Genomic DNA, 60,948 nt, shown 5'->3' on the forward strand with positions numbered 1-60,948 from the left:
ATGTTTTTAGAAATACCTCATTTACATAAGTATTCAGACCCTTTGCTATGAGACTCAAAATTGAGCTCAGGTGCATCTTGTATCCATTGATCATCCTTGAGATGTTTCTACAACTTGATTGGAGTCCACCTGTGGTAAATTCAATTGATTGGACATTATATGGAAAGGCACACACCTGTCTCTATAAGATCCCACAGTTGACAGTGCATGTCAGAGCGAAAAACAAGCCATGAGGTGGAAGGAATTGTCCGAAGAGCTCAGAGACCGGATTGTGTTGAGGCACAGACCTGGGGAAGGATACCAAAACATGTTTGTAGCATTGAAGGTCCCTAAGAACACAGTGGCCTCGATCATTCTTAGATGGCAGAAGTTTGGAACTTAGCCACCGTGCTTCTACATCTGCATATAATATAAGCACTTTGCGACTCTGCTGACGTAATAAGGGCTTTAAAAATACATGTATTGATGGAAATGCGTGTAATTGTGTAATTATTTTTGCGAGTTTGATTTTGAAATTGTTTCTAGTATGTAAATATCTCAGGAATAGTTTGGCGAGTTTTATATATTTTTAAAACATTTAATAAGAGCTTGTTTATATATCTCCTCTGCCAAAACCATTGTTTCAGCCAAACTATTTTCCATTATTTGGCTGTCCCAAAAGGAGAACCCTTTTTGGTTCCAGACCTAGACCGTGATGTTCCAGGAACAAACCTGTGAACCTGTGTGTATTGGACATGTTGAAAATTCAAAATGGCCACCAAAAGAAGAAAACAAAAGTATGTTATTCAGTTACTTTTCTACTTTTCAGATAGATAAAAGATTAACACCAGGGTTAAGATTAGGGCGATTAGATGTATGTGGATGCCCCAACCTTCCATTATATCAGACAGATATTCTATCAGTAACATTGGATTGGTGCCACAGTACTAGCTATAAGGGATTGTTAATGTTTGGGTATCATAGGTGGAGATCTCCTTTTGCCCCATTGGAGTTCAACAAAAGGGCTTACCAAGATAGACTTCCAAAAGGACAAATTCGAGGCAGAAAGGAGTTGAGCACTCAACCATGGAAGTTCATTCACATGCACTCTGGAGGATTATTGTCAGGTGTGATTGTGAGCCACTTCACATGTAGCTTTGGAAATTACAACATGCAGTCTGGAGGATTATTGTCAGGTGTGATTGTGAGCCACTTCACATGTAGCTTTGGAAATTACAACATGCAGTCTGGAGGATTATTGTCAGGTGTGATTGTGAGCCACTTCACATGTAGCTTTGGAAATTACAACATGCAGTCTGGAGGATTATTGTCAGGTGTGATTGTGAGCCACTTCACATGTAGCTTTGGAAATTACAACATGCAGTCTGGAGGATTATTGTCAGGTGTGATTGTGAGCCACTTCACATGTAGCTTTGGAAATACAACATGTAAAGTGTGCCATTGTGTGTAAATACTATTGCTATTTCAAACAATTCATGTGTGTAAACACCAGTGGTGGAAAAAGTACTAAATTGTCATACTTGAGTAAAAGTAAAGATACCTTAATAGAAAATAACTCAAGTGAGTCACCCTATAAAATACTACTTGAGTAAAAGTCTAAAAGTATTTGGTTTTAAATATACTTAATTATCAAGACTAAATGGACTTGTGTAACAAGTGCTGAGAGTCAGGAAGCAAGTACAGGGAGTGAGTGTTTTATTAAATAAAGGCATAAACACGAAACAAACAACGCACCGACATGAAACAGAGTCAATAACACCTGAGGAAAGAACCAAGGGGAGTGACAGATATAGGGAAGACAATCAAGGAGGTCATGGTGAGTCCAGGTGAGTGTCATGAGGCGCTAGTGTGCTTGGCGATGGTGACAGGTGTACGGGATAATCAGCAGCCTGATGACCTAGAAGCCAGAGAGGGAGTATAGGTGACAAATTGCTAAAATGTATTAAAGTATAAAAAGTATAAAAAGTGAAAGTATAAATAATTTTAAATTCCTTATTTTAAGCAAACCAGACGGCACTAATCTAAAAATATACACTGCTCAAAAAAATAAAGGGAACACTTAAACAACACAGTGTAACTCCAAGTCAATCACACTTCTGTGAAATCAAACTGTCCACTTAGGAAGCAACACTGATTGACAATAAATTTCACATGCTGTTGTGCAAATGGAATAGACAACAGGTGGAAATTATAGGCAATTAGCAAGACACCCCCAATAAAGGAGTGGTTCTCTAACCACAGACCACTTCTCAGCTCCTTGAATGCTGGCGGTGCTTTCACTCTAGTGGTAGCATGAGACGGAGTCTACAACCCACACAAGTGGCTCAGGTATTGCAGCTCATCCAGGATGGGACATCAATGTGAGCTGTGGCAAGAAGGTTTGCTGTGTCTGTCAGCGTAGTGTCCAGAGAATGGAGGCGCTACCAGGAGACAGGCCAGTACATCAGGAGACGTGGAGGAGGCCGCAGGAGGGCAACAACCCAACAATCCTCCTTTGTGAAAGGAGGAGCAGGAGGAGCACTGCCAGAGCCCTGCAAAATGACCTCCAGCAGGCCACAAATGTGCATGTGTCTCCTCAAGCGGTCAGAAACAGACTCCATGAGGGTGGTATGAGGGCCCGACGTCCACAGGTGGGGGTTGTGCTTACAGCCTAACACCGTGCAGGACGTTTGGCATTTGCCAGCAAGCACCAAGATTGGCAAATTCGCCACAGGCGCCCTGTGCTCTTCACAGATGAAAGCAGGTTCACACTGAGCACGTGACAGACGTGACAGAGTCTGGAGACGCCGTGGAGAATGTTCTGCTGCATGCAACATCCTCCAGCATGACCGGTTTGGCGGTGGGTCAGTCATGGTGTGGGGTGGCATTTCTTTGAGGGAGCCGCACGTGCTCGCCAGAGGTAGCCTGACTGCCATTAGGTACCGAGATGAGATCCTCAGGCCCCTTGTGAAACCATATGCTGGTGTGGTAGGCCCTGGGTTCCTCCTAATGTAAGACAATGCTAGACCTCATGTGGCTGGAGTGTGTCAGCAGTTCCTGCAAGAGGAAGGCATTGATGCTATGGACTGGCCCGCCCGTTCCCCAGACCTGAATCCAATTGAGCACATCTGGGACATCATGTCTCGCTCCATCCACCAATGCCACGTTGCACCACAGGCTGTCCAGGAGTTGGCGGATGCTTTAGTCCAGGTCTGGGAGGAGATCCCTCAGGAGACCATCCGCCACCTCATCAGGAGCATGCCCAGGCGTTGTAGGGAGGTCCTACAGGCACGTGGAGGCCACACACACTACTGAGCCTCATTTTGACTTGTTTTAAGGACATTACATCAAAGTTGGATCAGCCTGTAGTGTGGTTTTCCACTTAAATTTTGAGTGTCACTCCAAATCCAGACCTCCATGGGTTGAAAAATTTGATTTCCATTGATAATTTTTGTGATTTTGTTGTCAGCACATTCAACTATGTAAAGAAAAAAGTATTTAATAAGAATATTTAATTCATTCAAATCTAGGATGTGTTATTTTAGTGTCCCCTTTATTTTTTTGAACAGTGTATATTAATTTGTTTTTTTATTGACCGATAGCCAGGGTCACACTCCAACACTCAGACATCATTTACAGACGAAGCATTTGTGTTTAGTGAGTCCGCCAGATCAGATGCAGTAGGGATGACCAGGGATCAAATAAAATAAAATAAAATTGTATTTGTCACATACACATGGTTAGCAGATGTTAATGCGAGTGTAGCGAAATGCTTGTGCTTCTAGTTCCGACAATACACACACAAGTGTAAGGGGATAAAGAATATGTACATAAAGATATATGAATGAGTGATGGTAGAGATTCAGTAGATGGATTCAGGTCTGGACTTTGACTTTGACTTGGCCATTCTAACACCTGGATATGTTTATTTTTGAACCATTCCATTGTAGATTTTGCTTTATGTTCTGGATCATTGTCTTGTTGGAAGACAAATCTCCGTCCCAGTCTCAGGTCTTTTGCAGACTCCATCAGGTTTTCTTCCAGAATGGTCCTGTATTTGGCTCCATCCATCTTCCCATCAATTTGAACCATCTTCCCTGTCCCTGCTGAAGAAAAGCAGGCCCAAACCATGATGCTGCCACCACCATGTTTGACAGTGGGGATGGTGTGTTCAGGGTGATGAGCTGTGTTGCTTTTACGTCAAACATAACGTTTTGCATTGTTGCCAAAAAGTTCAATTTTGGTTTCATCTGACCAGAGCACCTTCTTCCACATGTTTGGTGTGTCTCCCAGGTGGCTTGTGGCAAACTTTAAACAACACCTTTTATGGATATCTTTAAGAAATGGCTTTCTTCTTGCCACTCTTCCATAAAGGCCAGATTTGTGCAATATACGACTGATTGTTGTCCTATGGACAGAGTCTCCCACCTCAGCTGTAGATCTCTGCAGTTCATCCAGAGTGATCATGGGCCTCTTGGCTGCATCTCTGATCAGTCTTCTCCTTGTATGAGCTGAAAGTTTAGAGGGACGGCCAGATCTTGGTAGATTTGCAGTGGTCTGATACTCCTTCCATTTCAATATTATCGCTTGCACAGTGCTCCTTGGGATGTTTAAAGCTTGGGAAATCTTTTTGTATCCAAATCCGGCTTTAAACTTCTTCACAACAGTATCTCGGACCTGCCTGGTGTGTTCCTTGTTCTTCATGATGCTCTCTGCGCTTTTAACGGACCTCTGAGACTATCACAGTGCAGGTGCATTTATATGGAGACTTGATTACACACAGGGGGATTGTATGTATCATCATTAGTCATTTAGGTCAACATTGGATCATTCAGAGATCCTCACTGAACTTCTGGAGAGAGTTTGCTGCACTGAAAGTAAAGGGGCTGAATAATTTTGCACGCCCAATTTTTCAGTTTTTGAATTGTTAAAAAAGTTAGAAATATCCAATAAATGTCGTTCCACTTCATGATTGTGTCACACTTGTTGTTGATTCTTCACAAAAAAATACAGTTTTATATATTTATGTTTGAAACCTGAAATGTGGCAAAAGGTCGCAAAGTTCAAGGGGGCCGAATACTTTCGCAAGGCACTGTACATATGAGATGAGTATGTAAACAAAGTGGCATAGTTAAAGTGGCTAGTGATACATGTATTACATAAAGATGCAGTAGATGATATAAAGTACAGTATATATGTATACATATGAGATGAATAATGTAGGGTATGTAAACATTATATTAGGTAGCATTGTTTAAAGTGGCTAGTGATATATTTTACATCATTTCCCATCAATTCCCATTATTAAAGTGGCTGGAGTTGAGTCAGTGTGTTGGCAGCAGCCACTCAATGTTAGTGGTGGCTGTTTAACAGTCTGATGGCCTTGAGATAGAAGCTGTTTTTCAGTCTCTCGGTCCCAGCTTTGATGCACCTGTACTGACCTCGCCTTCTCGATGATAGCGGGGTGAACAGGCAGTGGCTCGGGTGGTTGTTGTCCTTGATGATCTTTATGGCCTTCCTGTAACATCGGGTGGTGTAGGTGTCCTGGAGGGCAGGTAGTTTGCCCCTGGTGATGCGTTGTGCAGACCTCACTACCCTCTGGAGAGCCTTACGGTTGTGGGTGGAGCAGTTGCCGTACCAGGCAGTGATACAGCCCGCCAGGATGCTCTCGATTGTGCATCTGTAGAAGTTTGTGAGTGCTTTTGGTGACAAGCCGAATTTCTTCAGCCTCTTGAGGTTGAAGAGGCGCTGCTGCGCCTTCTTCACGATGCTGTCTTTGTGAGTGGACCAATTCAGTTTGTCTGTGATGTGTATGCCGAGGAACTTAAAACGTGCTACCCTCTCCACTACTGTTCCATCTATGTGGATAGGGGGGTGTTCCCTCTGCTGTTTCCTGAAGTCCACAATCATCTCCTTAGTTTTGTTGACGTTGAGTGTGAGGTTATTTTCCTGACACCACACTCCGAGGGCCCTCACCTCCTCCCTGTAGGCCGTCTCGTCGTTGTTGGTAATCAAGCCTACCACTGTTGTGTCGTCCGCAAACTTGATGATTGAGTTGGAGGCGTGCGTGGCCACGCAGTCGTGGGTGAACAGGGAGTACAGGAGAGGGCTCAGAACGCACCCTTGTGGGGCCCCAGTGTTGAGGATCAGCGGGGTGGAGATGTTGTTGCCTACCCTCACCACCTGGGGGCGGCCCTTCAGGAAGTCCAGTACCCAGTTGCACAGGGCGGGGTCGAGACCCAGGGTCTCGAGCTTGATGACGAGCTTGGAGGGTACTATGGTGTTAAATGCCGAGCTGTAGTCGATGAACAGCATTCTCACATAGGTATTCCTCTTGTCCAGATGGGTTAGGGCAGTGTGCAGTGTGGTTGAGATTGCATCGTCTGTGGACCTATTTGGGCGGTAAGCAAATTGGAGTGGGTCTAGGGTGTCAGGTAGGGTGGAGGTGATATGGTCCTTGACTAGTCTCTCAAAGCACTTCATGATGACGGAAGTGAGTGCTACGGGGCAGTAGTCGTTTAGCTCAGTTACCTTAGCTTTCTTGGGAACAGGAACAATGGTGGCCCTCTTGAAGCATGTGGGAACAGCAGACTGAGATAGGGATTGATTGAATATGTCCGTAAACACACCAGCCAGCTGGTCTGCGCATTTTTTATTTTTATTTTATTTCACCTTTATTTAACCAGGTAGGCTAGTTGAGAACAAGTTCTCATTTGCAACTGCGACCTGGCCAAGATAAAGCATAGCAGTGTGAGCATACAACAAAGAGTTACACATGGAGTAAACAATTAACAAGTCAATAACACAGTAGAAAACGAAGGGGGGGTCTATATACAATGTGTGCAAAAGGCATGAGGAGGTAGGCAAATAATTACAATTTTGCAGATTAACACTGGAGTGATAAAAGATCAGATGGTCATGTACAGGTAGAGATATTGGTGTGCAGAAGAGCAGAAAAGTAAATAAATAGAAACAGTACGGGGATGAGGTAGGTGAAAAGGGTGGGCTATTTACCAATAGACTATGTACAGCTGCAGCGATCGGTTAGCTGCTCAGATAGCTGATGTTTGAAGTTGGTGAGGGAGATAAAAGTCTCCAACTTCAGCGATTTTTGCAATTCGTTCCAGTCACAGGCAGCAGAGTACTGGAACGAAAGGCGGCCAAATGAGGTGTTGGCTTTAGGGATGATCAGTGAGATACACCTGCTGGAGCGCGTGCTACGGATGGGTGTTGCCATCGTGACCAGTGAGCTGAGATAAGGCGGAGCTTTACCTAGCATAGACTTGTAGATGACCTGGAGCCAGTGGGTCTGGCGACGAATATGTAGCGAGGGCCAGCCGACTAGAGCATACAAGTCGCAGTGGTGGGTAGTATAAGGTGCTTTAGTGACAAAACGGATGGCACTGTGATAGACTGCATCCAGTTTGCTGAGTAGAGTGTTGGAAGCCATTTTGTAGATGACATCGCCGAAGTCGAGGATCGGTAGGATAGTCAGTTTTACTAGGGTAAGCTTGGCGGCTTGAGTGAAGGAGGCTTTGTTGCGGAATAGAAAGCCGACTCTTGATTTGATTTTCGATTGGAGATGTTTGATATGAGTCTGGAAGGAGAGTTTGCGGTCTAGCCAGACACCTAGGTACTTATAGACGTCCACATATTCTAGGTCGGAACCATCCAGGGTGGTGATGCTAGTCGGGCATGCAGGTGCAGGCAGCGACCGGTTGAAAAGCATGCATTTGGTCTTACTAGCGTTTAAGAGCAGTTGGAGGCCACGGAAGGAGTGTTGTATGGCATTGAAGCTTGTTTGGAGGTTAGATAGCACAGTGTCCAGAGACGGGCCGAAAGTATATAGAATGGTGTCGTCTGCGTAGAGGTGGATCAGGGAATCGCCCGCAGCAAGAGCAACATCATTGATATACACAGAGAAAAGAGTCGGCCCGAGAATTGAACCCTGTGGCACCCCCATAGAGACTGCCAGAGGACCGGACAGCATGCCCTCCGATTTGACACACTGAACTCTGTCTGCAAAGTAATTGGTGAACCAGGCAAGGCAGTCATCCGAAAAACCGAGGCTACTGAGTCTGCCGATAAGAATATGGTGATTGACAGAGTCGAAAGCCTTGGCGAGGTCGATGAAGACGGCTGCACAGTACTGTCTTTTATCGATGGCGGTTATGATGTCGTTTAGTACCTTGAGTGTGGCTGAGGTGCACCCATGACCGGCTCGGAAACCAGATTGCACAGCGGAGAAGGTACGGTGGGATTCGAGATGGTCAGTGACCTGTTTGTTGACTTGGCTTTCGAAGACCTTAGATAGGCAGGGCAGGATGGATATAGGTCTGTAACAGTTTGGGTCCAGGGTGTCTCCCCCTTTGAAGAGGGGGATGACTGCGGCAGCTTTCCAATCCTTGGGGATCTCAGACGAGATGAAAGAGAGGTTGAACAGGCTGGTAATAGGGGTTGCGACAATGGTGGCAGATAGTTTCAGAAATAGAGGGTCCAGATTGTCAAGCCCAGCTGATTTGTACGGGTCCAGGTTTTGCAGCTCTTTCAGAACATCTGCTATCTGGATTTGGGTAAAGGAGAACCTGGAGAGGCTTGGGCGAGGAGCTGCGGGGGGGGCGGAGCTGTTGGCCGAGGTTGAAGTAGCCAGGCGGAAGGCATGGCCAGCCGTTGAGAAATGCTTATTGAAGTTTTCGATAATCATGGATTTATCAGTGGTGACCGTGTTACCTAGCCTCAGTGCAGTGGGCAGCTGGGAGGAGGTGCTCTTGTTCTCCATGGACTTCACAGTGTCCCAGAACTTTTTGGAGTTGGAGCTACAGGATGCAAACTTCTGCCTGAAGAAGCTGGCCTTAGCTTTCCTGACTGACTGCGTGTATTGGTTCCGGACTTCCCTGAACAGTTGCATATCACGGGGACTATTCGATGCTATTGCAGTCCGCCACAGGATGTTTTTGTGCTGGTCGAGGGCAGTCAGGTCTGGGGTGAACCAAGGGCTGTATCTGTTCTTAGTTCTGCATTTTTTGAACGGAGCATGCTTATCTAAAATGGTGAGGAAGTTACTTTTAAAGAATGACCAGGCATCCTCAACTGACGGGATGAGGTCAATGTCCTTCCAGGATACCCGGGCCAGGTCGATTAGAAAGGCCTGCTCACAGAAGTGTTTTAGGGAGCGCTTGACAGTGATGAGGGGTGGTCGTTTGACTGCGGCTCCGTAGCGGATACAGGCAATGAGGCAGTGATCGCTGAGATCCTGGTTGAAGACAGCGGAGGTGTATTTGGAGGGCCAGTTGGTCAGGATGACGTCTATGAGGGTGCCCTTGTTTACAGAGTTAGGGTTGTACCTGGTGGGTTCCTTGATGATTTGTGTGAGATTGAGGGCATCTAGCTTAGATTGTAGGACTGGCGGGGTGTTAAGCATATCCCAGTTTAGGTCACCTAACAGAACAAACTCTGAAGCTAGATGGGGGGCGATCAATTCACAAATGGTGTCCAGGGCACAGCTGGGAGCTGAGGGGGGTCGGTAGCAGGCGGCAACCGTGAGAGACTTATTTCTGGAGAGAGTAATTTTCAAAATTAGTAGTTCGAACTGTTTGGGTATGGACCTGGAAAGTATGACATTACTTTGCAGGCCATCTCTGCAGTAAACTGCAACTCCTCCCCCTTTGGCAGTTCTATCTTGACGGAAGATGTTATAGTTGGGTATGGAAATCTCTGAATTTTTGGTGGCCTTCCTGAGCCAGGATTCAGACACAGCAAGGACATCAGGGTTAGCAGAGTGTGCTAAAGCAGTGAGTAAGACAAACTTAGGGAGGAGGCTTCTGATGTTGACATGCATGAAACCAAGGCTTTTTCGAACACAGAAGTCAACAAATGAGGGTGCCTGGGGACATGCAGGGCCTGGGTTTACCTCCACATCACCCGCGGAACAGAGAAGGAGTAGTATGAGGGTGCGGCTAAAGGCTATCAAAACTGGTCGCCTAGAGCGTTGGGGACAGAGAATAAGAGGAGCAGGTTTCTGGGCATGGTAGAATATATTCAGGGCATAATGCGCAGACAGGGGTATGGTGGGGTGCGGGTACAGCGGAGGTAAGCCCAGGCACTGGGTGATGATGAGAGAGGTTGTATCTCTGGACATGCTGGTAGTAATGGGTGAGGTCACCGCATGTGTGGGAGGTGGGACAAAGGAGTTATCAGGGGTATGAAGAGTGGAACTAGGGGCTCCATTGTGGACTAAAACAATGATAACTAACCTGAACAACAGTATACAAGGCATATTGACATTTGAGAGAGACATACAGCGAGGCATACAGTAATCACAGGTGTTGAATTGGGAAAGCTAGCTAAAACAGTAGGTGAGACAACAGCTAATCAGCTAGCACAACAACAGCAGGTAAAATGGCGTAGACTAGGCAACGGGGCCAACAGATAAAACAAACAAGCAGAATGGAGTACCGTGATTTATGGACAGTCCAGCGTGCATCACGCTGCATCAGCTATGTAGCCAAGAGATCAGTGTCCAGGGGGCAGCGGTGGATGGGGAAGGGAAGCTGGACTGGCGAGTGTTATCCAGGTTAAAAAAACGAACAATGACTAAATAGCTTGTAGCTAGTTAGCTGGTTAGCTTCTGGAGGTTCTTGAGTGTGTTCTAAAAATAAATAAAAAATAATAGCGATTCCGTATCACATTGGGTGAGGCAGGTTTCCGGAAGGTATAAACAAATTAAAAGTCAAAAGAGATAGAAAGTAAATATGGGCCCGGAGGGCGTTTGAGACGCAGGGATTCAGGCGGTTAGCAGGCCTGTGCTAACAAGCTAACAGTTTGTAGGCCCGGGCTAGACAAGATAGCAGTTAGCGGACCGGAGCTGGACAAGCTAGCAGTTAGCAGGCCGAATTAGCAAGCAGGGAGATAGCGAGGGCTAGAGAGTTAGCCTTTGGGGGACGTCGCGATGGGGTGAGTCTGTTTATTCCTCTTCATGCGGTGACATCGATAGACCGGTCGTGGGCCCGGGTATTGTAGCTCAGGAGTATGCTACGGTGGTAGCGCAGGCCGGGCTAGCTTCAAGCTAAGTGGGTGGAAACGCTAGCCAGGGGTAATCGTCCAGGGTTGCGGTTTAGCTGGATAGCTAGTTGTGAAGATCCAGCGTATTTGGAAGCTTAGGTTTAGCAAAATGTTTTTAAAGGGATAGCTATGTAAAAAACTAAAAATATGTAAAAAAACGAAAAATAAACAAAATATAAACAAAATATACAGGGACACGACACGACAGGACGACTTACTGCTACGCCATCTTGGATTCGAAAAGCTCTGAGGGCGCGGCTGGGGATGCCGTCTGGGCCTGCAGCCTTGCGAGGGTTAACACGTTTAAATGTTTTACTCACCTCGGCTGCAGTCAAGGAGAGGCCGCATGTTTTGGTTGCAGGCTGTGTCAGTGGCACTGTATTGTCCTCAAAGCGGGCAAAAAAGTTATTTAGTCTGCCTGGGAGCAAGACATCCTGGTCCGTGACGGGGCTGGTTTTCTTTTTGTAATCCGTGATTGACTGTAGACCCTGCCACATACCTCTTGTGTCTGAGCCGTTGAATTGAGATTCTACTTTGTCTCTATACTGACGCTTAGCTTGTTTGATTGCCTTGCGGAGGGAATAGCTACACTGTTTGTATTCGGTCATGTTTCCGGTCACCTTGCCCTGATTAAAATCAGTGGTTCGAGCTTTCAGTTTCATGCGAATGCTGCCATCAATCCACAGCAATCGATATGCTGATACAATTTAGGGAGTCTTGTTTTCAGATTAGCCTTGTTAAAATCCCCAGCTACAATGAATGCAGCCTCAGGATGTATGGATTCCAGTTTGCAAAGAGTCAAATAAAGTTTGTTCAGAGCCATCGATGTGTCTGCTTGGGGGGGAATATATACGGCTGTGATTATAATCGAAGAGAATTCCCTTGGTAGATAATGCGGTCGACATTTGATTGTGAGGAATTTTAAATCAGGTGAACAGAAGGACTTGAGTTCCTGTATGCTTTTGTGACCACACCACGTCTCGTTAGCCATAAGGCATACGCCCCCGCCCCTCTTCTTACCAGAAAGATGTTTGTTTCTGTCGGTGCGATACGTGGAGAAACCAGCTGGCTGCACCGATTCCGATAGCGTCTCTCCAGTGAGCCATGTTTCCGTGAAGCAAAGAACGTTACAGTCTCTGATGTCCCTCTGGAATGCTACCCTTGCTCGGATTTCATCAACCTTGTTGTCAAGAGACTGGACATTGGCGAGAAGTATACTGGGGAGTGGTGCACGATGTGCCCGTCTCCGGAGTCTGACCAGAAGACCGCTACGTTTCCCTCTTTTATGAAGTCGTTTTTTTGGGTCGCCGGCTGGGATTCATTCCGTTGTCCTGGGTGAAAGGCAGAACACAGGATCCGCTTCGCGAAAGTCATATTCTTGGTCGTACTGATGGTGAGTTGACGCTGCTCTTATATTCAGTAGTTCTTCTCGACTGTATGTAATGAAACCTAAGATGACCTGGGGTACTAATGTAAGAAATAACACGTAAAAAAACCAAAAACTGCATAGTTTCCTAGGAACGCGAAGTGAGGCGGCCATCTCTGTCGGCGCCGGAAGTCACCAGGGATGACCAGGCATGTTCTCTTGATAAGTGTGTGAATTGGACCATTTTCTGTCAAAATGTAACAAGTACTTTTGGGTGTCACGGAAAATGTATGGAGTAAAAAGTACATTATTTTATTTCTGAATGTAGTGAAGTAAAAGTTAGCAAAAATATAAATAGTAAAGTACAGATACTTTAAAGTACTACTTAAGTACTTTAAACCAATGGTAAGTGCTATTGCTATTCCAATACAAAGCACTGGCCAGTGGCAGGCAACTGAAAATTGTGAGAATATGTCCTTAAATTTGTGTGCGTAGGGATCAGGTTTGACACTGTGGGGGTACATCACTTAGACTTCCATTTGAACTAGGTCCCTCTCTTTTATGTGAATGTCTTGGACCATAGTTTCCCCCAGAATAGAAACACACATCACGCAGGGAGGGAGCAGTTAACATAATGGTGTCCTTTCTCTTTTTTTCGAATTTTACCCCCTTTTTCTCCCCAATTTCGTGGTATCCAATTGTTAGTAGCTACTATCTTGTCTCATTGCTACAACTCCCGTACGGGCTCGGGAGAGATGAAGGTTGAAAGTCATGCGTCCTCCGATACACAACCCAACCAAGCCGCACTGCTTCTTAACACAGCGCGCATCCAACCCGGAAGCCAGCCGCACCAATGTGTCGGAGGAAACAGACACCTCAAGACCACAGGGCAGTATCATACCTCTGTGAGGACACATGGACAGTATCAGTGTGATAGCTGATGGAACCAAGGAGGTAACTGACACCTCAAGACCACAGGGCAGTTTCATACCTCTGTAAGGACACATGGACAGTATCAGTGTGATAGCTGATGGAACCAAGGAGGAAACAGACACCTCAAGACCATAGGGCAGTATCATACCTCTGTGAGGACACATGGACAGTATCAGTGTGATAGCTGATGGAACCAAGGAGGTAACAGACACCTCAAGACCACAGGGCAGTATCATACCTCTGTGAGGACACATGGACAGTATCAGTGTGATAGCTGATGGAACCAAGGAGGTAACAGACACCTCAAGACCACAGGGCAGTATCATACCTCTGTGAGGACACATGGACAGTATCAGTGTGATAGCTGATGGAACCAAGGAGGTAACAGACACCTCAAGACCACAGGGCAGTATCATACCTCTATGAGGACACATGGACAGTATCAGTGTGATAGCTGATGGAACCAAGGAGGTAACAGACACCTCAAGACCACAGGGCAGTATCATACCTCTGTGAGGACACACGGACAGTATCAGTGTGATAGCTGATGGAACCAAGGAGGTAACAGACACCTCAAGACCACAGGGCAGTATCATACCTCTGTGAGGACACATGGACAGTATCAGTGTGATAGCTGATGGAACCAAGGAGGTAACAGACACCTCAAGACCACAGGGCAGTATCATACCTCTGTGAGGACACATGGACAGTATCAGTGTGATAGCTGATGGAACCAAGGAGGTAACAGACACCTCAAGACCACAGGGCAGTATCATACCTCTGTGAGGACACATGGACAGTATCAGTGTGATAGCTGATGGAACCAAGGAGGTAACAGACACCTCAAGACCACAGGGCAGTATCATACCTCTGTGAGGACACATGGACAGTATCAGTGTGATAGCTGATGGAACCAAGGAGGTAACAGACACCTCAAGACCACAGGGCAGTATCATACCTCTGTGAGGACACATGGACAGTATCAGTGTGATAGCTGTAAAGGTTGTGTTTTATGAATAGGGGATGAGCTGGATCAGACTTTGGTTCAAATACTTTGAGCGTTTGCTTGAGTCTGCAAGCAAACGCTTGCAGACTCAAATATCGATACCCATTCTCATAAAGAAGTGAAGGTGATTTTTCTGTAATGTAATATTCAAAATCTGGCAGATTTTTTAATCAAAGTAATCTTGGTATGTGTGTTGGGGTATGGTGGACGGACAGTTGGGTAGGTAGGAACAGGATAATTTGATAGTGATGTCCTGCGGCCTAAGAGATCATACGTTGAAGTGGCTGAATGATACTGGTAGTAATGGTAGTAGTACTGAGGCAGCTGGTGTTACCAAGGCAAAGGTTACATGTTTAGTCAATTACAGTAGCCCACTATGAACAGCGCTGGTGCCCCTTCTTGTGTTCATCTTAACACACACAGGCCTCTCGAATAAGGGGGGACATTTTGCAACATCAATTAAAAAAAAAAATATTTTCAATAATATGACATTTACAAAATAACTAATGAGACCAAATGGTTATAAATAATGTAATTCAAAAATAAATGATCAGATTCAGTCAAATTTCTCAAATACATCCATTTTCCAAAAACACATTCAAAGGTTTTTCTAATTGTAAACTGAAGGTTTAATAATGTTTAGCTTTGGGTTGGAAGTTGCCACAGCGCTAATCCATGAGTTAGTGTTATAGTATTATTAAAATATACAGTTGAAGTCAGAAGTTAACATACACTTAGGTTGGAGTCACTCATTTTTCAAACACTCCACAAATGTCTTGTTAACAAACTATAGTTTTGGAAAGACTGTTAGGACATCTTCTTTGTGCATTTTTCAAACAATTGTTGACAGAGAGATAATTTAACTTATAATTCACTGTATCACAATTCCAGTGGGTCAGAAGTTTACATACCCTAAGTTGACTGTGCCTTTAAACAGTTTGGAAAATTCCAGAAAAAGATGTCATGGCTTTAGAAGCTTCTGATAATTGACAACATTTGAGTCAATTGGAGGTGTACCTGTGGATGTATTTCAAGGTCTACCTTCAAGCTCAGTGCCTCTTTGCTTGACATCATGGGAAAATGGTAGACCTCCACAAGTCTGGTTCATCCTTGGGAGCAATTTCCAAATGCCTGAAGGTACTACGTTCATCTGTAAAAACAATAGTATAAACAACATGGGACCATACAGCCGTCATACCGTTCAGGAAAGGCGCGTTCTGTCTCCTAGAGATTAACGTACTTTGGTGCGAAAAGTGCAAATCAATTCCAGAACAGCAGCAAAGGACCCTGTGAAGATGCTGGAGGAAACGGGTACAAAAGTATCTCTATCCACAGTAAAACGAGTCCTATATCGACATAACCTGAAAGGCCTCTCAGCAAGGAAGAAGCCACTTCTCCAAAACCAGCATAAAAAAGCCAGACTACAGTTTGCAACTACACATTGGGACAAAGATCGTACTTTCTGGAGAAATGTCCTCTGGTCTGATGAAACAAAAATAGAACTGTTTGGCCAGAATGACCATCGTTATGTTTGGAGGAAAAAGGGAGATGCTTGCAAGCCGAAGAACACCATCCCAACTGTGAAGCACGGGAGTAGCAGCATCATGTTGTGGGGGTGCTTTGCTGCAGGAGGGACTGGTGCACTTCACAAAATAGATGGCGTCATAAGGAAGTAAAATTATGTGGATATATTGAAGCAACATCTCAAGACATCAGTCAGGAAGTTAAAGCTTGGTCGCAAATGGGTCTTCCAAATGGACAATGACCCCAAGCATACTTCCAAAGTTGTGGCAAAATGGCTTAAAGACAACAAAGTCAAGGTATTGGAGTGACCATCACAAAGCCCTGACCTCAATCCTATAGAAAATGTGTGGGCAGAACTGAGAAAGTGTGTCTGAGCAAGGAGGCCTACAAACCTGACTCAGTTACACCAGCTCTGTCAGGAGGAATGGGCCAAAATTAATCCAACTTATAGTGGGAAGCTTGTGGAAGGCTGTTTGACCCAAGTTTAACAATTTAAAGGCAATCCTATCAAATACTAATTGAGTGTATGTAAACTTCTGACCCACTAGGAATTCTCTCTACTATTATTCTGACATTTCACATTCTTAAAATAAATGATCCTAACTGACCTAAAACAGGGAATTTTTTACTAGGACTAAATGTCAGGAATTGTGAAAAACTGAGTTTAAATGTATTTGGCTAAGGTGTATGTAAACTTCCCGACTTCACCTGTATACAAAATAATCCCTGCTGAATTCACTGGTTAGCTAATCCTGGACCAGCCCTATAGTAGCAGCAGTATCTCCAGTGTGTCAATTAGAGTGTTATGAGCCAGTATTGTTCCTCCCTGTCAATGGGTGAAGGCCGTGTAACTTCCTGTACAGCTCAACCTTGGCAAGGTCAGCTGACAGGCTCTTGGCCATCCTATCAGTGGTCCTCTTCATAATGCGGGCTGCCTCGATAGCCCTGTCCAATGTCCTGTTGATGTCCTCATCCTAAGACAAACAACAACAGTTTAAGGTTACGCTTGTATCTCAGTCACCTTTAATTTACTTACAAAAGGCATAGAAAACGGTTATGACATGAAATGATAACCTACAAAAAGCTCCTTGGTTCTTTTAGGATTACAATTCTTTGTCAAATAAAATCAAACACACAAAAAACTGTGCAGTACGAGTACCAGATGTGCTAAATTGTTACAAGTTAACAGTACCACTAATAATTTCTCAGTAAATACAAGTAAAACATTACTGGCACCCATTGATATGAAAGAATGTTTTCCATGTGGCCAGGCTCACCCTGCTGGCTTTGTGCCTGCTGGCTATGACCCCAGTCCTGGGGGGGCTGAGAGCTGGGGGAAAGGTCTGCTGAAAGTACACGTTGCTGGGCAGCAGTGCTGAGTCTGACTGGGTAGAGCGCCTCCGGTGGTGGGAGACAGACTGCTGCTCTCGCACTTTGAAACTGTTGAGACCCACGGAGAAGAGTGAGAGCATGAGTACAGTAGTGTAGGAGTAGGCAACCCTGGGAAGCATCTCAGTTCTTCTCTTTCACCTTCACGGATGAAGGTTCAAGCAACATGGAGGATAAATATGGATTCCAATAAGGCAAATAGATTATGGCAATAAATGATGAAACCATATCTTACCCTGCAGGTAAACTGCAGGAGGAGCCATAGTTGACTTGCAACAGAGGCTTCTGTAGAGGCTGAGAGGAGAGAGGATACCTGCCCTTAGAGTAGACATTCTCCATGTCACCTGGTGGTGCTACAATGAAAAAAGACAGAATCAACATCACAACCCTGACGAATCTGTTCCAATGTTTACATGTTAAAATGGGTAAAGTAGTCAGAATGATACACGGTCATGGCAGTGTCACAGGGGCTTGTTGCTGGTCCTTACGTGGAGATCTGTAGCTGAAGTTCTTGTATGAGTGCCAGAGTGCTGGAGGACTGGGTTGGGTGAGATTGGAGGTCTCCAGAGAACGGTTCTCCTCTGATGCTAAAAGGGATTTTAGTATTTAGTATTTTATTAGGATCCCAATTAGCTACAGCCAAAGCTGCAGCTACCTTTCCTGGGGTCCACATAAAACATGACATAATACATAACACCAACAGACAATTACATGTAGAAACACACACAACTGCCTTTATGACCACCAAATACAACTTTAAGGCAAATTCTGCAAGCTGAAGCACCAAAATCTGACTCAGCAACTGATTTAATATTTTGTTAAATATAATGTAAGAATCACTCTTGTTTTTGCAATTGTTCCTTTTATTTTAGACCCATAAGCAGAAAGTCAATACCAGCACCACCAACCTGTATTCAAGTGTTTTCTACTCTGGGGTTTCACTGGTCCATCTGAGCAGGAGTAGGGCTTGCTGCTCCCTCTCCTGCCACCTAGTGGTGTACTGTGGAATGGTAGCATGATCCCAGACCGGTCCGACTCCACACCGTCTGTACCTAGAGAAAACGACCACATACAAGGGGATTGTAAGTTTGTTCACAGGTGGTGTACGACATTAAAAGCACATTATACACATACAATGACCTACATATACGGTGCCTTCGGAAAGTATTCAGACCCCTTCACTTTTCCCACTTTTTTGTTATTCTAAAATTGATAAAATAGTTTTTTTACCTCATCAATCTCCACACAATACCCCACAAAGCAAAAACTGGATTTTAGAAATTTTTGCAAATGTATTACAAATAAAAAATTGAAATATCACATTTCCATAAGTATTCAGACTCTTTACTCAGTACTTTGTTGAAGCACCTTTTAGCAGGGAATACAGCATCGAGTCTTCTTGAGTATGATGCTACCAGCTTGGCACACCTGTATTTGGGGAGTCTCTCCCATTCTTCTCTGCAGATCCTCTCAAGCTCTGTCAGGTTGTATGGGGAGCGTCGCTGCACAGCTATTTTCAAGTCTCTCCAGAGATGTTCGATTGGGTTCAAGTCCGGGCTCTGTCTGGGCCACTCAAGGACATTCAGAGACTTGTCATGAAGCCACTCCTGCATTGTCTTGGCTGTGTGCTTAGGGTCATTGTTCTGTTGGAAGGTGAACCTTTGCCCCAGTATGAGGTCCTGAGTGCTCTGGAGCAGGTTTTCATCAAGAATCTCTCTGTACTTTGCTCTGTCCATCTTTCCCTCAACCCTGACTAGTCTCCCAGTCCCTGCGGCTGAAAAACATCCCCACAGCATGAAGCTGCCACCACCATGCTTCACAGTAGGGATGGTGCCAGGTTTCCTCCAGAAGTGATGCGTGGCATTCAGGCCAAAGTGTTCAAGCTTGGTTTCATCAGACCTAAGAATCTTGTTTCTCATGGTCTGAGAGAGTCTTTAGGTGCCTTTTGGCAAACTCCAAGTGGGCTGTCATGTGCCTTTTTACTGAGGAGTGGCTTCCGCCTGGCCACTCTACTATAAAGGCCTGATTGGTGGAGTACTGCAGATGGTCGTCCTTATGGAAGGTTCTCCCATTTCCAGAGGAACTCTAGAGCTCTGTCAGACTGACAATCGGGTTCTTGGTCACCTCCTTAACCAAGGCCTTTCTCCCCCGGTTGCTCAGTTTGGCTGGGCGGCCAGCTCTAGGAAGTCTTGGTGGTTCCAAACTTCTTCCATTTAAGAATGATGGAGGCCACTGTGTTCTTGGGGACCTTCAATGCTGCAGAAATGTTTTGGTATCCTTCCCCAGATCTGTGCCTCAACACAATCCTGTCTCGGAGCTCTACGGACAATTCCTTTGACTTTCATGGCTTGGTTTTTGCTCTGACATGCACTGTCAACTGTGGGACCTTATATAGACAGGTTTGTGCCTTTCCAAATCATGTCCAATCAATTGAATTTACCACAGGTGGATAAAGTTGTAGAAACATCTCAAGGATGATCAATGGAAACAGGATGCACCTGAGCTCAATTTCGAGTCTGATAGCAAAGGGTCTGAATACGAATGTAAATAAGGTATTTAGTTTTTAAAATATTTAATACATTTGCAAAAATGTTTAAAAAAACAGTTTTAGCTTTGTCATTATGGGGTATTGTGTGTAGATTCCTGAGAATTTTTATTTAATCCATTTCAGAATAAGGCTGTTACGTAACAAAATGTGTAAAAAGTCAAGGGGTCTGAATACTTTCCCAATGCTCTGTATATACAGTAACTACTGCTGTATACACCTTTGCTATTCAAACCTTTATTCCATTGGGATACAATCACATATTCCTCTACATGTATGTGTGGGAATACTTGGGAACAGATTTCCTAAGTTAAAATCACTTGGAACTGATTTCCAGGTGATTTCAGTCTTACTTAAATATATTTATAGTTTTTGTTTTTGTTCAGAAAACTTGGGGGGGGCAAATCAAATCTGCTGCCAACTTGGGAACCCTGTACTACTGCATTAGACATAGGCAGGTATCAACCCTGATGCAAAATAGCATTGTTGTTAGCAACTTGGTTTGGATTACACTCCCAGTACATTAACCAGGTTAGTAAGGTACCTTTGCTCATATCTGAGGAGATCCAGTCTTCTATCTTGGAGTTGGTGTTGGTCAGACTCTGTCTGCTCCCTGCTGGTTTGTGGTGTGTTCTGGGCCGGGTCTTGGGTCTTCTGTCTCTGTTCTGCCTGCATCTGGAGGTCAGGTAATCCATCCTCTGGGAGAGGTGTGGCAGCTGGACCAGCCCCTCCTTCAGGTCTCTCTTCAGCTGGGACACCTCCGACTGCAGGGCCTGGATGGCCGAACTGGAGAGAGAGAGAGAGGGGTTGGCCAACTCAAAAACAATAGGTTTTGGCCTCTATGAGGTATTACCTGGCAGCCTGACTTGGTTACCAATTTCATATGATAAAGTTGACTCTTGAGTTGAATACTCAGTACTTTGAGACTGACCTGTGACAGGAACAGGCGTGGGAGTGGCAGTCTCTCTGTGGCACATCCATGGTGATGCTATGGGAGGTTTTGAATACTCAGTACTTTGAGACTGACCTGTGACAGGAACAGGTGTGGGAGTGGCAGTCTCTCTGTGGCATTTCCATGGCGATGCTATGGGAGGTTTTGAATACTCAGTACTTTGAGACTGACCTGTGACAGGAACAGGTGTGGGAGTGGCAGTCTCTCTGTGGCATATCCATGGCGATGCTATGGGAGGTTTTGAATACTCAGTACTTTGAGACTGACCTGTGACAGGAACAGGTGTGGGAGTGGCAGTCTCTCTGTGGCACATCCATGGTGATGCTATGGGAGGTTTTGAATACTCAGTACTTTGAGACTGACCTGTGACAGGAACAGGTGTGGGAGTGGCAGTCTCTCTGTGGCATATCCATGGCGATGCTATGGGAGGTTTTGAATACTCAGTACTTTGAGACTGACCTGTGACAGGAACAGGTGTGGGAGTGGCAGTCTCTCTGTGGCACATCCATGGTGATGCTATGGGAGGTTTTGAATACTCAGTACTTTGAGACTGACCTGTGACAGGAACAGGTGTGGGAGTGGCAGTCTCTCTGTGGCATATCCATGGCGATGCTATGGGAGGTTTTGAATACTCAGTACTTTGAGACTGACCTGTGACAGGAACAGGTGTGGGAGTGGCAGTCTCTCTGTGGCATATCCATGGTGATGCTATGGGAGGTTTTGAATACTCAGTACTTTGAGACTGACCTGTGACAGGAACAGGTGTGGGAGTGGCATCTCTCTGTGGCATATCCACAGAGAGATGCCTACCTGTTCCTGTAGGGAGGTTTTGAAAACTCAGTACCTTGAGACTGACCTGTGACAGGAACAGGTGTGGGAGTGGCAGTCTCTCTGTGGCATATCCATGGTGATGCTATGGGAGGTTTTGAATACTCAGTACCTTGAGACTGACCTGTGACAGGAACAGGTGTGGGAGTGGCAGTCTCTCTGTGGCATATCCATGGCGATGCTATGGGAGGTTTTGAATACTCAGTACTTTGAGACTGACCTTTGACAGGAACAGGTGTGGGAGTGGCAGTCTCTCTGTGGCACATCCATGGTGATGCTATGGGAGGTTTTGAATACTCAGTACTTTGAGACTGACCTGTGACAGGAACAGGTGTGGGAGTGGCAGTCTCTCTGTGGCATATCCATGGCGATGCTATGGGAGGTTTTGAATACTCAGTACTTTGAGACTGACCTGTGACAGGAACAGGTGTGGGAGTGGCAGTCTCTCTGTGGCATATCCATGGTGATGCTATGGGAGGTTTTGAATACTCAGTACTTTGAGACTGACCTGTGACAGGAACAGGTGTGGGAGTGGCATCTCTCTGTGGCATATCCACAGAGAGATGCCTACCTGTTCCTGTAGGGAGGTTTTGAATACTCAGTACCTTGAGACTGACCTGTGACAGGAACAGGTGTGGGAGTGGCAGTCTCTCTGTGGCATATCCATGGTGATGCTATGGGAGGTTTTGAATGGGCAGTCAGGGCCGTGATGACTGAGCTGACTGGTAGTGTGGGATTCACCCTCTGTGTGTACATTAGAGCGTTTAGTTCAGTGTTTTCTCTGCTGTACTGTCTACTGAATAACGTCTATACTTTCACTATGACCACAGCAGGCACTCTGTGGTTCCTCATCACTCACCATGCAGTCCAGCAGGTACACTCTGAGTAGTGCTGGTCACACAGTGGTCCACCGCAGTGGTGCAAAGCTGCAGCTCAGCAGGTGTCTGTAGGCTGGGTCTCCTCTCTCCAATATCCCTAGTCAGATGGACTGTAGACTGCAGGCTAGGTGTCGCTTTTCCGGTCAGCCCAGTTGAATGGACATTTCTCTGCGGGTTAGGTCTCCTCTCTCCCACCTGTACAGGCTGATGCATAGTGGTCTGCAGGTTGGTGCAGGAGCCTTCACTGTCACTCATACTGATAGGATTGGAATTCCCATCAGGCTGGAGCTGGAGCCTGAGGTTGGATCGTAACAACATAATAAACATGAAACATTGACTTTTTCAGTTAGCCTGTAAGCAGTTGTATGGATGTGCGTGCCTGTACCTTTCTGTATGGAGTTTTGGTTGAGAAAGTCCTGTGGCTTGGAGACTCAAGTCAGAGCTCCCTAACCCACTGTCTGTCTCTGGACTCACTATTCTCTGCAACAAAAAGTACCATCCATGTAGCTACTGTACAATATTACAATAGTCTGTGCTATTGGCTAGGGAGTTAGAGTAAATACAGAAATAAACATGGGACAGCTAATATAAGTCATAGAAGATACCTGGGAAGTGGTGAGAGTGTGGTCTGTGATGCTCTGGGACTGGCTCTTCAGACAAGAGGAACAGGAAACCTCTACAGCCAGACTCACACTCCCTCCCAGGTCACAGTCTGGGCTCAGGGGACTCTGCTGCAGGCTACAGTAACAACGACAACAATACACGGTCAAAATAAAAAGATGAAGACAGGTTTCATTGATAAATACTTTTACCCACAGACCTTTCAGGAATGTTTGGCGTGTCAGTTTTGCAATATAAGACAGCACACCATCTCTTACTATGGTATTTCTGAAATCACCACATCAAATAACCACAACTGTATCAATTACACTAGAGTGGGGATACATTATGCACATCTGCTACATTATAAAGAAAAGAGTTGTCTTGAGGTGAATATTGAATTGGTTAGCTTGTTTACTTATCTAGTACAGTACACTCAAATGCCAAAACACTAACCTTTCAGTTGTCCAAAGTCTGTCTTGAAATCCTGGGTTCTGGAGAGCCAAATACTGCAGAACCCTATCACGAGCTATCCGCTCAGATAGGCCCGAGCAGGTCCAGCTCCTCTCCTCTTCTTCCTCCTCCTCTTCCTCCGTGTTGGTGATGTCCACTGTCTCCAGGGAGCCCTGTGAGAGCCTCCGGGGGAACAGACAGAACCACAGCGACTAAAACAAACTGTTCCTACTCCTATCGGAACCCAACACCACCTTTGTGCCCGGATGGAACATTATCCCCCATGGGAGGGCCAGAAGTGTGCCTGATATCAGTCTACATGACTTTCTGAATATCTGAATCTAAAGCCATTCATGTACCGCAAGTACAATAACTGCCATTGATGTCAATGTAATGGAAATGACAGATAATATCACTCCCCAAGACAGGATTTATACTTGGTGTCATAAGGTATAAAAACACAAGTACTGTATGTAGATGGTATACAGTGTAGTACTGCAGGAATGTAGACGGTACACAGTGTAGTACTGCAGGAATGTAGATGGTACACAGTGTAGTACTGCAGGAATGTAGATGGTACACAGTGTAGTACTGCAGGAATGTAGACGGTACACAGTGTAGTACTGCAGGAATGTAGATGGTACACAGTGTAGTACTGCAGGAATGTAGATGGTACACAGTGTAGTACTGCAGGAATGTAGATGGTACACAGTGTAGTATTGCAGGAATGTAGATGGTACACAGTGTAGTACTGCAGGAATGTAGATGGTACACAATGTAGTACTGCAGGAATGTAGATGGTACACAGTGTAGTACTGCAGGAATGTAGATGGTACACAGTGTAGTACTGCAGGAATGTAGATGGTACACAGTGTAGTACTGCAGGAATGTAGATGGTACACAGTGTAGTACTGCAGGAATGTAGATGGTACACAGTGTAGTATTGCAGGAATGTAGATGGTACACAGTGTAGTACTGCAGGAATGTAGATGGTACACAGTGTAGTACTGCAGGAATGTAGATGGTACAGTGTAGTATTGCAGGAATGTAGATGGTACACAGTGTAGTATTGCAGGAATGTAGATGGTACACAGTGTAGTACTGCAGGAATGTAGATGGTACACAGTGTAGTATTGCAGGAATGTAGTTGGTACACAGTGTAGTATTGCAGGAATGTAGATGGTACACAGTGTAGTACTGCAGGAATGTAGATGGTACACAGTGTAGTACTGCAGGAATGTAGATGGTACACAGTGTAGTATTGCAGGAATGTAGATGGTACACAGTGTAGTACTGCAGGAATGTAGATGGTACATAGTGTAGTACTGCAGGAATGTAGATGGTACAGTGTAGTACTGCAGGAATGTAGATGGTACACAGTGTAGTACTGCAGGAATGTAGATGGTACAGTGTAGTATTGCAGGAATGTAGATGGTACACAGTGTAGTACTGCAGGAATGTAGATGGTACACAGTGTAGTACTGCAGGAATGTAGATGGTACAGTGTAGTATTGCAGGAATGTAGATGGTACACAGTGTAGTACTGCAGGAATGTAGATGGTACACAGTGTAGTACTGCAGGAATGTAGATGGTACACAGTGTAGTATTGCAGGAATGTAGATGGTACATAGTGTAGTACTGCAGGAATGTAGATGGTACACAGTGTAGTACTGCAGGAATGTAGATGGTACACAGTGTAGTACTGCAGGAATGTAGATGGTACATAGTGTAGTACTGCAGGAATGTAGATGGTACACAGTGTAGTACTGCAGGAATGTAGATGGTACACAGTGTAGTACTGCAGGAATGTAGATGGTACAGTGTAGTACTGCAGGAATGTAGATGGTACACAGTGTAGTATTGCAGGAATGTAGATGGTACACAGTGTAGTACTGCAGGAATGTAGATGGTACACAGTGTAGTACTGCAGGAATGTAGATGGTACACAGTGTAGTACTGCAGGAATGTAGATGGTACACAGTGTAGTACTGCAGGAATGTAGATGGTACACAGTGTAGTACTGCAGGAATGTAGATGGTACACAGTGTAGTATTGCACACTGAAGAAACCCATGAATTTATAGTCCTATTGAGCAACTCAGAGGCGTGATGAGTACCGTAGACTGACACTGCTGTGTCCTGTGCTGTTCAGTTGGGGGTCAGCAGGTGTGAGATCACAGCTCTGGTCTAAACCATCATGTCCATGGACCTCACTGGCCTCTTCCTCATCCTCCTCATCTTCCTCCCTCTGCACTGTCTCATAACCACCAGTGGAAAAACAGGGGCCTGGAATCTGTAATGTGAGACCCTGACCACAGAGAGGTTGGATAAGAGGAGAACACATTTTGAGTAGCTAATGTGTCCTCACTGTGAAACATGAGCGACATCGGAAATGATTGTCGCTCAATTAGAGCGCTGGACACGCCTCCACTTACAAAACAAGGACTTGGGCTGCATTTAATTCTACAAAGTTGTCCCCTCCACAGATGGGGATAAGGTATTGTTCCTCCTAGTTTACACCATATCGCTTCCAACTACTCAGTCCTACCAGATCTGTGAGATGGAGTGAACGGGGGGCCGAGGAGAGGACGCAACTTTTGGGAATTAAATGTAGCCCTGTTCATCAGGACTACTGCTGCACAGAACACGTGCATCCACAGCTCATGTTGCTCACACAAACACATCTCACATGCATGCATTTAAGATGAAGGAAATGTAGATGGTGCAATTAGTCCCTTAGTTGATTACGCCGATACCGATTAATCAGACAATTTTTTTATTCTTTATTTGTAATAACGACAGTTACAACAATACTGAATGAACACTTGTTTTAACCTAATATAATACATCAATAAAAATCTATTTAGCCTCAAAAAATTATGAAACATGTTCAATTTGGTTTAAATAATGCAAAATAAGTAAAAGTTAAGTAAAAGTGAAATATGTAAAAGAGCTAATGTTTCAGTTCCTTGCTCAGAACATGAAAGTTGGTGGTTCCTTTTAACATGAGACTTCAATATTCCAAGGTATGAGGTTTTAGGTTGTAGTTATTATAGTATTTATAGGATTATTTCTCTCTATACCATTTTTATTTCATTTACCTTTGACTATTGGATGTTCTTATAGGCACTCTAGTATTGCCAGTGTAACAGTATAGCTTCCGTCCCTCGCCTCGCTCCTCCCTGGGCTCGAGCAGGAACACATCGACAACAGCCACCTTCGAAGCAGCATTACCCATGCAGAGCAAGGGGAACAACCACTCCAAGTCTCAGAGCGAGTGACGTTTGACTAGCTAGCCATTTCACATCGGTTACACCAGCCATTAGGCTGATAGGCTTGAAGTCATAAACAGCGCTGTGCTTGCGAAGAGCTGCTGGCAAAACGCACGAAAGTGCTGTTTGAATGAATGCTTACGAGCCTGCTGCTGCCTATCATCGCTCAGTCAGACTGCTCTATCAAATATCAAATCATAGACTTAATGATAACATAACACACAGAAATACGAGCCTTTGGTCATTAATATGGTCGAATCCGGAAACGATCATTTCGAAAACAAAACGTTTATTATTTCAGTGAAATACGGAACCGTTCGGTATTTTATCAAACGGCTGGCATCCCTAAGTCTAAATATTCTTGTTACATTGTACAACCTTCAATGTTATGTCATAATTACATAAAATCCTTGCAAATTAGTTCGCAATGAGCCAGGCGGCCCAAACTGTTGCATATACCCTGAGTCTGCGTGCAATGAACACAAGTGACACAATTTCACCTGGTTAATATTGTCTGCTAACCTGGATTTCTTTTAGCTAAATATGCAGGTTTAAAAATATATACTTCTGTGTATTGATTTTAAGAAAGACATTGGTCGGCCATTCCGATTAATCGGTCAACCTCTATTACAGAGTCTTATACCAGTGTAACTAACAGCGCAATAATCTATATAACTACTTGGTAAAAGGCTTGTAAGTACATGCATTTATGCAGTAATCATTAAGGTATTTGAGTGAGTGAGTGAGTGAGTGAGTGAGTGAGTGAGTGAGTGAGTGAGTGAAAGAGTGAGTGAGTGAGTGAGTGAGTGAGTGAGTGAGTGAGTGAGTGAGTGAAAGAGTGAGCAAGCAAATAAAGGGCAAAGCAGCGAATGAACAGCTATGCTATGAGTAAGTGAGTGTGTTACCTCATGCATGGGTGGTGGAAGTGAGGGGGTGAGCAGACCAGGGAGACTGGGACCCCCACACAGTGACAGGAGTGTGGAGGATGAGTGGGGTGGGGAGAGCTGCTGCTCACGCACGTTCCTGTCAATCAGTTCTTTAATGTCCTCTAGATGCATCCCTATCCTGAATATCTCCCCCTCCACCTGCCTTCACACACAAAAAGAACCGACAATGTGCATAAAATACCCCTCACATCATGCTGAATTCTACACAAACCTAGCCTGGGTGTCAGTCTGTTTCTGGTTTTAGACAGAACTGCCTAATTCACACACACTTTAGGGCCAAGCCAAGCTGCAAGCTACTGAGCTGACCTAGTTACACATCTACCATTGTTGCTGGAACCGCACGGAAAGGTCTATGTGAAAAGAAAATAGCCGAGCCAGCACAGTACAGTTCTGGGTGGCCCTATAGCGTGAGCCACGCAGATATACTGTTTAACTCAAACTCCTCACACACAATAAGATGTATCAGTTGACATCTAACCTTTCGGGGTCGAACTGGCCTGTGTTCCTGGCCAGGCCAAAGTAGTTCTGCATCTCCAGAGTTCTGTGCTCCTCCTTCTTACTGATGTACCGCCTCTCCAGCTGGTCCTGGGAATCCATCATACTTTTAAACACCTGGAAAACAACACAACGTTATGAATTACATAACAACACACTCTGCTTATAGAATAAAGGAAATGAGAATCAACTCTTATTATAAGTTACAATTGTTACAACATCTTTATACTCACATCACCCAGAATACAGTCCTGAACAGAAAAAGACTGAAAGTAACAAAGATCCATTTACCATTTCTTGCTCTTCAATAGCAATTGACATTGTGGTCAGACACGTTTTGAATTCATCCACCTGTAATAAACATAAGTGTTTATAATTCAGTACCATTTAAATGATGGGTGATAATGCACCACTATACAGCTTTGGTATGTTTTCCAGGTTACCTTCTGCAAAAACTGACTGATAATATCCCTCAACTCCCTGGTCATCCTTTCCCCTTCACTCTGTTGGTCAGTCTGGGTCGGAGAAGTGCTAGGCTGTTTAGAGTGGTTTTGTTGGTTTGGGCAATGGGTAAATTGTCCTGCAAACACAACAAAAGCTGAAACGATGCAGATCCAACGTATGTTATGGCCTAAATTCTACAGCATTGAAAATGGAAAGTATGTTATTTCTAATTGATGATGATTTTGTGTGAAATTGTTTTAATTTAATGAGGAATTACTCATGTCATTGATAAGGTTGCATCATCTCATGTAAACTGGTTGTATAATATATTTGTGTCGTCTTTTTTTTCTGGAATCCTCACTCTTATGACAGGCTAGTTGTGACTTTGAGTGTAACCAGAATCTTATGTCATCAGACCCCATTTGCCACTAAGGAAACCGGTGGCTCTTGCCCAGGTAATTTGTAACAGAGAGAGGACCTGTCATAATATCAGATGTCAGAGATAGCATCTTGCCTGTAGGAGATGGGGGGTTGGGGAAGAGCATAGATCCAAAATGGCTTCCACCAGGACCCGGAAGGTCTTGTTGGTCACCACAGTCAAAATCCAGGGTAAGGTCAGAGGGCGCTTGATTCTAATTTGTTGACACATTTTGAGATAAATTCAGTCCAAATTGACAAGAATAAGAAGGCTGTCTTAAGACTATATTTAATGAGATGAAAGAACAGAAAGACCATAGAGAAAGAAGTGTTTAAAAAGAGAAAACATTCTGAAGGCTTACTTTTGTCCCCAGTCTCATCTGATCAAGGAGGTTCTCAGCCTCTGCATACTTAGTCATTAGTTTATCGTATTCAGCCTAAAAGAGAAAGATGTCTTCTGGATGAAGGATGTATGACGCATTTGTATAGCAGTGTGTGAGCTAAACTACTGAACATGATGACTCACCTGTAGGTGACGCACCAGTCCTGGGGAGGTTTCTGTCTGCTTGTCCTGGTCTCGAAATACGTAGGGTCTCTCTGAGGGCTGAATAGAGTCCTCCATCACTCTGTGGATCACCTCCAAAGCAGAGGACTTACCCAGCATGCCTGGCGAGGACTGAGCTCTGAGGAAGCTGGGAGACTGGCTGACAGGTCTCACCGGAACACTGGTACTCTTCGGGATTTTCACTTTGGGAGCCACCTTGGAGAAGTCAGGGAGTGGGTAGTGGACTTGGCCCTGTCCATACTTTAATTCGCTGAAAGACCTGGTTCTGACCAGGGGACCTCTACAGATTTGGTCTTCCTCCTCATCTTCATCATTCTCATCTTCCTCTTTGGTTAGGTCTGAACCATTGCTACCATTACTGTCCTGTTCAGGGACTTCCCTTTTACTGGTTGATATGCCACTATATTGAGGAGAGTTGACGTCACTGCTGTAAGACTCAGCACTCCGTGTGTTCTTTCCCTCTGAGGCAGTCCTTCTTTCATTTTTCTCCGCCAGGTTTTTTCTTGGACTCATTTGAACACTCTTCCCTTCATCTTCTTCCTGTAGGCTCTGACTCCTCTCACTCTCGCTGCTGGGTCCCCCTGTGCTGCTGCGTCGTGGGGCTCCTCCACTATTATTATTATTGGGGCTCCCTGTGCTCCTGTGCAATGGGCCCCTGCTCAGCACTGTCTCGTCCATGCTCTCCAGAAGGGACACCTCCGGCAGGGTCTCTGCCTCGATCAGACTGCCTGAGCAGAACAGCTCATCCTGGGAAAAGTGACGGAGCAGCAGCTGGGTGATGTCTGGGTGTGGGACTTTACGGACAGGACTACTGCATGTGGGAACAGCCTCTGGTTTTGTAGAGTCAAAAAAAGCTCCTTTACCCTCTCCCTCGGGTGGAGTTATAGATACATGGTTCATAGTGTTGACTTCAATTTGCATGTGACCTTGTATGATATTGACCTCTCCAACCATTGCTGGCAAATCAAAATGATCTCTAACATTGTGTCTTGAATGCAATGCTCCAGCTTGGTCTTTTGATAGAACATCAGCTATTTTGCAATTCTCCTCAGACTTATGACTGTCATTGGTTGAGGGCTTAATGTACTGGCTTCCCAGGTCCCCGTCATGTGGAAGGTCCTCCTGTTCTTCATCGGAGGTGTCTCCTGCGTTCTCATACTCCCAGATGGTCTGCTCCTGCTCAGTGTTGGGTCTCTGGGCAGACACCCACTTCCCACTGCTCTTGGTCTTACCCTCCACCACTCTCTCACTCTGGCCACTGACACAGCTACTGCTCTCTGTGGAGGACTCCCCAGAGTCAGACACTGACAGCTCTAAGTTCTCTATGAATGACAGAGAGTAAGAAGTTGTGAAGTATTCATAGGAACAGTATGCTACAGTCATGTTATAGATTGGCATGATATTGTTACATAGCCTACAGCTGTTATATATTTTTTTACAATGATATTGCTGAAGTATAACAATGGTGTTTCTAGAGTAATTTCAAGTTGACAGCGTAAGTCTTACCACTGAGATGGATGCTGTTCCCTGAGATAGCCGACTCTGCCTGGGAGAGATGCACCGTGAAGGAGCCCTCCAGGTCACTGAAGTGGAGACTCTCATCCTCACTCAGGTCCACAAAGATACTCTGCCGGATACACTTCTCCCATAGCACAGAGGACTGAGGGGAAGAGGCTCTCCTCTGGGCATCAGAATCCTCCTCTTGATCTTGGGGATCCCCTTCCATGTGCTCGTCACTCAGAACTATCCTGGTGCTGTGCTAGCCCACGGCTTCAACAACTTCCCCAATGCTGACCTCCTCCCTCAAAATGGTCCCCTCCTTAAAAGGAGCCCTTTCTCTGGCCCAGTTTTTCACCGATGCCTTGACTCTGGTCTCCCGGGTTCCCGTCTGCCTCGGTCTGCAGATAGAGGGAAAAGGGAAGAGGAGGACAATGACCGTGTTCATTCCTTAGCAACGCAGACGGGTGAACCGACAACAATAGATCAAGATGAGTTCATCTCAATTATTCAAGAATCTGTATGCATTGTGTAGGCGTGAGTGATGTGTGTTTGAGGGTAGGTTTGTGTGTGAATATGAGAGTATCTGTGCATATGAGTGAGAGAGTAGCCTAAACTACGGTATGTGTCTGTGGGTGCATGTATGAGTAATGTGAGAGACTATATAAACTTGCTCTTCAACATAACAAGTATGTCATAAGTTCACAAGCACTTACTAAGCCAGTATAAGTACAATTCTATTAGGATAACTAATCTCTCTCTCAAAGGTCTCATACAGTCGATGCAACCTCTTAAAACAATCTCTACACTAACCCTATAAATAGTATGCCAAATTCATGGTTAATAATAAACATTTACATACGAATATTGGCATTTTTTATTTATGTAATGAATAAAAAAGACAATATCCAAATGTAAATGTTATTAGGCTAATATCATGAACGTGGAGTAACGCTTCTATTTATAAAGCTACCTCTACCCCTGCTTATCAGCATTTGTCTGTCCTGTACCTACTGAAACTCACCTGACCTGGCCATTAGCAGTCCAACTTCAGCTTTAACAATCTCATCTGTTTAGAATGTGTTCTATCCTGCACATAATTGATTCGTATGTGATCTTTAAGTTCTGACACAACACACCAGTTCCAATTTCGCATGTCACATTGTTTCAAGCTCTAGGGCAGGTTAATACCTGTGGATTCATCAATAATGTACATTGTGTCGCTGAACGTCTGGACTTGACGCGAGGGGAGGGGTTTGGTTGCTTCGGTAACTCTTGAAAACTTCTCAAAAAAGCATGGGGGAGCACTTCACTCTTCTCCCCCTGCTGCTGACAAACGCAGAGCTTTTGAAAACACTTGTGTGTTTTGACCACCTCTCAATTTATTTAAAGTAAGTAACTTAACGTTGGCTTGTTAGTTTGCTAGCCTCAACATTATCAGCTAACTTTCTTCAACAGTGCAACTCACGTTAGCTAGAGAGGCAGTCGATGCTGGTAACTTTACTTACTAATTTCCAGCCCCAAAACTGAGATGTTTGCATTAGTAGATGCCGTTACAGTGAAAAACGACTCTCTTTGTTTTAGTTTGCTGATGATAGCATCATTTTTGCTGACCCATTTGACACTTTGCAGCTGCATGAAGATGACATGAATGACTCATCGTTCATTATTCAAATGTCATTGGTCCAGAGCGATAGCTGTACAGCTCAAGAGACGGTTATTTAGGGCGTGGCTACCTTTGAATCTGCTCCGCTGATTGGCTACTGAACCGACAACACAGAGTAACCGTAGCTCCCCACCCACTCATCCAAGTTAGCCAGCTAGCCAAAACTTTATTAGTAACTAGGTTAGCAAAGTGCCGAATTTATAGCTAAGAAGTTAGGTTTTGTTGTTGTAGAATAAAACTGAATTTTTATTTACCGTCGAAGTATTGAAAAAGGGAGTAAAACCATTGTTCGAACTGGACCGCCTAAAGTAAGTGGACTGCTAGCCTACCCAGTTAGCTAATTACAGTAACGTTAGCTAGCTTGCTAACAGGTTGTAAAGGTTCTCTGGTTGTGTAGCCCTTTTAGTTATAAGGTAAATACAAAATATTGCTATGGTTTTGGTTGTAGCTTGCAATATGGTTAGAACTGGCTTGTTAACTTGCTAACGTTAACAGTTAGGTGGCTTTCTCACTTGATTTGCTGATCAAATCTGTCAGATGGTGACTGAAGTTTTCAAAAGAACCGAGTTCACCATTTGGGGAACGCCTTATGTTAGTCAAAATAAATATTTTCTATGTCATTATTTGCAAATCCACGGTAACAGTGAAAGTGATAAGGCTCCAATTTCAGTTAATCTGATTATTATATGCATTTTTTTTTACGTATGCAAAGTTTGGTAACAGAATGACTGGTTGTGCGGTTTGTTCTGTCATTCTGTTACCAAACTTTGCATCTGCACTGTTCTTCGGGTAAATGTGTTTTTGTAAAATTCTAAGTGGAAATTGCTAAAAGTAGTCTTTGTGCATAGTTATATGGTTTGCAATTGTTTTTTTGTTTGACATGACTTTTTAAATCATTCTCAGCATCATTCTGTTATCGTGGAATTGCCCGTATGTCTCATGTACAAAACACCTACAGTTTACTAATTAGTTACTGTAAAAGTGCAATGGAAATGATTTTTACTGGAAAATCATGGTATGACTTAATCTCATTTTTGGAAATGAATTAGGACACTAGGCTAGCAAGATCTATGCCTGAAAGAAACCAGTAGAACTAGAAGAATATTCAACTATTGAAAATAATCTAGCTATGTCACTATCTTTTTTTTTTACCAGGTTTCTCATAGTCCCAATCCCAGCACTGAATAATTTCAGGTGAGGAGTGTTTCTCTTTCTAGATCGGTCCCTTTTGTTTTGATGGTGATTTGCTGGCTGTATCCTTGCTGGCTGTATCCCTGCTATCAGGCATTATGCTGCTTTGGTGTTTCTGTGTTTGCTTGGCTAATAAGAGGATGTGGACACAAAGACACAATAGATCACCCTGTGAGTACATTAAAGATGAGGTCATGGTGACAGTCCAGTGTGTGATGTGGGAGCTTCCGGTGAAGCTGGCCTTTCAAATGACTGCTTTTGTTACCGCAGCTGCGCTGTATTAGTAGATCACTTGTCCTTTTAACCACTACTTCATACAGAGTGCAGCTTTGTCACCAGGGGTGGCAGGTTCAGAGCATTGAGAAAGTAAGAGGAAGGTTGCTGGATCGAATCCCCGAGCTGACAAGGTAAAAATCTTTCTTCCCCTGAGCAAGGCAGTTAATCCACTGTTCCCCGGGCTCTGACGACGTGGATGTCGATATGGCAGCCCCCCGCACCTCTCTGATTCAGAGGGGGTTGGGTTAAATGCGGAAGACACATTTCCGTTGAATACATTCAGTTGGATGACTGACTAGGTATCTCCCTTTTCCATTTGGCGCACACTACTGGAAAGGCCTTATGCATAAGCATATGAACGAGCATGTACTGTATGTAGTTTGGGAACAGATTCCCGAAACACAAGCAGGCTCCACTTTGGATTAAAGTAGTTCACTTTAACCTGCCCGCTAAAGAGCAGAGCTGACCTAGTTCTCATAGCTTTGTTCTCCAAGATTTGGGGATCATTGATTTATGCAACTGCCCCAAATAGATGCAATTATACACTTGCTACAAATAGTTGCTCCAAAGATAAGCTGTCTACAACGTTCCCAAAATTAGGTTTTCTGTATACTCATTGTGGCTACGATATGGGATTGTGGAGTGAAATATAAAACTGTGCTGAAATGACCTCCATCTTGGCGTGGCTGTCAGATTCTGGCCTCCCCCTGATGTGACAACCAGCGCTTTTTGGTTACAGTTCTGCTCTGTGGCATGGATGGCTGCCGGCTGGTCCCTGAATCTAGGTTGTCCACGAAGAGAACTCACAAACACTTTCTGCAGGTCATCATGTAGGCTAGGCCCTAACACAGTTAAAGAGAGAGCTCACAAGTGCCCCAAAGTTATGTTACTCACTGTAATCAAAAGTGATCTAAAGTCAAGCTGCCAAACCCATTTCCATGCCGACATCACTTGTGTAAATTCTGCATACACCAGGAGGCATCTGTGCAAGCCTCAATCTCTAATGAAAGGGAAGGCTTGGCACTATATAATTCCATCTAATTACATGATATTTGTGTGCATCAGCCTTATTAACATACAGTTGTTTCCAGAAGAGTTATCCTAATGTAAGAGGTTTTTACTGATCACAGTTGTTTCTATAACCTCCTATCCTTCTTGGCTGAGGGGTGCAAGTCTTTCTCATGTCTGCTCTGCTGCCTGCCGGGGTTTTAGTGGTGTGGGGTTAAACTGAGGACGGTGGTTTTCTGGAGTGAATTCAATGCCCTGCTGCTCTCTGACCTCTGATCTTCATGTGACCACTGAGGTCTTTCAATTTTGCTTCAAAATGTGATGATGCATTGGTTTTATGAAGCTGTATCCAACGAGCAGATCAACAAAGGGGAGGTTTATGGTGGACCATCCCCAACCAGGTTGAAAGTTGATTACTCCTGGGTTAAGAAAGTGATGACTGGCTCAAGTCTTTCAATAATCTTTGTGAATGTCATTTGGTTACAAGCTGTTGTGATGCTAATCTATCAGAATATCCCTCTATTATCCACCAATAAATAAACCATTTTAAAATTAATCATTTAATATGCACCTGCAGCATACATTTGAATACTGTCTGTCCTTTACATTTGTAATGATCTGCTCTTGATAGTAGTAGCCTAAATTGGTTTTGGGAAAACCTGTTTACTACTAAAATGTGTGCATAGGTAAAGAGGGGGCCTACTTGACCGCATGTGGGAACGAGGTGGCAGTTGCTCTTGCTCTGGTGCTGTACCTTACCTACTAGACTTATCACTGTACTTACAATGGAATTTCCACACAAGTCTTCACTGTGTGTCATGTTTTGAGTCTGCGGCCAGGCTACTTTCCCTATTTCTCACTAAATAATATGATTTCAATCCATCTACAATTATCTTTGCTGTGGTGGATACATGTTCTATTTTGCTTACCAATGATTTGCATAAAATGTATCTGTTGTGATTGGTGAAAATCCTTCTCTGCTTCTCTGCTTGCCTAGCTGTATCCTCACACTCACCCTCCGGTAGAGCCTAGCGCACCTCCGAGCACTCATGGTTGAGTCAGTGATTGACAGCTTGTGTGTGGTTTGGCTGCCACTGAACCCATCCATCGCCTATCCACTCCTCTCTCACACCCCCACCTGCCTTTCTTGTGCACGCTGTTTAGTGGGTGTTGCTGTAGTGTCGTGTGGTCAGAAGGAGGCTTTACACACAGCATCTTGTGTTCTCTTCACAGAGGGCTGCTGGGGAGAGCTGTGCTGGCACTTCCAAGCCAAGCTCAAACTGTAGCCTGACTGACAACACTGTCTGAAGATCTCTCTGTCATTCCTGGAGCTACGTGTCAGCTTAAGAGGATTCAAAGGCGAGCACAAGGGGAATTGTAGGACTAGTTCTCCTGGACATCAATGTTTTTTTTACTTTTTGGTTTTTCATCACAATTTTTGGGATTTAAACTGAGATCGTCCCACTTATAAATATTTAATGGATTCCATTGGCTCTTTGGTTAGCATTGTTGATGAGGACCAGTCCTATCATGTCCGCTACAGGTAGGCATGAACCTACTCTTACCCCCATACACTACTCTCTCAATCTTTGGTCAACATTTTGTTTCATGTACGGCCTAGAACTGGTGCTTTAAACTTTCCTTCATACTAGTGAAAAAAAGTGTTGAACAGAACTGATGTGTAGGATTTTATACATGTACACAATAGACCAAGTGGCCTATATGTCATACTGGGGTGTCATAAGTCTGTCGCACGGGATGAGATCAGCTTTCCCATGTAGCTTTCAGGTGTGAATTGCTAGGCTAGATTTCCCTTTCCATTTTACTGAAGTTGTTAAAGGGGAGTGGGGTAGTAGCTGTGGCCAGTGGTGTGGTTTTAGAGGCCCTCTTGGACGCAGAGACAAAAATGCTAATTTTCTGCAATTGTAAACCATTTTCCCATGGAAATGTCTGTTTTTAAGCTAATGCTTTATAGCTGGCTCTAGTCGTTTAAGTTTTTATATTGAAAACTTTTAACCCCCCCCAAAAACTAAATATACAGAGCCAGTCAAAAGTTTGGACACACCTACTCATTCAAGGGTTTTTCTTAATTTTTCTAATAGTGAAGACATCAAAACTATGAAATAACACATGTAATCACGTAGTAACCAAAAAATTGTTAAACAAATCTTAAATATATTTGAGATTCTTCAAAGTAGCCACCCTTTGCCTTGATGACAGCTTTGCACACTCTTGGCATTATCTCAACCAGCTTCATGAGGTAGTCACCTAGAATGCGTTTCAATTAACAGATGTGCCTTGTTAATTTGTGAAATTTCTTTCCTTCTTAATGGGTTTGAGCCCAGTTGTGTTGTGACAAGATAGGGGTGGTCTACACCCCTACCTTGTTTCTACCCCCAAGCCATAAGACGCCTGAACATCTAGTCAAATGGCTACCCAGACTATATTACCAAGTCCATATTATGGCAAGAACAGCTCAAATAAGCAAAGAGTCAAACAGTCTATCATTACTTTAAGACATGAAGGTCAGTCAATACGGAACATTTCAAGAACTTTAAACGTTTCTTCAAGTGCAGTCGCAAAAACCCTCAAGCGCTATGATGAAACTGGCTCTCATGAGGACAACCACAGGAATGGAAGACCCAGCGTTGCCTCTGCTACAGAGGATAAGTTCGTTAGAGTTACCAGCCTCAGATTGCAGCCCAAATAAATGCATCACAGAGTTCAAGTAACATTCACATCTCAACATCAACTGTTCAGAGGAGACTGCATGAATCAGACCTTCATGGTCGAATTGCAGTGGTGTAAAGTAGCTAAGTAAAAATAATTTAAAGTACTGGGGTATATGTACTTTTACATTTTTGCCAATTTTTACTTCATACATTTTCCCTGACACCCAAAAGTAATTCACACACTTATCAAGAGAACATCCCTGGTCATCCCAACTGCCTCTGATCTGGTGGATTCACTAAACACATGCTTTGTTTATAAATTATGTCTGAGTGTTGGACAGGGATGCAAACTAGTCACCTTTTGGCGAAATTCACTGTTTTGAATCCAAAATAGGTGACCTACGTGATTTCGTGTAGATCCGATGAGAAAAGTATGGGGGGCGGGTTGGTTCACTACTACGAGTGATGCGCGTTTGGAACAATACTGGCTGTATCCGAGGCTCAGCCAGTCGTTCACATAACAATAGATTGCAGCACATGACTGAAGAGAGAAGAGACAACCAATTTGCTAGTTACAGCATTAGCGTGCGTGCGCCCTGGAAAGACGGCAGAGAGTAGAAAGGCAGTTTGTCAGTTACAGCAGCACGTCCCCTGGACGATAAAGAAGAGGTAGGTGAGAAGCCTGACCACCGAGACGGGGGTGGTAATGTGATGAAGCGTACTTCATGAGCTGTAACCGAAAAACAACTGGCATTTGGAAAGTTTGAGGTGAGGGAGACAGTGTGATGGAACAAGTATTGTTAGCATTGTTAAGTATCTTGCTGGCAAATTGAATTCTCCATTAGTTAGCCAGAAATGTTGAGCAACACTGGCCAACTTAATTGATCAAATAATTTAGTTCATGGTGTGAAAATTAGCTGGTTAGTAAAGTCAGACAGCTAACATTAGATAGCTAATGTTACAAGATCAGATGAGTTAATGTTAGTAACCTAACCAATTCGCTATAGTATTAACTGGTATACGACTCCTTGCCGTTCAAGTTATAATGCGTTAGTTGCCAGGGTCCAGTAAGCAATCTGTGTGAAATGTTAACTAGCGAACGCACTACTCTCTGTGAACTAATGTTTTCCCTCTAAGGTATGTGGTTAATTTTCAGAATGAGAGAATTGGGTGAAAATGAGGCGTTGCGTGATAATAATCTTGTTAGGGCTAGGGTCCGCCTGACTGACGTGCCCAAAGTAAACTGCCTGTTACTCAGGCCCAGAAGCCAGAATATGCATATAGTTGGTACCATTGGATAGAAAACACTTTGAAGTTTGTAGAAATATAAAAAATAATATGAGACTAACACAATTGATATGGTAGGAGACAATCCAATGAAAAACCAACTGGATATTTTTATTTTATTTTGAAATCTCATGCTTTTCCATAGCTCTTCCAAGCTATGGGTCCTATGCAATTCCAGCTCCCAGATTGCAATTCCTATGGCTTCAACTAGATGTCAACACTCTTTGTTTTAAGGTTTCAAGCTGGTTTCTTCCAAAACTAGTACGAATTTTTAGTTTTGGTACAGGGAGTTGGAAATCGGCGACGAAGAGAACGCGCACTTGCTAATTTTACTTTTCTATTGAACATACTTCTTTCTGTATGAAATATTATAGTTTAATTACATTTTAGGGTACCTGAGGATTGAATCGACATGTAGTTTGACTTATTTTAACAAACTTTAGCGGTAGCTTTTTGGATTCCTTTGTCTGCATGTTGAACTCAAATCGATGGTGCCAACTAAAGACTTTTTGGGATATAAAGAAGGATTTTCTCTAACCTAAGGACCATGTATGTTGTAGCTGGGACGCTTTGGATTGCAAATCAGAGGAAGATTTTCAAAAAGTAAGTGATTTATTTAATTGCTATTTGTGATTTTATGAAGCCTGCTGGTTGAAAATATGTTGTGGGGTGCCGTCCTCAAACAATCACATGGCATGCTCTCTCTGTAAAGTGCATTGTAAATCGGACAATGCAGTTAGATTAACAAGAATGTAAGCTTTTAGCAGATATAAGACACTTGTATGTACCTAGATGTTTAATATCCATAATTTTCCAGATTGTTTACTTGAATATTGCGCGCACTCCAATTTCACCGGAAATTGTCGACGGTTGTCCTGCTGACGGGACGCCTAGCCCTAAGACGTTTTAAGTGCATTCAGCAACCAAGTGTAGCTGGTCCTGGCTTAAGCCTGGATGCCACAATTGAGGTGAAAGGAACACCACACACTTTCTCTTTCTCACTTTTTCAATACAGTGCATTAAAAGGGGTATGCCATGTGTACTCTCTGCCTGTAAGAGATCAATTATGCCAACAAAGGGTATCATGCTCTGCTGGCACATTGTAGAACAGATGTCCACAGGCAGAAAGTGTACAACTGTAGTAATGTACAGTGTAGCCAAAAGATTTTGCTTGTTGAACTTGACAGTAACGTGTGTGTGAATGAGGGGGGATTATTAAAATTTTTACTCAGTGAACATTATTTTTGCATGCATGTAGCCATGTGCACTTGATCGATGTCTACTATAGTGGCCATTATAATAGAGCAAAAATAGAATGCTTGTTTCATTCTATTTCTACTTTAGATGTTTTTTTCCGGAGGGCAATATTTAGAAGGCTGTCATGGCTAACTGCAATGGAGTGTATTGCTTTTTTTCCCTCAAGCCTTGAGTGTCATTTACAGGAAAGTCTAGGCAACAAATATTGCCTAGACTTTACATTGGATTGCTTTAATAAAAACATTTTTTGGGGTGTGGGTTAGGTTCACATGAAACACTTTTTATTTTACATACAGAGCCTGATCATGTAGATCATATTCTTTGTTTAAATAGTTAACCCGCATTTCTCCCTAGCAGGTTTTTTTTTTTTTGCATGTTTCAGTGCAAAAAAAGTGTCAACTTTTTTGGGCCCTCACCAGTTTACATCCCTTGCTATCCATCAATAAAAAAGATAAAATGATGCTCTCTGGTTTGCTTAATAGAAGGAATTTGAAATGAATGATACTTTTGATACCTAGGTACATTTTAGCGATTCATTTACTTTTTGATACTTAAGTATTTTTTTAAAAACCAAATACTTTTATTCAAGTAGTATTTTACTAGGTGACTTACTTGAGTCATTTTCTATGAAGGTATCTTTACTTTTACTCAAGTATGACAATTGAGTTCTTTCTACACCACTGTTGAATTGCTGCAAAGAATCCACTACTAAAGAACACCAATCGGAACAAGAGATTTGCTAGGGCCAAGAAACATGAGCAATGGACATTAGACCGGTAGAAATCTGTCCTTTTGGTCTAATGAGTCCAAATTTAGGATTTTTGGTTCCAACCGCCGTGTCTTTGTAAGCCAGCATGGCTACCACAGCATTTTGCAGCGATACAGCATCCCATCGGGTTTGCACTATCATTTGTTTTTCAACAGAACAATGACTCCATACACCTCCAGGCTGTGTAAGTGCTATTTGACCAAGGCCTCCACAATCACCTGACCTCAACCCAATTGAGGTTTGGGATGAGTTGGACTGCAGAGTGAAGGAAAAGCAGCCAACAAGTGCTCAGCATATCTGGGAACTCCTTCAAGACTGTTGGAAAAGTGTTCCAGATGAAGCTGCTTGAGAGAATGCCAAAAGTGTGCAAAGCTGTCCTCAAGGCAAAGAGTGGCTACTTTGAGGAATCTAAAATATAATCTTTGATTTGTTTAACACTTTTTTGGTTACTACAGGATTCCATATGTGTTATTTCATAGTTTTTATGTAGTACATGTAGAAAAAAATTAAAACACTTGAATGAGTAGGTGTGTCCTAACTTTTTTTTAAATTTTATTTAACCAGGTAGGCTAGTTGAGAACAAGTTCTCATTTGCAACTGCGACCTGGCCAAGATAAAGCATAGCAGTGTGAACAGAGTTACACATGGAGTAAACAATTAACAAGTCAATAACACAGTAGGAAAAGAAAGGGGAGTCTATATACATTGTGTGCAAAAGGCATGAGGAGGTAGGCGAATAATTACAGATTAACAGTGGAGTGATAAATTATCAGATGGTCATGTAGAGATATTGGTGTGCAAAAGAGCAGAAAAGTAAATAAATAAAAACAGTTTGGGGATGAGGTAGGTAAAAATGGGTGGGCTATTTACCGATAGACTATGTACAGCTGCAGCGATCGGTTAGCTGCTCAGATAGCAGATGTTTGAAGTTGGTAAGGGAGATAAAAGTCTCCAACTTCAGCGATTTTTGCAATTCGTTCCAGTCACAGGCAGCAGAGAACTGGAATGAAAGGCGGCCAAATGAGGTGTTGGCTTTAGGGATGATCAGTGAGATACACCTGCTGGAGCGCGTGCTACGGATGGGTGTTGCCATCGTGACCAGTGAACTGAGATAAGGCGGAGCTTTACCTAGCATGGACTTGTAGATGACCTGGAGCCAGTGGGTCTGGCGACGAATATGTAGCGAGGGCCAGCCGACTAGAGCATACAAGTCGCAGTGGTGGGTGGTATAAGGTGCTTCAGTGACAAAATGGATGGCACTGTGATAAACTGCATCCAGTTTGCTGAGTAGAGTGTTGGAAGCAATTTTGTAGATGACATCGCCGAAGTCGAGGATCGGTAGGATAGTCAGTTTTACTAGGGTAAGTTTGGCGGCGTGAGTGAAGGAGGCTTTGTTGCGGAATAGAAAGCCGACTCTTGACTTGATTTTCGATTGGAGATGTTTGATATGATTCTGGAAGGAGAGTTTACAGTCTAGCCAGACACCTAGGTACTTATAGATGTCCACATATTCAAGGTCGGAACCATCCATGGTGGTGATGCTGGTCAGGCGTGCGGGTGCAGGCAGCGAGCGGTTGAAAAGCATGCATTTGGTTTTACTAGCGTTTTAAGAGCAGTTAACTTTTGACTGGTATGTGATTATATATCAATATTTAACAATCCCCTCAAACATTCATGATTTGCAGTTTTAAAATTGGTTTATTCAACTTCTTTGAAAGGAGTGGAAGACATTTGTTTGGTAGAAGGCACCATCGTTGGATTTTCAACCATGTTCATCCCTGCGTATAGAATTTTAGCATTTTTCTGGTCAACCATTAAATTGCATTTGCACATTGACAATTATGGCAGGCTTACATTTTAGTGTTGAATTAAGCAAGAATGTATCTCACTCCTAATCAAACCTTGTACGCTTTAAATTGAATAAACCTCTCGGCCACCTGAATCTGACTAGACACCTTTAACAAAGCTCTCTAATTCTAATTCTGCCCAGTAGCTCTATAAGCAGGGCCTTTCTAATCACTGCCGGGCCAACTGTAGTAATCCCAGGTGACAAGGCCAGAGGCGAGAGAGATCTTGTCTGATAATGCTGAGATGTTAAACCTCTGTCCTATGTTTAGGGTTAGGCTAATACTGTAGCAATATCATGGATATATTTACTGGTTGACCGTAATTGTGTGGCATGCAAAAAAAACAATGGTTACTGCAAGATGGCGCCGACAGATGCTCAAACTATTGGATATTAGAGCGACGTCAACTTACTTACAGTACCAACATTACGACCAGGATTACGACTTCCCAAAGCGGATCTTTTGTGTGGACCACCACCCAGGACAATGGATCTAATCCCAGTAGCCAAAAAGGCACCTAAAGGACTCTCAGGACAGATGGTAATGGCGCCGACAGAGATGGTCGCCTTGCTTCGAGTCTTTAGGAAACTATGCAGTATTTTGTTGTTTATGTATTATTCCTTACACTGTTACCCCAGGAAATCTTAAGTCTTATTACATACAGCCGGGAAGAACTATTGGAAATAAGAGTACCGTCAACTACCAACGCTACGACCAGGAATACGACTTTCCCGAAGCGAGTCTTCTGTTCGGACCACCACCCAGGACAATGGATGTAATCCCAGTAGCCAACCTAAAACAACGGCGCCGCAGACTGAGTGGCCTCTGGGTCAGGCTCCGTAGAAGAGCACATTGCCCACCGCTCCCGAGTGGACATTGGCGGAGAGTGTTATGGTCTCTTGACAACAAGATAGACAACATTTGAGCAAGGGTTGCCTTCCAGAGAGACCTCAGAGATTGTAACATTCTCTGTTTCACGGAAACATGGCTCTCTCGGGATTTGTTGTCAGAATCTGTTCAGCCACTGGGCTTCTCCGTGCATCGCGCCGACAGATAAACACCTCTCTGGGAAGCGGAAGCGCGGGGGTGTATGCTTCATGATTAACTAATCATGGTGTAATCATAACATACAGGAACTCAAGTCCTTCTGCTCACCCAACCTAGAATTCCTTACAATCAAATGCTGGCCATTTTACCTACCAAGATAATTCTCGTCAGATAGTCACAGCTGTGTACATTCCCCCTCAAACAGACACCAAGATGTCCCTCAAGGAACTTCACTGGACTCTATGTAAACTGGAAACCATATATCCCGAGGCTGCATTTGTTGTAGCTGGGGATTTTAACAAAGCAAATTTGAGAACAAGACTAGCTAAATTCTATCAGCATATTGATTGCACTACACACAGGGGTAATACACTGGCACACTGCTACTCTACCTTCCGCAATGCACACAAAGACCTCCCCCGCCCTCCCTTCAGCAAATCCGATCAAGATGCCATCTTGCTCCTGCCGTCTTATAGGCAGGAACTCAAACAGGACGTACCAGTGACGATAACAACTCAACGCTGGTCTGACCAATCGGAAACCACGCTTCAAGATTGTTTTGATCACGTGGACTGGAATATGTTCTGGTTAGCCACAGAGATCAACATAAACCTATACGCTGACTCAGTGAGTTTATAAAGAAGTGCATTGGAGATGATGTAACCACTGTGAATATTAAAACCTACCCTAACCAGAAACCATGGATGGATGGCGGCATTCACACACAACTGAAAGCGCTAACCACCACATTTAACCATAGAAAGAGGTCTGTTTATATTCAGCCATATTCCCAATGTAGTTATTCCCTCCAATCAAACAAGCGAAATCCCTCCTCCCCATCAAACAAGCGAAATGCCGGTACAGGGACAAGGTGGAGTTGCAAGGTCTACAGGAAATCAGACTAGAAAAAGAACCTGCCACGTCACGGACACCATCATGCTTCCAGACAAACTAAACACCTTCTTTGCCCGCTTTGAGGATAATACAGTGCCACCGTCGCGGCCCACTAACAAGGACTGCCCCCCACCCCCCCCTCTCTGTGGCCGACGTGAGTAAAACATTTCAAGATGTTAACCCTCGCAAGGCTGCTGGCCCAGACGTGTCCTCAGAGCATGTTCAGACCAGCTGGCTGGTGTGTTTTACGGATATATTCAATCGCTCCCTATCCCAGTCTGTTGCCCAACATGCTTCAAGATGGCTTCCATTGTTCCTGTACCCAAGAAGGCAAAAAGAACTGAACTAAATGACCACCGCCCCGTAGCACTCACTTCTGTCATCATGAAGTGCTTTGAGAGGCTAGCTAAGGATCATATCACCTCTACCTTACCTGCCACCCTAGACCCACTTCAGTTTGCATAACGCCCCAACAGGTCCATGGACAACGCAATTGCCATCACACTGTACACTGCCCTATCACATCTGGACAAAAGGAACACCTATGTAAGAATGCTGTTCTACACCTCCAGCATTCAACACCATAGTTACCTCCAAGCTCGTCAGCAAGCTGGAGGCCCTGGTTCTCAACCCCACGCTGTGCAATTGGGTCCTGGACTTTGACTGGCTGCCCTCAACACTGGGGTTCCACAAGTGTGCGTGCTCAGCCCCCTCCTGTACTCCCTGTCCACCCACGACTGCGTGGCCATGCACACCTCCAACTCAATCATGAAGTTTGCAGATGACACAACGGTAGTGGGCTTGATTACTAACAACGACGAGACAGCCTACAGGGAGGAGGTGAGGGCACTTGGAGTGTGGTGTCAGGAAAACAACCTCTCACTCACCGTCAACAAAACAAAGATGAGGGAGCACCTCCCTATCCACATCCAAGGGACAGCAGTGGAGAAGGTGGAAAGTTAAGTTCCTCTGCGTACACATCACAGACAAACTGAAATGGTCCACCCACGCCTTTGGTGAAGGTGCAACAGTGCCTCTTCAACCTCAGGAGGCTGAAGAAATTTGGCTTGTCACCCAAAACCCTGACAAACTTTTACAGATGCACAATCGAGAGCATCCTGTCAGGCTCTATCACAGCCTGGTACGACAACTGCACTGTCCTACACCTCAGGGCTCTCCAGATGGTGCGGTCTGCACAACGCATCGCTGTGGGCACTACCTGCCCTGAACTACCTGCCCTGCATGACACCTACATCGCCCAATGTCACAGGAAGGCCAAAAAAATCAAGGGCAACAACCACCTGAGCCACTGCCTGTTCACACCGCTACCATTCAGAAGGCGAGATCAGTACAGGTGGATCAAAGCTGGGACCAAGAGACTGAAAAACAGCTTCTATCTCAAGGCCATCAGACTGCTAAACAACAATCACTAACTCAAGATGCTGCTGCCTAAATTGAGACCCAATCAATGGCCACTTTAATAAATGGATCTCTAGTCACTTTAAACAACGCCACTTTAAATAATGCCACTAATCATGTTTACATATCTTACATATTTTACTCATATCACATGTAAACTCAGCAAAAAAAGAAAGGACCCTGTCTTTCAAAGATAATTCGTAAAAATTCAAATAACTTATGATCTTCATTGTAAATGATTTAAACACGATTTCCCATGCTTGTTCAATGAACCGTAAACAATGAAGGAACATGCACATGTGGAACGGTTGTTAAGACACTAACAGCTTACAGACTGTAGGCAATTAAGGTCAGTTATGAAAACTTAGGACACTAAAGAGGCCTTTCTACGGACTCTGAAAAACACAAAGATACCCAGGATCCCTGCTCATCTGCAAGAACCTGCCTTAGGCATGCTGCAAGGAGGCATGAGGACTGCAGATGTGGCCAGGGCAATACATTGCAATGTCTGTGCTGTGAGATGCCTAAGACAGCGCTACAGGGAGACAGGGTGGACATGTGGGAGACCACGTGTAACAACACCTGCGCAGGATCGGTACATCCGAACATCACACCTGCGGGACAGGTACAGGATGGCAACAACAACTGCCCGAGTTACACCGGAACACACAATCCCTCCATCAGTGCTCAGACTGTCCGTAACAGCCTGAGAGATGCTGGAGAGATGTAAGCCTGTTGTAAGGCAGGTCCTTACCAGACATCACCGGCAACAACTTCGCCTTTGGGCACAAACCCACCGTCGCTGGACCAGACAGGACTGGCAAAAAGTGCTCTTCACTGACGAGTCGCGGTTTTGTCTCACCGGGGTTGATGGTCGGATTCGTGTTTAATGTCGAAGGAACGAGCGTTACACCGAGGCCTGTACTCTGGAGCGGGATCGAGGTGGAGGGTCTGTCATGTTCTTGGGCGGTGTGTCACAGCATCATCAGACTGTGCCTGCAATAACAACAAGCTATCTCGACGCTGTGCGTTGCAGGGAAGTCATCCTTCTCCCTCCATGTGGTACCCTTTCTGTAGGCTCATCCTGACATGACCCTCCAGCATGACAATGCCACCAGCCATACTGCTCGTTCTGTGTGCGATTTCCTACAAGACAGGAATGTCAGAGTTCTGCCATGGCCAGCGAAGAGCCCGGATCTCACGTCTGGGACCTGTTGGATCGGAGGGTGAGGGCTACCCCCCCACCCCCCTATAATTGGTGGAAGAATGGGGTAACATCTCACAGCAAAAATGGCGCAAATCTGGTGCATTCCATGAGGTACACTGCAGTACTTAGTAACTGGTGTGGCCCCCAGCTGCATTGACTGTTACTTGATTTTTGACCCCCCCCCCCCCCCCTTCAGGGATGCATTATTCCACATGTCTGTAGAACTTGTTCAGTTTATATCTGAATCTTATGTTCATACAAATATTTACACATGTTAAGTTTCCTGAAAATAAACAGAGTTGACAGTGAGGAAATTGTATTTATTTGCTGAGTTTATATACCATCTACTGCACCTTGCCTATGCCGCTCATCCATATACTTGTATACATATTCTCATTCACCCCTTCAGATTTGTGTGTATTAGGTAGTTGTTGGGGAATTATTAGATTACTTGTTAGATATTACTGCACTGTCGGAACGAGAAGCACAAGCATTTCGCTACACTTGCGTTAACATCTGCTAACCATGTGTATGTGACCAATAAGATTTGATTTGAATTGATTTGGTTCGTTGATGACGTTAGGGGGAATTTCTAGTTTGTGGGGGGTGGATAAAACATCTTTGGTGAAAGTAGCTCAGTGAGACATTGAAAAGAATAGGCTACCTAGGCCTGTGTCCGAATCTGTAAAGAGTTTAGGCTAGCTCTGGACCGTTCAGTGTGTTGCTGCACAGGAATCCTCTTTCAAACCAACCCAGTGGAAGCCTCTTTAGATATGTGTCATGTGATGCTGTTGTGAAGGAGAAAGAAACCCAGGTAGGGTCTAAGTGTGTTAAAATAAACAAAGCAACCTCGATCCAGTATGTGGAGTACAATTTATTGTCATTTCGTCTGCAAGATGTAACGTTGTTTATAGTCTGTAATTGGAGATGACTAAAGTAAAAAAAACAAATCTATACAGTAAACATACCTGTTGATATATTTTGCTGAATGTAACATGCAAAAATGACAGATTTGACTGAGTTACAGTTCATAGATGAAAATCAGTCGTTTTTAATAACATATGGATTTCACATACTGGGCGGGGGTGCCCCCCCCCCCAGGCCCAGCCAATCAGAATACGTTTTTCCCCACAGAAGGGATTTATTACAGACAAATACTCCAATCTTTTATTTTAGCTCATGAAAAATGGGACCAACACTTTACATGTTGCATTTATATTTCTGTTCCAGTGTATATGATGTTTTATAATGCATAACATGTCTTTTAGTAGGCTATGTCTAATGCCAATATTCTTTTGAGGGCTTTCAAAAAAAAAAACTGGGTGGGCACTTGATTTAATAGAGTACCTGAAGTCAAACGTGCATGCATGAACACAGGTCATCTCCTCTTCAACAAAGTGGTGGGTGCTTTTGCTGTAAAACACAAAAAGATGTCAACAAGGGTGTAACAATCGAAGCCAGGTTGCATGAAAGTGACTAATCTGTTAATCCACCCATCCCTGTGAATAATCCCTTGTGGATACTCCTCTCTGACCCTATCTGGGGTTAAAGTGACCAGGAGTAGGCTCAAACATCCAGAACGTTTCAGATAGAAATTTAATTGTCACCAGCTTGCACAATCCCCATTCTACACAGCAGACAATACATTTGTCTGAATGTTCTGGAAACATTGAAGCCCACTGAATAGCCTAGTCTTCAGAAGAGCAGTCGGAGAGATCTGTGTATTGTACTGTAGAGACCACGTAGATCGATCCGTCCTACCACAACAAACCCACTGATAAACCAAGGCTGTTTTTCTCAGGTGGAAGGAAGTAGCCAAACAAACATTCAGTCTGATGGAGTGAGAGGGATGCTAGTCCTGGGTTTTGAGATGGGGAAAACCCATCTAAATTTTGGTTTCTAGTTTATTCAAACTGTGGCCACATTGGAATGTTAAGACTAGATACACTTGTAGTTCTTTTGAGTGTTAGTGGAAGGGGCAAGAGAATGTTCTGGTCCAAAACAACTTCTCCTGTCTGTGCCTACTGAGCATCTTGGATCAACAAGAGACCTCTGTTCCGATCTTCTACCTAAACCCCTTCTGCTGCCTCTTGTAGGATGGATGCATCCTGCCTGGAGCTGGCCCTGGAGGGTGAGCGGCTCTGTAAAGTGGGTGACTACCACGCTGGAGTGTCTTTCTTCGAAACAGCCATCCAGGTTGGCACAGAGGACCTGCAGGTGCTGAGTGCCATTTACAGCCAGCTGGGCAATGCATACTTCCATCTGCACGACTACGCCAAGGCGTTGGAGTTCCACCACCACGACCTCACCTTGACCAGGTAGGAAGGAACACACCATGACCAGGTAGGAAGGAACACACCATGACCAGGTAGGAAGGAACACACCATGACCAGGTAGGAAGGAACACACCATGACCAGGTAGGAAGGAACACACCATGACCAGGTAGGAAGGAACACACCATGACCAGGTAGGAAGGAACACACCATGACCAGGTAGGAAGGAACACACCATGACCAGGTAGGAAGGAACACACCATGACCAGGTAGGAAGGAACACACCTTGACCAGGTAGGAAGGAACACACCTTGACCAGGTAGGAAGGAACACACCATGACCAGGTAGGAAGGAACACACCTTGACCAGGTAGGAAGGAACACACCTTGACCAGGTAGGAAGGAACACACCTTGACCAGGTAGGAAGGAACACACCTTGACCAGGTAGGAAGGAACACACCTTGACCAGGTAGGAAGGAACACACCTTGACCAGGTAGGAAGGAACACACCTTGACCAGGTAGGAAGGAACACACCTGTGACCCAGGGCTCATAGTCTTAATGTTTCTCAGAGTAGGACCATTGTCCCCTCTTGTCAACATGACCTCACCACACAACTCCTATGTCTATAGTGTTTTCCCTATGCGCTGGCCGTCGTATTTATAAATACGCCCACGATTTTTGCAAAACGCTTAGATAAACATCTTCGATATAGACTACTTTACTGCTGACGGTAAATGTAGTCAACTAGCAGCTGTTATGGTTATGTATCGATGTTTGATTGCTACTTCCTCTTTTATATTTGTCCCACCAAAATATATTTTGACCACTTGCTACTTTTTGTTTAAACGTTTCAATTTGGTAGTCCCAATAGTCAGTCTAGCCCTCCTCGGCTAGAATAACCAATATGAATCTAATAGCGATCCATTGATAGGACAGGTGCATGTCAGTCACATGGTGAGCGATGACAGAAAAACACTGCTAGTTTGACAGTATGCTGTCTCTCCCGTGTGATTTGTGGGCGCTGTGGTTGGTTGCAATCCAAAACATGTACACGGAGGATGGAGGGCACATGATGCTCCTTCAATCGTCTCTGTGTGAATCTGCACATCCCATGTAATGTAAATTGTGACAATGAGTCGAAATCCACTTAATCTAGCCTAATTATTTCCTGTAGCCAGCTATAGAGCCAAGGCGCGTAGGCTATTTACGGTGCTTTGATTGACAACCGAACAGCATGTGTTGATTAGTTATCAAATGTCTCAAATTAACTGAATAAAGTCAATCTCCTATATCCCTTTGCCATTCATAAATCCTACACCGTAGTTATAAGTCCATGGCATCGCACCGGGACAAGTAAACCATAGATCTCGCTTGTATTTCCTTAGGATATCAAAGCCCATGTCGTGACTTGCCAGAGAGTGACGTTTCAGTGTAGCCTACCGAATCGCATTGGTGAGAGCTGTTCATTTGGCTCCCTAGTTTTCATATTGGTAGGCTTTTTGCTGATAATCTGCAGATAAATGATGAAATGTACGATGAAGATGGTGAATCCTCACTGCAGAAACAATAGGTGTTGGAGAGAGAGAGACTCATTCTGGTCCACATGTGACAATGAATCATTATCCTATCAGAAATATATAATGGGTAAGACTGCTATAACCCTTTTAATTTGTTTAATTTAACCTTTTATTGTGCAAGATCATGTGTGCGTTTTTCTGTTTTAATAAAATCCCATTCTCAGGACCATCGGGGACCAGATGGGAGAAGCTAAATCCAGCGGTAACCTAGGCAACACATTGAAGGTGTTGGGTAGGTTTGATGAGGCTGTGGTCTGCTGTCAGAGGCACTTAGACATTGCCATGGTCCTGAATGACAAGGTGAGATTGATTCATGAATGATGGTTATTAGGCCTCCTGAAACTAATTAGCTGTTTATTCTGGTGTTTAAATGCTTTTTTCCCTGTTGTGGAGTTGACATTGGCCCTGTTTCTTTTTTCTTTTTTTTTTGGTATCTGTTAGGTGGGACAGGCGAGGGCGCTGTATAACTTTGGGAACGTGTATCATGCAAAAGGAAAGAGCATCTGCTGGAGCGGGGCGGAGCCAGGAGAGTTCCCCGAGGAGGTCACTACTGCACTTAGGAAAGCAGCAGAATATTACCAGTAAGTTGGTGTGTTTGTGTGCAAGCATTGCATTCATGTGTGTTCGGTACATTTTGCATCTTGTAAGTCAGATACCATAGAGTAAATGTACATACAGTATCAGTCAAAAGTTTGGACCTACTCATTCAGTGGTTTTTCTTTATATGTATTATTTTCTACATTGTAGAAAAATAGTGAAGCTGTCGAAATGATGAAATAACACATATGGAATCATGTAGTAACCAAAAAAAGTGTTAAACAAATAAATATATTTTATATTCTTCAAAGTAGCCTCCCTTTGCCTTGACTGTTTCATGAGGAATGCTTTTCCAACAGTCTTGAAGGAGTCCCTACATATGCTGAACCTTTTGTTGGCTGCTTTTCCTTCACTCTGTGGTCCAACTCATCCCAAACCATCTCAATTGGGTTGAGGTCAGGTGATTTATGTAGGCTCCAGCACTCCATCACCCTCCTTGGTCAAAAAACCCTTAAACAGCCTGGAGGTGTGTTTTGGGTCATTGTTCTGTTGAAAAATAAAGGATAGTCTCACTAAGCGCAAACCAGATGGGATGACGTATCGCTGCAGAATGCTGTGTTTGACCAAAGGACAGATTTCCACCAGTCTAATGTAAATTGCTTTTGTTTCTTGACTCAAGCAAGTCTCTTATTGGTGTCCTTTGGTTTCATAGCAGCAATTTGACCATGAAGGCCTGATTCACACAGTCTCCTCTAAACAGTTGATGTTGAGATGTGTCTGTTACTTGAACTTTGCTGCATTTATTTGGGCTGCTTTCTGAGGTGCAGTTAATTGCAGATTTCTGAGGTTGGTAACTAATGAACTTCTCCTCTGCAGCAGAGGTAACTCTGGGTCTTACTTTCCTGTGGCGGCCCTCATGAGCCGGTTTCATCATAGCGCTGGTGATGGTTTTTGCGACTGCACTTGGAAAAAACTTTCAAAGTTCTTGAAATGTTCAGGATTGACTGACCTTCATGTCTTAAAGTAATGATGGACTGTCGTTTCTCTTTGCTTATTTGAGCTGTTCTTGCCATAATATGGACATGGTCTTTAACCAAATAGCCCTATCTTCTGTATACCACTCCTACCTTGTCACAACTCAACTGATTGGCTCAAATGCATTAAGAAGGAAAGACATTTTTTTTTAAATAACAAGGCACACCTGTTAATTAAAATGCATTCCAGGTGACTACCTCATGAAGCTTGTTGAGAGAATGTCAAGAGTGTGCAAAACTGTCATCAAGGCAAAGGGTGGCTACTTTACAAATATGTAACTTTTTGGGTCACTACATGATTCCATATGTTATTTCATAGTGTTGATGTCCTCACTATTAAACCGTTAAATCAGTAGGTGTGTCAAATATGTAACTTTTTGGGTCACTACATGATTCCATATGTTATTTCATAGTGTTGATGTCCTCACTATTAAACCGTTAAATCAGTAGGTGTGTCAAATATGTAACTTTTTGGGTCACTACATGATTCCATATGTTATTTCATAGTGTTGATGTCCTCACTATTAAACCGTTAAATCAGTAGGTGTGTCCAAACTTCCCAGTGAGTCAGTAGTTTACATACACTGAAATAGTATTTGTCCTCACTATTAAACCGTTAAATCAGTAGGTGTGTCCAAACTTCCCAGTGAGTCAGTAGTTTACATACACTGAAATAGTATTTGTCCTCACTATTAAACCGTTAAATCAGTAGGTGTGTCCAAACTTCCCAGTGAGTCAGTAGTTTACATACACTGAAATAGTATTTGTCCTCACTATTAAACCGTTAAATCAGTAGGTGTGTCCAAACTTCCCAGTGAGTCAGTAGTTTACATACACTCAAATAGTATTTGTCCTCACTATTAAACCGTTAAATCAGTAGGTGTGTCCAAACTTCCCAGTGAGTCAGTAGTTTACATACACTGAAATAGTATTTGTCCTCACTATTAAACCGTTAAATCAGTAGGTGTGTCCAAACTTCCCAGTGAGTCAGTAGTTTACATACACTGAAATAGTATTTGTCCTCACTATTAAACCGTTAAATCAGTAGGTGTGTCCAAACTTCCCAGTGAGTCAGTAGTTTACATACACTCAAATAGTATTTGTTAGCATTGCCTTTAAATTGTTTAACTTGGTTCAAACGTTTCGGGTAACCTTCCACATGCTTCCCACAATAAGTTGGGTACATTTTGGCCCATTCCTCCTGACAGAGCTGGTGTAACAGTCAGGTTTGTAGGCCTCCTTGCTCGCACATGCTTTTTCAGTTCTGCCCACACATTTTCTGTAGGATTGAGGTCAGGGCTTTGTGATGGCCACTCCAAAACCTTGACTTTGTTGTCCATCATTCATTCAATGGTTTGTCTATATTCAGAGCAAACTTATCCATAGTGAAGGAGCTTGGAGACCCGGCCGCCCAGGGCAGAACATATGGTAACCTTGGCAACACACACTACCTGTTAGGAAACTTCCAGAATGCAGTGGCATCACATGAACAGGTAATGAAAATCTTATCAAAGTTTATAGCGTGACATTTACTTCTCGATTCAATAAAAAACTGCACTGTTGTAGCATATAAAATGCAAAATGTATATCCTATGACATTATGGAATAGTGGTTTTGCGTTCTATAGTAGAAATACCAGTTAAACTCACTTCACTGGATGATTAATAATAGCTTGTACACAAAGCAACTGCATAAACATTGAAAATGGCAAGTTTGATTTAAATCCAGTTAAGTCTTTTGTCAGATTTCCTTTTTCAATGGTTCTCTGTAGTTAATTCTAGTGTCCTGTATGGCTCAGTACAGTCAACAGAAAGACTGTAGGTAAACGCCACATAATGGAAGACTAGAGTCGCTGGCTGGCTGTTCCGTACCAAGGTGTTGGGGTGGGTAGAGTCGCTGGCTGGCTGTTCCGTACCAAGGTGTTGGGGCGGGTGTAGTCGCTGGCTGGCTGTTCCGTACCAAGGTGTTGGGGTGGGTAGAGTCGCTGGCTGGCTGTTCCGGTACCAAGGTGTTGGGGCGGGTGTAGTCGCTGGCTGGCTGTTCCGTACCAAGGTGTTGGGGTGGGTAGAGTCGCTGGCTGGCTGTTCCGTACCAAGGTGTTGGGGCGGGTGTAGTCGCTGGCTGGCTGTTCCGTACCAAGGTGTTGGGGTGGGTAGAGTCGCTGGCTGGCTGTTCCGGTACCAAGGTGTTGGGGCGGGTGTAGTCGCTGGCTGGCTGTTCCGGTACCAAGGTGTTGGGGTGGGTAGAGTCGCTGGCTGGCTGTTCCGTACCAAGGTGTTGGGGTGGGTAGAGTCGCTGGCTGGCTGTTCCGGTACCAAGGTGTTGGGGCGGGTGTAGTCGCTGGCTGGCTGTTCCGTACCAAGGTGTTGGGGTGGGTAGAGTCGCTGGCTGGCTGTTCCGGTACCAAGGTGTTGGGGCGGGTGTAGTCGCTGGCTGGCTGTTCCGGTACCAAGGTGTTGGGGTGGGTAGAGTCGCTGGCTGGCTGTTCCGATACCAAGGTGTTGGGGCGGGTGTAGTCGCTGGCTAGCTGTTCCGATACCAAGGTGTTTGGGCGGGTAGAGTCGCTGGCTGGCTGTTCCGTAGTCGCTGGCTGGCTGTTCCGGTACCAAGGTGTTGGGGCGGGTGGAGTCGCTGGCTGGCTGTTCCGGTACCAAGGTATTGGGGCGGGTGGAGTCGCTGGCTGGCTGTTCCGATACCAATGTGTTGGGGTGGGTGGGTGCATTTCTGGGCCGGTGTCCGTGTGTGTTCATCCATTTGTTTTGTTTTCCCAGCGCCTCCAGATTGCCAAGGAGTTTGGTGACCGCTCAGCAGAGAGAAGGGCCTACTGCAACCTGGGGAACGCGTATATATTCCTGGGTGAATTTGAAGTGGCAGCCGAGCATTACAAGTGAGCCAAACCCCCAGCCCAGCCATTCATCTTCTCTCAATGACGTTCACTCCCTCTGTCTCGGAGTCCAGCTGTTAAAACAACTCTTCTTTCTGTCTGGACCCTGGAGGTTTTCACACAGTTAAGAGGCCGTAGGGTTTTCAGGAGAGAAATGGCAGCCGCTATACCTCAAAGGACTATAATGTCAAGAGGGCTAGCAAACCGATTTAGTGTGTGTGTGTGAATTCATATACTGAACTTAATTTCAGGACCAGAGTAGCCTTTGTGTGTCACTATGAATGACAGCCAGTGATCTAATGTGGTTGTATTGTGGTTGTCAGGAGGACTCTGCAGCTGGCCAGACAGCTGAAAGACCGGGCTGTAGAGGCTCAGGCCTGTTACAGTCTGGGCAACACCTACACACTCCTCCAGGACTACGAGAGGGCCATAGACTACCACCTCAAACACCTGATCATAGCACAGGACCTCAACGACCGGATTGGTGAGGGCCGGGCGTGCTGGAGTTTAGGGAACGCTCACACCGCCCTGGGGAACCATGACCAGGCCATGCACTTTGCTGAGAAACACCTGGAGATCTCCAAAGAGGTACCACCTCCCTTATCCCCTATAGATATGCAGTTCAGGACACAGCCTTCAAGAGCCTGATCAAAGAAAGAGGAGTTGATCTGAAAATGCAGCATGGTCAATCCCAGTTGTGTGTGTGTGTGTGTGTGTGTGTGTGTTCCAGACTGGTGACCGGAGCGGGGAGCTGACGGCCCGTATGAACGTGTCAGACCTGCAGATGGTGCTGGGGCTGAGCTACAGCACCAACAACTCCACCCTGTTTGAGAACCCCATCAAGGACATGGACCTCAACCTGCACGGAGCAAGGCCCCGGATGGGACGGAGAAACAGCATGGAAAACCTGGAGCTCATGAAACTCACCCCCGACAAGATCAATGTAAGTCACTGGGTTTAAATGTGCAATCTGAGACTCTCTTCCCTAGGCCTAGTGGCAATTCAAAGTGCACTATTAACCTGAAGTGAGTGAAATTAATTACACATGGTACCTTTTTTAAAATGTACTGTTTTGTCTTTATAACAACTCTTAACTGTTTGTGTATTTTGACACCGGAGTTAGATGTGATTTGTATAAAGTCTGGTTTTTGACGTGTGTCCTCTCCCTCTTGTCTCCAGGCTCAGAAGTGGACCAGTGACATCCTGACCAAGCAGTCTAAACCCACCCTGGCTAAGAGCTCCTCCAAGCTGTTCTTCATCAGCCGTCTGCGGGGGAAGAAGACCAGGGCTGTGGGCTCCAGTAAAGTCCTGCAGGACACCAGTAACACCTCCCAGAATCCTGCACAGGGACCACAGAAGGTAAGAGGGAAACCTGCGTTTCAGGTATCCGCCTAGCGTGTGCTTTTCTATGGGTTTGTGGCTGTGTATGCATGCGTGCCCACGAGAGAGAGCGTGAGATTGACGTGACCTCTTGTACTTATCTCGTTGTGGATTGGAATAAAGTATTGAAATCGGTGGTGGTTGATGCCGTTTTAAGATCAGGGAGGACAAATGTTTTGTTTTTTATGTGCCTTATTTCTATTACAGCATATTGGATGACAGTCATTCATATTTCATTCACCCAGTTCAATGTAACAGCAATGGGTTTAGGTACTCAAATGTTCCCTGTACCCTTCATGAGGTTGCTACAACCTAGCCTACAAATTAAAGTTTATAACGTAGGTACACAGGTCGAGAGACGAATTGGAGTAATCAAGGTGACAGACATTGGCACATTCAATACTGAATACTGATCACCCGTGCGCACACAGTTAATTTTAATAGCAGCCTCATACAGCATTAACACTTTGCTCATTGTATAATTCCTTCTCGCATCTACACGCTTTCCTCACCTTTTCCCTTCGCTTGTGGACTTCAGTGTAAAACACAAAATGTCTGACACAGGAGGTTGGCGTCACCTTAATTGGGGAGGGCAGGCTCTTGATAAAGGCTGGAGCGGAGTGGAATGGTATCAAATACATGGTATCAAATACATCAGACACATGGTTTCCATGTGTTTGAGACCATTCCAGTTACTCTGCTCCAGCCATTATCATGAGCCGTCCTCCCCTCAGCAGCCTCCACGGGTCTGTGACCAGGCGCAATAACCTCTCCAAGCCAAACCGTCATACCATAACCGCTAACAGCTACACAGCCAACATCGTTGTCACCATTATTAATGTTTCACATTCTTAAAATAAAGTGGTGATCCTAACTGACCTAAGACAGGGAATTTTTACTAGGACTAAATGTCAGGAATTATGAAACTGAGTTTAAATGTATTTGGCTAAGGTGTATGTAAACTTCTGACTTCAACTGTAGCTTGTTCTCTCTTTCTTTCTGTTGCTTCTCCTTTAATTTTAGCTCCTTAATTTTATCCTTTCAGTACTAGATTCATTCTCTGATCCTTTGATTGAATGGACATGTCAGTTCATGCTGCAAGAGCTCTGATTAGGTTGGAGGACGTCTTCCGTAGGTCGTCATAATGACCGTGTAGGTCTATGGAAGGGGGTGAGAACCTCCTAGGTTTTGTATTGAAGTCTATGTAGCTAGAAGACTCAAAATAGCTGTCCTCCGGCTACACCATGGTATTACCCAAGAGGGTGCTGTTGAGGCTACTGTAGACCTTCAATATATTCCGTGTTTAATCAGTTATTTGGTGGCGTGAATATATTTTGTATAGTCTTGTATACATTTATTTTTTGGTTCGCTTTTTATGAAATTCAGAGTAGGATGGTTCTCCTCTGAGGAGCCTCCACTGATTCAAATATGTCTCACTCAGAGGGCCAGTCCAGACATGCTCGGGGACGAGGGCTTCTTTGACCTGCTAAGTCGTTTCCAGAGTAACCGGATGGACGACCAGCGCTGTTCCATACAAGAGAAGAGCCGTCTGTCAGTCAGTACCAGCTCCTCTGACTCTCCACCCAGAGCCATGAGGAAATGTGAGTACACACACATCAACATTTCTCTGTGATCACCTTGATCTCTCGCTCTGACCACTCTCCCTCTCCTCCAGCAGTGTCCGAGGCAGTAGCAGGCCTGGGCTCTGGGTCTGGTGCCCAGGGTCGCCGGTTAGAGGAAGGTGGAGGTGCTGGGGGTAGTTTGCCCGGCCTTCGGCTCAACAGGCACAGCAGCCAGGCTGTCCTCAGCCACCTGATGACTAACGCAGGCAACACGGAGCCTGACGATGACTTCTTCGACATGCTTGTCAAATGCCAGGTGTGAGGTTTAAATAGACTCAACTTTTCACTGGGGTGGTGTTCAGTAGAGCACAATGTAGCAAAACGTTGTGCTAGATCTCAGTACTTTATATTGAAAGGGGGAAAAGGTCTTCCTTTTCGTCCACTTTTTTACCTCCTATACCCTCCTTCCCCTCAGGGTTCTCGTCTGGATGACCAGCGCTGCGCCCCTCCCCTGGCCCGTGGCCCCACCGTCCCAGACGAGGACTTCTTCAGCCTCATCACGAGGTCCCAGGCCAAACGCATGGACGAGCAGCGGGTCACCCTGCCCTCCGCTGCAGGCTCCGCAGCACGGCCCTGCTCCAACTGAGCCCTGCCCATGTAGAGTACCGCGACGGGTGAAAACCCAGGAGACGGGGCTTCTGGAGGAAAACGGTGTGTAAGTTTCGTCCACTTGTGGAGATGAGGACGTTGATACTGTACTCAACAGTGGATGGGGCTATTTTACATAGACCAGAACTTTTCAATGGTATTTTCTCTCCATAACATAGACCAATACTGGTTGTTGTTGTTGTTAGGATCCAGAAGCCTCATTTCCCAGTTGAAAGCACTGCCAGCATTAATGTAGTAGCCTATAGGGAACACTGCAACATTCAAAAACTAACCCACTGAGGGTTATAGACTATGAAATCAACTGTTCTCAATTTTTTCTAAGATTTGACCTTGTACTCTGTCTGAAACTGTACTGGACCTGTAAAACTACGCAGACGAACATGAGCTAACATATCAAACGAATAGGTCCAGGGCATTCTTTTCTATGATTATGTACTCACTACAACTTGAAAATGGATCTTTAGATACAAACAACTGCAGTCATGACTCATGTATTTATTGTACCTTTTTTGGTAATGATTTTGTTTTATTAAGTGCTTACGTACTGCCGTTTTACTTCCCCTTGTGGCTTGAAGTGGTTGGTTTGATTCTTGATCTTTTTCTGATGTAGACTAGACTCAAAGACAGGTACAGCACTATCTTTCCATGTGTTTTTGAATTGTCTATATGTGTATGTTAGGCGGATACCTCATTTAGGTAAGGAATTAAACAAGAAATGCTCTTTCAGCCTAAACCATCTTTGATAAAATAATGAATACACCCATTGGTGTGTTTCGTCCCTGATGCTATTTTGTACTTCCTATATTTGTTTTTATGAGATCAGAGCAATGAACACTTGTTTATTTAGTATAGGAATCAGGTTTTATTTTAAAATGTGCTATCAAAAAGTTGTCCGTGTGTGTTCTTTTCCCACTGTTTTTATTTGCAAAACAGCAAGAAGCCAGTGTGCTTTCTTTATATTCAGTGCAGCTTGACACATGGAGATGGCACACCAAAGCACAGAAGGATCGGCTACTCCTGGAATTAATGACTGCCCAAAGTCGAGTTCGCTGGTGAGGTGTTGGTGATGGGCTATGCTCTTCATGGAGTGATGGGCCTAAGTAAGATACAGTCAAACTTATTAGTCCATATGAGATGCTGTTGAACAAACTCCAGGCTTTGCTATGGTCAGATGACATGAACATAGAGCTTCCTGGCCATGCTGGAAGCAAAATAGGTCAACGGCATCATGAACTTTACCAAGTACTAGGGGCCTCGTTTATAAAACGGACTTACGATCGATTTGGATCTGAAGTACGACTTCTGCAGAAAACCACATAAGGAGTCATTTATAAAACT

General features: G+C 44.3%; 4 protein-coding genes across 12 annotated transcripts; 1 reads left to right on the forward strand and 3 right to left on the reverse strand.

Annotated features, from left to right (window-relative positions):
• Positions 1-16,514: 16,514 nt before the first annotated feature.
• aknad1 (AKNA domain containing 1) lies at positions 16,515-20,784 on the reverse strand. Its single transcript, XM_020462684.2, has 7 exons — positions 20,735-20,784; positions 20,348-20,589; positions 18,167-18,310; positions 17,747-17,845; positions 17,494-17,611; positions 17,147-17,309; positions 16,515-16,843 (listed from the first exon to the last, which is right to left on the reverse strand). Exons 1-7 carry the CDS (start codon positions 20,782-20,784, stop codon positions 16,673-16,675), a joined length of 987 nt encoding a protein of 328 aa, XP_020318273.2. The 3' UTR covers positions 16,515-16,672.
• A 978-nt stretch (positions 20,785-21,762) lies between these two features.
• Positions 21,763-27,865, reverse strand: LOC109871465 (uncharacterized). The gene is made up of 7 exons (XM_031806782.1): positions 27,692-27,865; positions 25,632-25,822; positions 23,518-23,697; positions 23,067-23,199; positions 22,847-22,941; positions 22,443-22,756; positions 21,763-22,327 (listed from the first exon to the last, which is right to left on the reverse strand). Exons 1-7 carry the CDS (start codon positions 27,842-27,844, stop codon positions 22,182-22,184), a joined length of 1,212 nt encoding a protein of 403 aa, XP_031662642.1. The 5' UTR covers positions 27,845-27,865; the 3' UTR covers positions 21,763-22,181.
• Positions 27,866-28,195: 330 nt separating this feature from the next.
• On the reverse strand, positions 28,196-31,535 carry LOC109871706 (protein AKNAD1). Its single transcript, XM_031806386.1, has 7 exons — positions 31,161-31,535; positions 29,616-30,976; positions 29,452-29,526; positions 29,187-29,304; positions 28,672-28,808; positions 28,520-28,579; positions 28,196-28,345 (listed from the first exon to the last, which is right to left on the reverse strand). Exons 1-7 carry the CDS (start codon positions 31,378-31,380, stop codon positions 28,196-28,198), a joined length of 2,121 nt encoding a protein of 706 aa, XP_031662246.1. The 5' UTR covers positions 31,381-31,535.
• An 888-nt stretch (positions 31,536-32,423) lies between these two features.
• gpsm2 (G protein signaling modulator 2) lies at positions 32,424-60,393 on the forward strand. Of its 9 annotated transcripts, none has more exons than XM_031806783.1 (14): positions 32,898-33,125; positions 33,973-34,011; positions 36,526-36,835; positions 49,788-50,009; positions 51,709-51,844; positions 51,986-52,125; positions 54,485-54,608; positions 55,887-56,002; positions 56,323-56,587; positions 56,730-56,942; positions 57,179-57,358; positions 58,821-58,980; positions 59,058-59,257; positions 59,417-60,393. In XM_031806783.1, exons 3-14 carry the CDS (start codon positions 36,771-36,773, stop codon positions 59,585-59,587), a joined length of 1,992 nt encoding a protein of 663 aa, XP_031662643.1. In that variant the 5' UTR covers positions 32,898-33,125; positions 33,973-34,011; positions 36,526-36,770; the 3' UTR covers positions 59,588-60,393. The 9 variants fall into 9 exon arrangements, with proteins under 9 accessions (XP_020318374.1, XP_020318375.1, XP_031662643.1 ...); XM_020462787.2 differs by having other exon boundaries at positions 32,916-33,125; positions 59,055-59,257; XM_031806784.1 differs by having other exon boundaries at positions 32,916-33,125; positions 36,526-36,651; positions 59,055-59,257.
• Positions 60,394-60,948: the final 555 nt, after the last annotated feature.

The sequence above is a fragment of the Oncorhynchus kisutch genome, linkage group LG27 (assembly GCF_002021735.2).
Source record: "Oncorhynchus kisutch isolate 150728-3 linkage group LG27, Okis_V2, whole genome shotgun sequence".
NCBI classification, from domain to species: Eukaryota; Metazoa; Chordata; class Actinopteri; order Salmoniformes; family Salmonidae; genus Oncorhynchus; species Oncorhynchus kisutch.

Bases quoted from the DNA above. Each gene is read 5' to 3' on its own strand.
- LOC109871465 (XM_031806782.1), bottom strand. From the start codon at position 27,844: ATGCATCTAGAGGACATTAAAGAACTGATTGACAGGAACGTGCGTGAG. The intron at 25,823-27,691 runs GTAACACACTCA...CTCTGTGGTCAG, and splicing joins TTCCACCACCCATGCATGAG to GGTCTCACATTACAGATTCC. The intron at 23,698-25,631 runs GTACTCATCACG...GTTCCCCCGGAG, and splicing joins CACAGCAGTGTCAGTCTACG to GCTCTCACAGGGCTCCCTGG.
- gpsm2 (XM_020462785.2), top strand. From the start codon at position 32,448: ATGGGGGAGCACTTCACTCTTCTCCCCCTGCTGCTGACAAACGCAGAG. The intron at 56,588-56,729 runs GTACCACCTCCC...TGTGTGTTCCAG, and splicing joins ACCTGGAGATCTCCAAAGAG to ACTGGTGACCGGAGCGGGGA. The intron at 56,943-57,178 runs GTAAGTCACTGG...TCTTGTCTCCAG, and splicing joins TCACCCCCGACAAGATCAAT to GCTCAGAAGTGGACCAGTGA.
- LOC109871706 (XM_031806386.1), bottom strand. From the start codon at position 31,380: ATGGAAGGGGATCCCCAAGATCAAGAGGAGGATTCTGATGCCCAGAGG. The intron at 29,527-29,615 runs GTGAGTCATCAT...TTTCTCTTTTAG, and splicing joins GACTGGTGCGTCACCTACAG to GCTGAATACGATAAACTAAT. The intron at 28,580-28,671 runs GTAACCTGGAAA...TGTTTATTACAG, and splicing joins TCAGTCAGTTTTTGCAGAAG to GTGGATGAATTCAAAACGTG.
- aknad1 (XM_020462684.2), bottom strand. From the start codon at position 20,784: ATGGATGTGCCACAGAGAGACTGCCACTCCCACGCCTGTTCCTGTCAC. The intron at 17,612-17,746 runs GTAAGGACCAGC...TTTTCATTGTAG, and splicing joins CTTCAGCTACAGATCTCCAC to CACCACCAGGTGACATGGAG. The intron at 17,310-17,493 runs GTAAGATATGGT...GGGTCTCAACAG, and splicing joins TCCTGCAGTTTACCTGCAGG to TTTCAAAGTGCGAGAGCAGC.